The sequence below is a fragment of the Corylus avellana genome, chromosome 2 (genome assembly GCF_965113065.1).
Source record: "Corylus avellana chromosome 2, dhCorAvel1.hap1.2, whole genome shotgun sequence".
Taxonomy (NCBI): Eukaryota; Viridiplantae; Streptophyta; class Magnoliopsida; order Fagales; family Betulaceae; genus Corylus; species Corylus avellana.
This window is the reverse complement of record NC_142491.1, coordinates 24146382-24218470: the sequence shown is the minus strand read 5'-3', so window position 1 is coordinate 24218470 and position 72089 is coordinate 24146382. Positions and strand designations below refer to the sequence as shown.

The following is a 72089-nucleotide window of genomic DNA, read 5'->3' as shown; positions in this document are numbered from 1 at the left end:
GTTTTCAGGGTCCAGATTGTGATCTTTGTTTCATAGTTTAGATGGTATTGCGTTTCTTGCTTCCCAATAAATTTCCAGATGTGATGTTTCAGCTTTCTCACATTATTTTAGCTGAAAAGAAGAAGAAAAATAAAAATAAAAATTCAGTTATGTTCTTTATTTTTTCCAAATGTGGACAGCTGAGTGAACCATTAAGAGAGACATTAGATATTTTATGAATTAAAGATTTGACATATTTTTATTTTATATGAATTAAATATTTATATTTTTTAATTGTAAGTGTCACGTGTCACAGTATGATTGGTGTTGATGTGGCACATTAGCTGATTTTGTCAACTTTTCTAACGACAAGGACTTATTATTTGTTTTGTTTGCTTACTTCTGGGAGTGTTCAGTCTCTTTTTAAACCTCAGGAAGTTATTTGTCACAATCTCAAATCATAGGGACCAATTTAGCAATTTTTCCAAAGATAAAGAAAAATAGAATTTCAATGAAACCCTACTGTGTTATGAGATGAGGCATCAAAAGATTTTATGTTAGTCTGACACATTAAAATATTTTTTGAATAAAAATCAGTTGATATCGTCTTAAAGTAATTATATTTTTTTAGGATGGTTTAACTCAATTTTAATTCTTTAGTCACTTTTATAAGAGTTTGCTGGCTCCTTAGTGGCTTGTATCATCTATGTACTTGCCCCTTACATTGGTTGACCCCTTTTTGGACCTTTTTTTTTTTTTTCCTGATAAGTAATTCAATCTTGTTGAAAATGCAGATGGGTGAACAAGAGAGACTCTTACTAGCGAGAACCTCCTTTGGGACTTTCTAATTAATTTCTTCCTTATAAGATAAAAAAAATATTTATTTGACCTTCTATTGTGAAACTTTGGAAGTCCTTTGTGTGGACCAGCACTTATTTTTTTGCTTTCATTTACTTGATCTTGCTATGAATGGTAAAATTGAATATAACAAAGCACAATCTACAACATGAGAGAAATGCAAATAGCCATTTATATAATGAGAAATTATAGTTGATAACTATTTAAATTTTTTAATAATAGTTGAGGTACTATTATGTTGTCAATTATTTCATATAATCCCCATTTGATGCTTTCTTCTGCTTGTCATTGTGCACCACTTTTTAGTGGTACAGAAATTGTTTCTAGGCTACAGAAATCTCAAAGTTGTTAGTATTAATATCAGACATTCAATTACATGCTAAGAAACTGCCTTGTTTTGGTGTTTGACATTTTTCACCCTTTCATATTTTGCATTCAACTCAGAGTGCTTTGCATATTGTTAATTTTTTAATGTATATATCGTCTGAATATTATAGGTCTTCCACACATATATAGCAAAAGTTGCAGTATATGGTTGTTTTTGCTGTTGCTTTAACAATTTTTTTTTCCTTGTAAATAATATGGGTTCAACTGACATGTAGTCAGTGGAGAAGACCGTATCCAGTTTCTTCACAACCAAAGCACAGCAAATTTTGAAAGTCTTCGTGAAGGACAGGTAAGGATTTGGTGGGAGATGTCATTAGTTCATTGCATACTTGTGGTTCCTACGTAAACTTTATTCTTATATTGATACGGTCCTACAGGCTTAAGTAACAGGATTTCTCATTGAAATCCGTAGGGATGTGACACTGTTTTTGTTACACCAACAGCTCGGACAATTGATATTGCGTATGCGTGGATCATGGTAATCTCCACAATTCTGATTTGGCTATTGGCTTCTCTGCAATGTAAAAAATATTTGTATTTTTATTGTCTGATTAGTACTTTTTTTTTTCTTGGGTTGCTTGTGTTAACAGAAAAATGCAGTTACATTGCTGGTTTCGCCAGTGACCAGGCAAACCATAACTGAAATGCTGAACAAGTAGGTGCATCTTGTTCTTGTATGTTGTCGTTATTATCTACCATTAGTGGTATTAATAGTTGGTATAATAAATAAGGATAGTATTTTTAATATCCTGAAAACTCTATGTTTGAAACTGTTTTCAAAAGCAATTTTTTTTTTTTTTTTGTGTCCAGATTCTGATTTGCCGAAACCCACGTGTAAGAAAGTTCATTGGGCCCATTTAAACTTAGAAACGGTATTTAGTTCAGTTTTCAATCCAAATTTCTGTTCATCTCCGATCCGCTTGGTGCGACCACTCCCCAAGTGTTGAGGGGTGCTGCAACCACTCCCTGAGCTGTCAAGAGCTGGTGCGACCTCCCCCCAAGGGCTTGAGGGGGTGTTGCGACCTCCCTTGATGGCTCGGGGTGGTTGTGCAACCTCCTCCTGTGGGCTCGGGGTGGTGGCATGGCCTCACCCCAAGGGCTCAGGGGAGTGGTGCAACCTCCCCTGACGGTAGGGGGTGGTGGTGCAACCTCCTCCCATGGGCTCAGGGGAGTGGTGCAACCTCCCCCCAACGACTTGGGGGGTGGTGCGACCTCTCCCGATGACTCGAAGTAACACCCCAGTCTTATATTATGAAGATGAGTAACCCATAAAGTGGTGGTTTATAAAGATACTCATGGCTGCAAGTAGGTGAAACTGGATTTTATAAGTGATTCTAAGGAAGCTCCAAATTAACTAGTTATTTTGTTATAATATTTATGAAAGGTTGGAATCAACTTAGGAAAACTGGTTTTTTTTTTTTTTGTGTGTTTCAAATTTTACTAAGCATTGCAACATGATTTTAGTTGGTATTCTCTTTCTTGAGCTCATGGAAGCTTTTACACTTTTAGCAGTAAACAATAAACCCTGCTTCTCGCACTTTGTGGAAAATGGTTTCATAGAATTTTGATATCAATTAGTACCCCAGAAAGGTCATAGGACATCTGTCCTATCTGTGCTTATCAAATTAAGTGTTCAGAATATGTGTACTGACCTGCTGAAAGTCAAGAAGCAGCGCCCTCACAAGATCTTTATAGTTTGTGTAGATTAATGTGGATTTTTGAAAAGAGAAGAAAATTTTGGATAGAATAATAACATTTGTGAAAAGCTAGAGGTTAGCAGTAATTGACAAAAAATATGATGTCTGAGAAAGTTCGCTAAGATAATTTGGTAACATGCAACAAAGGCAATTAATGACTTAGAAAGGATGAGTCAAGTTGAAGGTGCAGGTGCTATGAGGGCAAGAAGGCCAATAAAAGTGTGGTTGACAGGCTATTGATAAATATACAATGGGCTTTGAACAGATTAAATGATCCCAAAACAGTACGATGATGGAAAACCAATGCATGCATCTGAGTTCAAGTAGTTGAGTAGAGGTCTTTTTCAATTAAGTTGAATTATACACCTTTTGTGTTGAAACTTTTCCCTTATTATTGTTTCATTGTATAAATTATTATTATTATTATTATTATTATCATGGGAAAAGATCTATGCAGTAAATTTTTTATGTGGCATTCAATCATAGGTACATATTTCTTGCTGACAAGGTTGAGATTCAAGACATCACCAAGCAAACTTGCTTATTTGTTTTGGTGGGACCCAAAAGCAATCAAGTAAGCAATGTTAAAAAGTTCTCATATATTGTTAACATTAGGGAAAATACCCTGTTACTACCTGGAGTTTTGCCTGTATGAAAATCTCCATGAACTTTTAATTTGCTAATTAACTTCCTTCAGTTTTGCTCATATGAAAAATTGGTTGTTCCCTCCAGATTTTTCTCCATAATAGGCAGTCCTGTGTTGTATCTGATTTTACGCATCAGAAACAAAGACCTAATAACAGGCTTCCATTTGTGTGAACATCAATTTTTTTCATTAATTCTCTAACACAAATATGTAAAATTTCCATTAAAATTACAAAAAAAAAGCAAGAAAAGAAAAAAAGAAAAAGAAAAAGGAACGAATGAAAGAAAGAAACTGAGGGAAATGCCTCCCCATCCCTCATGAGGGCCAGCCTTGCTGACTCGGTGGCCTTGGGGGGTGGGGGGGAGGCCACTCTCTCTAGGGCAGGGTTGGAGGCACCTCCACGCCCAAGCACCTCAGGGGCCCCCTTCATCTGGAGGATGGATTCCACCCCTCAGGCTGCCTCTTTATTGAGGGGAAGGGTTGGAGGCGCTACCCTTAACTTCTCATTTTTTATTGTAATGTTTTCTTTTGCCCTTTTTTTTTTTTTTTTTTTAATATAATATTTTTTAAGGGTATAATGAAAATATTAGATGATTTGTATTAGAAAATGAACAAAAAAATATTGACTCACATATTCGGAAGGCTGATGTTGGGTCTGACATATAAAATTGGACTTGTCGTAGGACTCTCATTAAAAAATTGAAGGGAAATTTGAAAGGTCATATTTGTAATGTGATCAAAAAATGACAGAAGTTAATTGAAAAAATTAGAAGCTCAAGGGATGATTTATCATACAAGCAAAATTCATGATAGTAACGTGGTATTTTACCTTAACATTATTCCAGTATTTGATATGATGCTTTTGAAGTTTTGAATTTGATGGTGTAAATGCTTATAATTGTGGAATGCAATCAGGTAATGGAGGACTTGAACCTCGGTGATCTTGTTGGACAACCATATGGCACACATCGACATTTCACTGTATGCTTCAATGATTTTCTTGACTATTGTATGAGGAAGTTGTGCTTATTGGTTTATTCTCTTGTGAGAATTATTGGACATTGTTTCTGTACATCATTTTTGTGGTCAAATCTATGTATGGAATGAAATTTTTATATTTTTCATGTTAGTACAATAAATGTCAACATGCATAGCTAAAATGTAATGTAAACATATGTATAAGCAAGTTGTGCTTTGGAGTCTCAGGGATGAATTCACATATGCGTTTATATTTTTTTAGGTCAACTTATATGATTCAGGGATTTCGATTATTATGTAAAATGGTTCTGTTTGTGTATCTGTCCACCACCCCCCCCCCCCCCCCCCCCCCACCCTCCAAAAAAAAAAAAAAAAAAAAAGAAGAGAGAAGAAAACATTTATGTTACAGAATCATTTACCTGATTTTGTAATTCTCCTAATGTGACAATTTTGTTGGTGATAAATGATGCAACCTCATTAGCCCATGACTTCGCTCGATTTAAAAGTAAATAATTGTCATCAAACTTTGGCTTGGAATATATTATATACAGAAGGTGATATCTGGATTCAAACTTATGTCTTTGACAACTTGCCTACTGAAAAAAGTTGAAATTAGAATTATTCAATTCATGAATTGGAGTATCTTTGATGATGCATTAAGGAAGTGTAGGAGGCCAAGGCCACTGGCAACAGAAATAATAACTGTTTTATTGTGTGTACTTTCATTTACTATTTGCAATCGACCTTATCCAAACCCTCTTTTAATTCACAGGTCAGTGGGATGCCTATTACTGTAGGTGTGGGAAATGTCATTTCTGAACAAGGTTTTTCTCTATTGATGTCACCAGCTGCTGCTGGATCAGTCTGGAAAAGTATTCTATCTCTGGGTGCTCTCCCAATGGGTTCTAATGCATGGGAAAAACTAAGGGTTCTTCAAGGTGGTGATTCTTGACTGGATCGTTTTGGCTTTACAAGTTTTGATTTATATAACTACTTGACGAGTGCAACTCAATTTTTGCAGGAAGGCCAGCTCCTCAAAAAGAACTTACTAATGAATTTAATGTCCTGGAGGCTGGTCTCTGGAATTCCATCTCTCTGGACAAGGGTATATAACTCATTTCCATAAAATCATTTGAATGGAAATATGAGGGCTGAATGATCTAATTATAATCTTCTCAGGGTGTTACAAGGGACAGGAGACTATATCTAGACTCATAACATACGATGGAGTGAAGCAACGACTCTGGGGAATTCATATCTCAGCACCAGCAGAGCCTGGCAGCCCCATTACAGTTAATGGGAAAAAGGTACTGGTCATGACTGTTATGCTTTTAAGTTTGAAAAATAACCCCTAAAGAAAGTTCTGCTCACTTATGCTGTGTTTGCTCATGGGAGAGAGGTAGGGAAAAAAAAAGGTAATTATTTAATTTCTGTCTTGAAAGCAGCCAAACAAAAATCTCCAATCAACAGCATACAATAATTAGTTGGTTTAATTGAGGTAGTTTCCTTTATGGAAACAAAAAGATAATAATATATAAGTTGTTACTCTATCTGGTTTGGCGTGCAGTTCATAGTTGTAACATATATGTGAATTTCATGCAGGTGGGAAAGGTGACAAGTTATGCATCTGGAAGAACGGAATCAGAACATTTTGGTTTAGGCTACATTAAGAGGCAAGCTGCTTCAAAGGGAGACACCGTAACTGTTGGAGACGATATCACAGGGACGGTGGTGGAAGTTCCTTTTCTTGCACGCCAAAGCCCGCCATCACGGAGTTGAAGTTCTTGAGGTCCGGTAATCATATGGATTAAGTTGAACCTCAACTATTTAGTCTCTCATCTTTTCTCATATTTTTCACCAATATGAGATGTACATGTCACTTTTCATTGAGTCAATGATTGTTTTGGATGTGTATCGTTTAAATGACTTGTTTCAAGGAGAATCCCTCCTATTGGCCATAAAAAAAGTGACGTGCTCTTATATTTTTATTTTTTATTTTTTAAGTGGAGGGAAGACAAGAAAACAGAAACCAACACAAACCAAACAACGCTAAGGAGAATCTTTCCCCGTCTAACACGTTGAAGGAAGATGGGAATGCATCCAGAGAAGCATCTAGAGGTGGCTCATTTTGCTACATGACGGCTGCAAAAGTTGACAATTTTATGAACTTTCTTGGAATGATAGGAGAGAGTCCAATCCAAAGGGGGGCTAGGGTTTTGTTTCTTGAATTCCCTTCCAAACCCAGTAACAATTTCTTGTGCTGTATGAATGGATGAAATTCACATTTGAGTAGGGGTGCAAAGGAGGTTACGGTTAGCGGTTAGTGGCAATAACCGCTAACCGTAACCGCCCTAGCGGTTAGTAAATTTCACTAACCGCAACCGCTAACCGCCTAGCGGTTAACGGTTAGCGGTTAGTGGCCGGTTAGCGGTTAGTGAAATAGATAACCGCCCGCTAACCGCTTTTTTAAAATTTGACTTTTTTTTTTGGGCTTTTTTTTACCCTCATTTTTTTTTCTTGTATTTTTAATTCTTAGGCCCAATTGCTATAAATATTTGAATTGTCATTGGATCATATGATTAAGTGTTGATCTTATAAACTTACAAACAAACAAAAATACTTTAATTGTAGTTATAAGTAACACATTGTTTAATCCAATGTCAATTACTTAATTTGATATTATATGAATCACATTGTCATTGTCATTGTACATGAATAATTGATTAAGTATTGGAATTGTAATTGGATCATATAGTTAAATATTTATCTTATACATTTATATTATTCAATATGTATATAATATAACTATAAGCAATTATATATATATATATATAAAATTCAAAATTGTTCAAAATTGTTAATTTTCTTTTTTTTTTTCTTTCAAAAAATGGTTAAATTTCTTTTTCTAAAAAATGTTCAAAAAATACATTAATACTTCAATTGTGATTATAAGTAACACATTGTTGAATCTAATGTCAATTACTTAATTTGATATTATATAATCATATAGTCTCATTAAATTATATCATATGATTCATATGATTAATTATTTAAATTCTTATCATATTTACTTATAATCTTTTTTCTTTGAATTGAACTTAATATCTAATGGTAAATGGTAATGTTCAAACTCCTAAATCCTAAATTCCTAAAGTATCTAATAATGCTTTAATTAAATTGTAGACTTGTAGTTATAAGTAACATATTGTTTAATTCAATTGAATCAATTGTGATTATCATTGTACATGAATCATATGATTAACTTGTAGACTTATGACTTATGAGTTATGTCATATTATATATGTATTATTTATTATTATATAATCATATGATTTAATGATCAAGTCATCATGTGATATAATCATATCAATTATAGTGATAATATATAAATTACTAAAATTATAATGATAATACATTAATACTTAAATTATGTTTATAAGTAACACATTGGTCATTGTTTAATCCAATGTCAATTACTTAATTTGATATTATACGAATCATATCATCATTGTACATTAATAATATGATTCACTTGAAGTCTTGAATAAAGTATTTGAATTGTCATTGAATCATATGATTAACTATTGATATTATACATTTATATTATTCATATACATATGTAGACTTATATAGACTTATAGGTTTATAACATACATTGGAAATAAGTCTCTAGATATTTAATTGTTGTATTAGTATGAATTAGTATACTTATGAGTTATGTCATATTATATATGTATAATTTGTTATTATATAATCAAATGATTTAATAATCAATCTCATGTGATATAATCATATAAATTATAGTGATAATATATTAATACTCAAATTGTGATTTAATTATTTTTAAAAAAAAATTGTGATTTAATGATCAAGTGATTATATGATATAATCATATAAATTATAGTGATAATATATTAATACTCAAATTGTGATTTAATTATTTTTTTAAAAAAATTGTGATTTAATGATCAAGTGATTATGTTATATGTATAATTATAAAAATATATTATATAAAAAGGCGGTTAGCGGTTAGCGGTTACGGTTAGTAGACCCAATAACCGCTAACCGCTAACCGCTAGGCGGTTATGGCGGTTAGGCGGTTAGCGGTTAATGCGGTTAAACGGTTAGGCGGTTAGGCGGTTGGCGGTTATAGCGGTTAGCGGTTAGTGGGCGGTTAAAAACCGCCCGCCTTTGCACCCCTACATTTGAGAGGTTTTTGATTTGTAGCTTGGAGGCCCAAAGACAGTCATGGTTGGGCAGAAATTTCCAACCAAGTTTGGCAATGAGAGATTTGTTTATGTACTTCATTTGAGAGCGAGGTTCTTGGATTTTTCTTTGGGGAAACCCCATTATATATATATATATATATATAGTCAAGTCTATTGCATAGGGAAGAAGGCATAATAGAGGCTACAGCCTTAATGAGGGTAGATTTGCTAGCATGAGAAAGTGTCTTTGCCTTCCAACCAGATAACGAATTCCTCAAAGGTTGCCTTTTATTTTTGAGGGCTTGGAGGAGCTAATGAGCTAAAACTGAGTTGTCTTGAATAGAACGGCCAGGGACTAAGGCTGATTTGTTGGGGGGCAACGATTTGGGGAGGATGGATTTGAGACGGTTAGCAAGGATTTTTGTCATGATTTTGTAGGACACATTGCAAAGGCTTATAGTTATGAAGTGATGCAAAAGAAAAAGGTACCTGCTTGCTTTGGTACAAAGCCCTAGAAAGGTGTTGTTTTGCGCTCAGAGCAGAGTGCCACCTCTAAAAGCTCCAGATTGAGCTGGGAACATCTTGCTTGACAATGTGCCTTCATCAGATAAAGGGATGAGGATGAAGAGAAGCAACTTTTGTAGTGGGACTGAAAGCAAGCAAGCAACCATTGTTATTTTGTCAAAAATCCAAAGGCCTTCTCAGATTTTGATGAATTCAACCACGCTTATCCTTCTTCTGATGATGCTGGAGGTGTGGAAAAATTTAGGGCCTGTTTAGTTTGCGGAATAGACCCCTAGAATAAAATGGCTATTTTTTTGGAATAGTCATTCTTTTATTTGGTACGGGTCTATTCCTATGAATAATTATTCCCCTGAGAATCACTAATCTCTTACACACATGAATAACTATTCATTTAAAAAATGAGAGAAATAGCTATTCCTGAATGAATTAACAACTTTTTCCAAAAACCTAATGGCTTGTTTTTCCAATATAATCTGATATGGGTACATTATTACATACAATGGCTTGTTTAGAATATTGTTTATTTTACGACAACTAGCTTGCCTTTGCAAAACATACATGTCACTTTTATAGATTAGGTTGAAGGAAATTCCTCCAACCCAGTTTGGAGGAAAACTTTATCCTATTTCTCCCCCTACCTCTCGCACCCATTGTACGTGTTAGCTTTTATGTTGACAATTTCAATATCAAAACTAGTGTAGTTATAAGTATAATGATGCTTCTTTTAGTCGGCAGTTGCTCTTAATCTTTTTGTTGAAGAAGAAACAAAAATTGCTAAAGTCAAATGATCCCTATAGTCTTTGAAATGTTTTCATTCATTTAATATATTGTGGCCTTTTCAAAAGGTTCTTCACTTAATCGTACGAACACCAACCTTTCAAGTCTAGGTATTTTTTCCTACAAGTTACTTACTAAATAAACAACAACTATTTTGAAAAAATTTCCATTCAAATGAACTTTCTTCATGGAATGTCCTATGACACGGTATTTTGCATTGCATTATGTATTGAATCAACAAATTTAGGGTAAAAATATCATTCCCGCCAAAATTAAAAACACCTTAGTTTTTTTTTTTTTTTGGGACAATTTACTCTATGGCTCAATTGAAATGCCAATAAACTCTCTGCCATCAAAATTTTTTAACAGTCGTTAGTCTCAATCAAAACGCTCCGTTTCACCTCATTAAAATATTAATTTTTTATTAATTTAATTTTAAAATTTAAATCTAAAAATAAAAATAAAATTGAAGGGGTGCCACCCCTGGCCACCCCCCAACCCCTATGGGGTGGTTTGCCCACCCCTAGGGGTGGCCGCAACTCCCCATAGGCGCTGCCACCCCTGGTCACCTCTTCAATTTTTTTTATTTTTTTTTTAGATTTGAATTTTAAAATTAAATTAATAAAAAAATTAATATTTTAATGAGGTAAAACGGTGCGTTTTGATTGGGACTAACGACTGTTTAAAAATTTTGACGGTAGGGAGTTTATTAGCATTTCGATTGACCCATGTAGTAAATTGTCCAAAAAAAAAAAAAAAAAAAAAACCCTATGGAGTTTTTAATTTTGGCAGGTTGACTCAAGGACTTATGATATATTTACGCATAAATTTATTATCATCTTTTATTAAGTTGATTTAATATATTCTGTTCAAACGCCTCCTTACAGCTTACAAAAACTCTGTTCTTATTTTTGTAAAATTCATCTTTTCCATGAAAGCACGCGTTTTTCTGAAGTAACTTCATATATATTGTCTTTTCATAATTGAATAATATAATGATTAAATTCTAAATATTCTAACATGCATATTTATCCAACTTTTCAAATCAATATTTTCTTAAAGCTTTTGTATGAGTATCTTAATGTAATATGCAGTGGCAGAGCCAGACAATTCATATTGGGGGTGCCGTACGCCAAAATTTTTTTGGAGTCCTAAAAGTTTTTTCCACCCTAAAAATTGGTAATTCACACAATATATGCATCACAAAAAAATATCTATAAAAGTTCATAAATGTATACTTAAATTGATATATTAGAAACATAACATGTCGGCACTATATCAGAAAGACAGAAATACAAAAAAAAAAAAAAAAAAGTGCCTAGAACTGCACTTTACAGCTCTTAGAAGTACAAAATATCAAGTATCGAATCTAAATCGAAGCTTTGAGCAATTTCCCTTTCAATATAGAGAACAAAATTATTTGCAAAAAAAATCATCCTCCATTTTGTTGTAAAGTTATGTTTTAACAATTTTCATTGCTGAAAATGCTCGTTCGGTAGTTGTTATAGACACTTGAATAGTCAAAATAAGACGAATTAATATATCAATAAGATAGTTTGTCTTTGATTTTTCTGTCTTTGCCAATCCTTGGCATAATTCTACAATGGAAGACAAATTTTGTAATGTTGGATCAACAAGCACATATATCTCAAATTAATTTTGTCATACTTAGAAAAATCTAAGAGAATAATACTTCTCCGTAATCATACATATATCATCAATTTTAAATAATTTATAAGCATTTTTTGGATCCAAAGCTAAGTAAGTGTCAAAAGTTCCAAAGCTGACCAATGACTGCTACAAAATTAATTGGGTTGAGTTCTTCCTGGAAACCAATAAACAACTTGAAACCTTTTGTAGCGAAAGAGAATTTTTTGCCAACTGTTCCACTTTATTGGAGAAAATTACTAAAAACCTCTTCTTAGTGCTTTATATCCAAGAATATTTGTTTTCCATTTTCATTTTGCCTTCAAAAGATGTCTGAAACCTCACGTTAGGCTCAGATGGGGGTGCCGTGGGTAGGAAAAAAAAAAAAATTTAAATCTCACGGCACCCCCAAAGAGCAACGTGGCTCCGCCACTGGTAATATGTCATATGTCATGACTAGGGATCATTCACTCCACTTGTCCATTTGAATCTAATTTGTTTTGTAGGTTTTAGAATTTAACCCGTTTCGGTGTGTCAAAACTTAGAATATGTTTTTTCAATGTGTTCTCTGATGTCTTGTAATAGTTGGTTCTTTTAATTGCCTTTCTTGCATTTTTCATTGATGTGTTCTTTAGGTTTTTCACTCCGTAAACAAATCGTTGTTTTATGATTGTGATGTTCATGTTTTATGTTTTGTCCATTTAGTCGATAATATTGCCTGCTTATTGTGTTTGAGAATATTACATGATTCATATATTCTTTCAAGTTTCTTACTAGTCCAAATGTTTGGCTAAAAACTGTTTCAAAACCTTGAAATCCTAGCAAAAAGATATAACTTAACCCGAAAGTCACTTAACATTCATAGATCCAAAAGTCATAACTATTAAAAAACAATTATTTGAAATAATTTACTTTAGCAATATATTATCCTCTAGAATATATAACGTCTAAGCCTTACTCATCATTTTGATTAATTATACATCAAAATAAAAAGTTTTACAGTGGAAGAAAACCCATGGCTTGCAAATCTATTAGGAAACTTATGTCAATGATGAAGTTGATTATCCTTATTCTCCTAATAGTTCAAGCTAATGACCTCGCCCATATCTCTTTCTGTCCCTCTTCACCTCCTATCATGTTTCCTCATTTCTCCGACCTTGCCACTATCTCTTTTCCTCCCTCTCCACTGACCATCCACTATCATCACTCCTCCGAACTTGATACAGTTCAACCCACAATGAAGAGATGCATTCCAGATGTACTTAAATTTTGTCGAAAAAGAAACCTACCCAACAAATATCAATTTGAACGTTGTATTATAGATCGTCACTGGTCATGTGTTAGAAAGCAAGGCCTAAAACATACTACGGAGTCTAACCAGTGCATATCAGACTGCATACTCTTACTACGTCAAAGACCTATTGCACCTTGTTACTTAGAATGCTATAATAAACATTTCAAGAAGCACTCAAATGTCAACAATTCGCAGAATCCCTAGCATAAGGTTTGGTAAATATTTCTTAACTACTCTCTTTACTCTTTCCCTCTCTACAACTATTTGTTGGTCACCAAATTGATTGTCTACAATACAAAGATGGAAGTTATCTTGCGGCTTGTTTCTTAGAATGCTTATCAATCTTTTTATTTACCTTAATGAGGCTTTGGAAATTTTATATATTTCTAGCACATCAATAGATTGTTTATATCAATTATTTATTTCCATTCTTTACAAAATGTTGAACATTGTTTCTTCTATGTGAATCTTAACGTGTACTAAAACTTGACATCTCTAGATGTTTTCTAGAGAAAAATATTAAAAAAAAAAAAAAAAAAAAACCCTTGAACTAACCGTCGTTTTTGAAAGAGTCCTCTTAAGTTTAAAGTGTGCTAAAGTGGTACATCAAACTACCAAAGTGGGTAAAAAATGCCTATTTTTTATTATATTCCTATAATACCCTTATTCTCTTAAAAACTGAAATAATATATATATATATATATATATATATATATATATATATATAATAAAAACTTAAAAATTAACTTTTAAAAAAATAATTCAAGAAATTAATTTTTTAGTTTTATATATTTATATTTTTTTTATGAAGAGTGACACGTGTTTCAATTTTATTGGCGTTAACCTGACATCTAACAGAATTTGTCAAATGCTTAAACGAAATTTGACTCTAGAAACTAAATTATTTTTTTGGCATATCTCAGGGACCTCTAAGTTCACGTTCATACGATATGAAGCGATTTTTAATTAGGCCAACCACACAGTCAGATGCGATTTTTAATTTTGGCCAACTGCAATGACTAAATTTTTATTTATCCAAACAAAAAAAATCTTTTTCTTTTTTTTTTTCTGTTTAAAAAGTAGTTTAGTTTAGTTTTTTTATTTTAGTTTTTAAGAGAAGACGTGTATTATAGGAATATAATAATAATAATAATAATAATAATAAAAGTGTTATTTTGGCACATTTTGGTAGTTTGATGTAGGACTTTAGCACACTTTAAACTTTATGGAACTTTTTTAAAAATGGCTGTTAGTTGAGGGTTTTTTTTTAAAAAAAATGTTTTCATATTTTCTAACTTATAAGGAGCATTTAATAATTAACTTCAATACCTACAGTGTTATCCAACAAATTTTTTTTCATTATTATAACCATTTATTGTCTCTCTTTCTTATACTTACCAAAAAAAAATGTTAATTTAATTTTGTATTGTCTAGTTTTCTATGGTAAACATGTATAGATAAGCAAGTAATTACCAAATAGAGTAATTTAATTTGATTGGAGCACTAAAGATCTCAATTTAGTGAATTACAGTGGTAAAAGTCTTGAACATTAATAATCACCTTGTATAAGATTTTGAAAACTGAAATATATGAGTAATTTTAGAAGATCTACTTGTGTCCTACTAAGAATGATGCGGCTATTAAAATCACCATTGGGCTTGTGATTTATCATTATTGAATTTTGATTAAATGATGATTTTAATAACCACATCATTCTTAGTAGAATACAAGTAAAATACAAGTAGGCCTTAATTACTCGAAATATATGGTTGTAATTCTAATAACTCACTTCTTTGCTACTCCACTATTTGTTTAAACGTAAGTAGAAATACAAAACTATAGTACCAACATTTTTTTTTCTTAAACAAAAGTTATCTTTTTTGTTTACCTGAACTTTACGTATTCATTTTATCTCTCCCTCTTCCAACAATTACCATCTCATCTCACCCTTAATTAATAAAAGATCATTTTACTTTTTCTTTTTTTCCATGATTTTGTCTTGGTCAATATTTTCATTGCTCCTCACCAACATCAACATTGGTTCTTAGGGTACTACAATTTAGCTTTTTAATTTTTGATAATCCACACTAAACTTCCTTGTTGTTGCATGTTAAAGTGCAATTTTAGTTTTCTCATTAAAAACAAATGAGAAGGGAAACATGCAAGTCACATACCTTGTTATGTCAATCGTATTGCAATGTTCTCAAATAATTTTGGCTTCAACGTAAAGAATATTTTTCCAAAAGATATGCTACTAAATAAAGAAACATCACATTAAGAAATGAAACTTTGAGAAAATTAGAGATCTAATGATTAAAATGGACATGTCAAACAATCATTACTTGATGACTTTGGCTATTCAGTAACCATGCCTAGTGGTAGGAAGAAGCAGGGACGGAGGCAGAAAGTATAATGGGCAGGGGCCAAATCATAAATGAAAAAATAAATAAAAATAATAATAAAACCACCCCTTATATATATATTTGATTTTTTTTTTCAATTTTTGTTACTGATATTTTTTTAGTTGACTTAAAAAATCTTGAGTTAAGTTGAAAAATTTTGAGTTAAATTGAATATCAAATCAACAAAGAAATAATGAGAAAAAGTTAGAAAAAAAAAAAAAAAAAAAAAATAGGCTTCCTCTTACTCATTTTCAATAGTCTAGACTCACTAGAGTTCATGCACTTGTCGGTCACCATGTAATTCCTCTATCTCTCTCTATTAAACAATACATTTTTGTTATTTTGTTGTGGATCTTAAATATTAAAAATCTAATAAACCACGTATGTCTTTGGAGTAGACAAAAATAGTGACACTTGTCGGTTTAAAGGAGTGCAAGCCCTGATGATAAACGCTATAAGCTGATCAACCCTTAGGAGGAAACCCCTCTTCGTAAACAGATGCACGGCCATTGTTACTGCAGCAAACAGGTCTATGGTCTCCTGAAGAAGATGAAAAGCTCAACACTTATATCACCACCCAAAGACATGGAAGCTTGAGTTCTGTCCCAAGGCTTGCTCCTAATTGCTTCATCTCTCACTCTCTCTCTCTCTCTCTCTCTCGCTTGTGCAAACACTGAGTAGTTGAATTGCAGGCTTGCATATGTGTAGGAATTTTAATGGGCAAGGCCACAAAATGTATGGGTAGGGGCCAGCTAGAATGAAAATAATATTTGACCTTAAAAAAAAAAAAAAATTCTAACGAGTTGGGGGCCTTGGCCTATACCGGCCACCCCCAGCTCCGTCCCTGACGATAAGCGTGATAAGCTTTTACATTTTTTTGCTTGTTATTTGTTCATTAAGCAAAATTTTTAACTAATCGACCCTTCACATGAAATAACTCAAAGCATGTCTTCCCATGCTCTTTTCTAGTCACTGTATTCATTAAGCTACATTTCACACATAAAACCTTTTTAGACAGATTCATGTGGTGGCTTCTTAAGGAATGTACAGGAGCAAAAGTTTTTAGATAGCAGTTCTCAATTGTCCCTTCTTAAAGAAAAATATCAAGACATATAATTTGGCATATATATATATATGAAAACTCAAAAACAAAACACATAATATGATTATGCAACGATTATCCAATCTATGTAATTACATAGCTTCTTTGGGAGATTAATATCTTAAGTTAATCAAGTGTGTACCATTATATAAATTAAATGTGATTGCCATCGGTTTGGCCACACTTCTCTATCCTTTTTGGGAGAACATGTTATACTCTATGAAGTGAGGAGCACCTTCCATAGGGAGAATGTCCCATGGCAAAGGCGAGATGTCCATCACTCCATTCTTTATAGTGGATCTTAGATGGAGACCGCGAGAATCAAAAATAGATGATTCTCTTTCACTTGATGTTTCTAAGAATATGGGTTTTGACTACTTACCTCTATAATTGGAAATCCTATCCCAATTTTATAAGTGATCCTAACTTGTTAGGTTCTTTATCTTATTAGGCATAGGCTTCTTATTCATTAAAACAAGATTAATCCTGTAGGTGCACAGTTTTCCAGATGATGACGTGGCACGCCTGCCGAGCTTGAGTTGGACCAACAGCCGAACAATTTGACTGCACAATGAAGAAGAAAGAAGGATCGAAGTGACCGGGGGTGAGCACTCCGATGCCTAAGTCAGAATGGGAAAGGATATTAGAAACAACTACAGAGCTCAGATTATGAGAGTTGTGATTACCTTTGCTTTGACCATATGACTTGTATTTATAGGCATTGGAGGAAATTTGATTTCCCACTTATCAAGGAATCTTATCCCTTGATATCGGCTGAACAAACATTTGAATGAAAAGATCATGTTTGTTAGTTCTTCCATGATTTAAGCGACTTGAGATCAGAGGATCAACTTTGTAATCTTTTTAGATATCGGAGTTATTCCCTTTAGTGAGACTTACATGTCCTAAGTTATTCTCGGACTTTATGGTCTCGGCTAGGGGTTGCCTCGGATTGGTTGTCTCGGATCACATGAGTAGGTCTCGTCTCGGATCACCTGAGTAGGTCTCGGACTTGGGCCTCCTCTGGCTGGGCCCAAGGACTGCTCAATAAATGGTAGGCTAGTTCATGACCCAACAGTTACCCCCCAATTTCGAAGTTTGTAGAACTAAAGAAATTTCATGTCTTGATGGAATGAACCGAGGCCAGCTTTTCTTAAGAGAAATTCCGAGACAGTCAATGTCTTTCCGACTCTATCCCGGATTAATAAGGCGGCAAAATTTGAAATTTAAATTTCAGATTCAAAATTTAAATTTCAAATCTTGGAGGGTAAATTCAAATTCAAATTTCAAATATTCGAGGGAAAATTTGACTCTCGACATTCCAGGTGTCGGTTGAGATTCCGAGACCCTGTCGCTTCATTAATGCTGGCTTTTGAGTACCATACACGTGTCATCTGCAGGCGGCGTCGGTTGAGCTTCCGAGACCCCGTCGCTTCATTAAGGTTGGCTTTCAAGTACTTTACACGTGTCATCTGCAGGCGGCGTCGGTTGAGCTTCCGAGGCCCTGTTGCTTCTTGGCATATTTAATGCCCCAGCTATCGAGTTGTGTTCCTTTAAATAGGCTGTTAGCACCTTATTCTATTCATTCTTCTTTCGTCTCTTGGTAACATAATCCAAAACCTGCTTTTTCTTTCTAGCTTCTTTTCCTTTTGCTTCCCCTTTCCTTAAAATAACCTATCATCATGTCTGGCGACGAAGGATCAGGTTCTGATGGTCTCGGAGGTAACACTTATCCAGCCTACTGGCGGTCGGAATTAACTAAGGCTGATGAAGCTAGAATCCGAGAGGAATGTTTCATTCCCAGATCAGTGAAACTTCGATTTGATGAAGAGCAAATGGGCGCTATCGTGCGTGCTGACGCACATGAGGTTTGCTTATACAAGACCATGCTTCGTTCGGGTTTCCGACTGCCTTTCCCAAGGGTAGTGAGAGAGCTACTGAGTCTCATAAATCTGGCTCCACACCAGATTGTACCAAATGGCTGGAGAGTCCTCTATGCCTATATTTTGCTCTGGCCACTGGCCCTTGGACCAGGCCATTACCTTTCTGCCAGAGAATTTTTGTGGTTCTATCGGCTTCCGAAGAACCCAAAGTGTGAGGGTTTATACAACTTCCAGTCTCGACGAGGGAAGTTTATACATATCGATGGCAAATATTCCAGTAATCACTGGTGGAAAGCTAAATATTTCTTCGCCATTGGTCAGTGGGAATTTCACCTTACTGAAATTGCTGAAGGTCCAAGGGTGCCACGGGAGACGAGTGTCCCTGCCAGAAATGCTCCCAAGGAACCGACTCTTAATGAGGACGAACTGAAACGTGTAGACAAAATCGCAGCATGGGCTCGGAGACATGAAAGCTCGATGTTCTACACTAAGTTAATGGAAACTTTTTCTGAAGGAAAGGGTATCGAGGACTTTGATGGAGGCGCTGGCGAAAAAAGAAAGAGACTTGCCTCCGTGGTCGTCCGAGACCCAAGCCTTGCCGCCTCGGGTCCTCCAGCTGCCAACACCGGAGGCGCTACGCCCCGGAAATCTCGTCTCGAGAAAGGCAAGGGCAAAATGGTTGAACAGCCCAAGCAGAAAAATATCCCCCTTCAAACAGGCGGGGCTTTAAAAATACGTAGGGATCCAGTCCCACCTATGGTTCCCCAGTTTCGGACTACTGGCCCTTTAAAAATGGATGCCAAGGCTAAAAAGCCTAGCACTCCTCCTCGGGCAACCAGAGTTTTGAAGTTGGTTGATGAGCCTGAGGACTTGGAGGTCCCTCAGCCGGAAAAAAAGAAACCGAAGAAGGTGGCTGAAATGAAAGTGCAAGACCAGCTTGCTAACTTTCTGGCTGCCAGGAGAAAGGCGGGTCCTAAGCCCGTGGTCAGATCTACTGCGAAAGTCGAGGCCTTCCTCGCTAACGAGCCCATCTCGGCTCGGCCGCTAAACGCTACACCTCTCGGCTCCGCGGGAGCCGCTGCAGATAATGCTATCCCTATTCGGTCCCTGTCATTCCAGCCTCTTGGTTCAAACATCCAACACATTTTGGATGACATAGAACTGGAGGAAAACTCCGAGGCCTCAGTAGGGATGGTTCAGGAGGGAACCAAGGAGCATACTGCCACGGTTCAGGAGGAAGGAGTAAGGCCGTTATCACCCATCGCTGAAGTCGAGCGCATGGATCAGGCTTCAAAGCCTGTTGAGGCCTGTCAGCCGACACCTTCCAATGCTAAGAAGGCCTCTGCTGCCAAGACGGCTTTTAGTGCCGAGAAGGCCTCTGCGGTAAGTGCCGAGACCTCCTCTTCTTCCGAGGCGCTTGTGAGACCAGAGGGGGTAGATTGGACAGTCAGCGGACCCCTTGCTACGTTTGGTGGTGACCTGAAGGGCAATCCTTTCCAGGCATTAGTAGATTTGATTCCTCATGAGGGTCTCATAATGGAACGTGACACCTCTGCTCAGGGCATGACCGAGCAAATGCTCTTCAACCAACTCGTCGTAAGTTTTCTGACTTTACCTTGGTTTGTTTTCCCTAATATGCATATACTAACTGAATTTTTCTCATAGGGTTTCATGAGGTCGTTGATACTGTACTGTTATTTTCGGAAGACAGTACAGTGTTCAGCTTCAGAGATAAGTCACCTTAAAGATAAGGTCACTAAATTGGAAGCCAAGAATGCGGAACTAACGAAAGTCACTGTGGCGCAAGACGAGGAGCTGTTAATCTCAGGCCAGGAGCAGTCTAAATTGCTGGCTGAGACCTCTGAGGCTGCCGCGGCTCGGGCAAGGGCTGAATCAAAGGTTAACGATCTGCTGACTGAAATTGAAGGCCTCCGAATTGAAATGAACCGCCTGCAAGAGGATAACTCTATTGTTAAGGAGGACTTCAATCAGTTGGAAGAAACACTTGCAGGGGTCTCGGACCAGCTGAAATTGGCCCAAAATGAGGTCTCGGATTTGAAGACTTTGGTGGCCAAGACGAATGAAGCCAAGGTGGTGGCCGAGGAGAAGCTCAAATTCTTCAAAGGAAAATACGCCCAAGTAAAGGCTCAGCTGAAGGAGGCTAAAACCCGAGCTGCCGACTACTTACGTCAACTGTCCTTTGCCTCGTGGGTTCAGAATTCTGCCTGGGCCGACGGGCTCATCCTTGGCTTTGAAAGTTTTCGAGCATAGGCTAAGGACTCGACTCGGATGATAGATCTTGACAAGGTGAAAGTCGAAGACATCCCTTGTTTGGATACAGCCATGGCACAACTGGTAAACCTGGGTCAAGAACAAATACCTGATGCAGCAGGAATAAAAGAATTCTTCTACGATCCCTTTTCGGATCAACAGCGTCGAGGCACTGAATCTGCTCCTGATGATGCCCATTCTGCCGAGTCCATCTCTGCCGAGGTCCCTGATGTTACCCCTAAGGAAAGATGATGTAATACCATTTGTACATACCTCAAGTTTCTTTGTTAATGAAATGAGTTTTTGGTGTTTGTATGAGTCTCGGGATAACTTTTATTTATTCGTTGCTTAAGGTAGTTAGGAATTTATAATTGTATTTCTCCGAGTTATATCTTGGAAATTTCAAATTATCCTTTGTTATGCTACCTCGTGATATTTGATTGCTACTTCGAGTTAGGTCTCGGAGAGTTTGGTTGCTACTCCAAGTTTAGGTCTCGGAGAGTTTGATTGCTACTCCGAGTTAGGTCTCGGAGAGTTTGATTGTTACTCTGAGTTTAGGTCTCGGAGAGTTTGATTGCTACTCCGAGTTAGGTCTCGGAGAGTTTGATTGCTACTCCAAGTTTAGGTCTCGGTTATGTTATGCTAAGAGAATGCTCCTTTCGGTTGCATCATTTTAGGACTCGGAAGAGCCTTTTCAGCCGTCTTCTCCGAGTCTAATAATTTAACTTGTACATATGTATCTTATATGCTGCATAACTCCGAGATACTTTTATTCATTGAAATGAAAATAATGAAATGACAAATAAATCACATATCACTGCATTTAGACATAATATTTTTTAAGGTGCTCAGCGTTCCAAGGCCTCGGTAGAGCCTTACCTTTTGAATCCTCCAAGTGGTATGCTCCTGCTCATTTGCATTCAACCACCTTATAAGGTCCTTCCCAATTAGGAGCCAGTTTTCCCTCGGTTGGGTCTTTGGTTGCGAGAGTAGCTTTACGTAGGACCATATCTCCAACTTTGAAGGTTCGAGGCTTGACCTTCTTGTTGAAATACCGAGTCACTCTTGCCTGATATACTGCCATAGCCACTTGGGCTTGATCCCGCTTCTCTAGTAGCAAGTCTAAGTGCATTTGTAAACCCTCGTTATTAGTCTCGGATTGGAAGGTCTCTACGCGATAGCTGCCTGAGCCTACCTCGGCTGGAATGACTGCCTTAGTTCCGAATGCTAAGGCATATGGTGTCTCTTCGGTTGAAACTCTCTTGGTTGTTCGATATGCCCATAATACTTCTGGAAGGTCTTCTGCCCAGTTTCCTTTCCGATCATTCAGCTTCTTCTTTAAGATTTTAAAAATTGTTTTGTTGGTAGCCTCTACCTACCCATTTGCCTGGGGGTGCCCTAGGGACGAGTAATAGTTTCTTATTTGTAGCTGGGCACACCAGGCTCGGAATGACTCGCAGTCAAACTGCTTGCCATTATCTGTGATAAAAGCATGGGGAATGCCATACCGACATACGATATTCTTCCATAAAAATTGGTCTATTGCCTTAGCTGTGATATTTACCAAGGTTTCAACCTCTGCCCACTTGGTGAAATAGTCTACAGCAACAACTGCGAACCGTACACCTCCCCTGCTCCGAGGCAATGGTCCTACTATATCTACCCCCCATTGGGAGAAGGGCCAAGGTGAAGATATTGCACTCAGGTCTTCAGGAGGTTGATGAGTGATATTCGCGAATCGCTGGCACTTGTCACAATTTCTGACTATATTCGCTGAGTCTCGACTCATGTTGGGTCAATAGAAACCCGCTCGGACTGCTTTATGTGCCAGTATTCTGGCTCCAGAATGGTTTCCACAAATTCCTTCATGGATCTCTTTAAGGATATAATCTCCTTCCTCTTCTGAAACGCATTTTAATAGTGGCAACATGAAACCCCTCTTGTAAAGGATTCCATTTATCATTGTAAACCTTTCTGCCCTTATCTTCAACCGGGTAGCAAGCTTTTTATCTGAGGGAAGTACTCCTCTTTCCAGGTATTCCACGATTTCCAGTTGCCAATTAGGTATGGTCTCGGCTGTCGAGACCGACACCGTCTCGGTAACTGATGATTGTGGAAAAATTTGGATAGGAATCTCGGCTTCAATCTCTTCACTGGCTGTTGAGGCTATTCGGGCCAACTGGTCCGCTCTTTCATTCTCTGGTCTCGGAATTTTCACAATGCTAAACTTCTTCAATAAAGCTTGCAAATCCTGCACCTTAGATAAGTATAACTTCATCTTGTCTCCCTTGGCTACAAATTCCCCTCGGATGTGCCTACAACGACTTGGGAGTCACTTCGTATTTCCACAAATTCGGCTCCCATTTCAAGAGCTAAACCGACTCCTGCCAAAACTGCCTCGTATTCAGCCTCGTTATTTGTGGTCTTGAACTTCAACTTCAATGAACTACATAATTCTTCCCCATCGGGAGTAATCATTACTATCCCAGCTCCACCATGCTTCTTTGTAGATGATCCATCTACGTAGATTACCCAGGTCTCATCACTTGGCCAGCTGGTGACGTCTGGCAAATTAGTGAATTCTGCCAGAAAATCAGCCAGTGCCTGGCCCTTGAGAGAATTCCGAGATAGAAACTCAATGTCGAATTCTCCTAGTTCAATAGCCCAATTGGCTAATCTTCCCAAAAGATCTAGCTTTCTTAGTACTTTCTTTAGAGGGTATTCAGTCAATACCCTGATAGTATGAGCTTGGAAGTAAGGTCGGAGCTTCCTGGATGCTATAACCAAGGCGAAAGCCAGTTTTTCCATTTGGGGATACCTTTCTTCAGCGCCTCTCAAAGCCCTACTTGTGAAGTATACAGGCTTTTGAACTCCTTCTTCTTCTCGGATTAATGCAGCACTGACAGCCGTTTGGGACACGGCTAAATACAAATATAGTACCTCCCAGGTATTGTCTGGCTCAGCAAAGGCGGGCTCATCAGGTATTCTTTTAGCTGTCCGAAGGCTTCTTCGCATTCGTCTGTCCATTCAAAGGCCTTTCGCAAGACTTTGAAAAATGGAAGACACTTATCGGTTGATCGTGAAATGAACCGATTTAGTGCCGCTATCCTTTCTGTCAATTGCTAGAGCTGTTTCAAGTTTCTCGGAGATTGCATATCCAAGACAGCTTCTATCTTTTCAGGATTTGCCTCTATTCTTCGGCTGGACACCATGTAACCGAGGAACTTTCCTGATGAAACTCCGAATGCACACTTTGAGGGATTCAACTTCATCCCATACTTCTTCAAGGTTGCGAATGTCTCTTGCAAGTCGTGTATGTGGTCCCGTGGCAGCACACTCTTGACTAGCATGTCATCAACGTATACTTCCATATTGCGTCTAATCTGGTCTCGGAACATCTTGTTTACCAGCCTCTGGTATGTTGCCCCTGCATTCTTCAAACCGAAGGGCATGACTTTATAACAATACAGGCCTCGGTCAGTTATGAATGCAGTTTTCTCACGGTCTTCTGGATGCATGTATATCTGGTTGTAACCAGAGAAGGCGTCCATGAAGCTGAGTAAGCCATACCCAGCTGTTGAGTCTACCAATGCATCAATGCGAGGTAATGGAAAACTATCTTTTGGGCAGGCTTTATTGAGGTCAGTGAAATCCACGCACATCCTCCACTTCCCATTGGACATTTTGACCAATACTACATTGGCCAACCAATCGGGATAATATACTTCTTCGATGAAACGAGCCTTGAGAAGTCTCTCCACTTCTTCTACTATGGCCACATTCCGTTCAGGGGCAAATTTTCTTCTTTTTTGCTTCACCGGTTTCACACTTGGATCCACATTTAGCTGGTGGAGGATGTCTTCAGGATCAATTCCTGGCATATCTTCATGAGTCCACGCAAAAACTTCTAAATTCCTTCTTAGGAAGATGATGAGGTCGTCACGGATTCTGGGATTGAGCTGCATCCAAATCTTCAAAATCTTGTCTCCACTCACTACCACATCCTTTAGAGGTTCAGCTGGTTCTCCCTTTGTTATTCCCACCTACTGTACTAATTACAATAGGAGTCGGATCCGAGACCCTCTTGAGAGACGTATTGTAACATCTTCTCGCCTGGGTCTGATCCCCCTTCACTTCTCCGACTCCTTCTTCCGTCGGGAACTTCATCATCAAATGGTATGTTGAAGTTACGGCCTTTAACTTCTTCAAAGCAGGTCTTCCAATAATGGCATTGTAGGCACCTGGTCGGTCAATAACCAGAAAATCTACCATCATAGTTTTCTGCTTAGGTGTTGTCCCTACTGTTACAGGGAGTGAAATAAGACCAATCGGTTGGACCTGCTCTCCTGCAAATCCAACCAGGGGAGAGCTAAATGGTGTGATCCTATCACGGTCGATACCCATTTGTTTAAAAACTGGCCAGTACAGTATATCAGCCGAGCTTCCATTGTCCACCAAAATTCTGTGGATCATATGGTTGGCCACTATCACTGTTATGACTAGCAGATCATCATGGGGCTGCATTACCCCCTAGTGTCTTCTTCAGAGAAAGAAAGGACCACTGAATCCTTTTTTGCAACTTTGGACGGTCTTTGTACTGTAAAGACTTCCTCGGTCTGTGTCTTCTTAGCATGGGCTTTCCTGGCCGAATTAGACTGTCCTCCACCAGCTATTCCTCCGACAATAGTATTGATTTCTCCTACCACTCCTTGACCCCGAGGGGGCCTCGGATCTTCTCTGGGACCATCATCCCGACCACGTCTTGGCTCTCGTCCTTCTACGTCTCGGTTGGCATCCAACAGAAGGGGCTGTTGGTGGACCGCGTCTCGGTTCCTCTCTCCTGCTAGGAATCTTACTAACCTTCCATTTCTAATGAAAGTTTCGATTTCCTGGCACAAGGTTATACAGTCTTCCGTCAAATGCCCGTGATCATTATGGTACTCGCAGAACTTCGTCCAATCTCGCTTCCTTGGATCACCCCGCAACTTACTTGGCCACCTGAAAGCTGGGTCTCTTCTGATTTCCATAAACACTTCGTTGACCCTAGTAATCAAAGGTGTGAATCTTCGATCTTCACGCCTTCGGGGTTCCGTCTTTGGGACTGATGGCACAGTCTTCTTTACTACTCTCTTCTGAAACCTTTCTTCCTTCGGAGCAGATGCTATAGGTGGCTCCTTTTTGGCATCCTCCTCCTTTTTGGCGTCCTCCTTCTCCCGGTCTTCTTCCTCCTGACCTTTTGTGAGAGCTTTAATCATTTCCTCCTGATTAATATACTCCTCTGTCTTAGCAATAAACTCAGGAAGAGTTATTTATGTCGAACTCTTTGATACTTCAGCCATTAGAGGCCCGTTTGGCCTGACCCCATGCCATAATGCGGATAATACCGTTTGATCCCCCAGGTTATCCACTAACAATTTTTCTTTATTGAACCTATGCATGAAATCCTTCAGGCTTTCTTCCTTCCCTTGACGCAATGACAGTAAGCAAGCCGAGTGCTTCCTCCTCTTCTTGGTAGCCAGGAATTGGCTTAAAAAAAGACTTCCAAGTTCTTTGAAACTGTCTATTGACTTGGCAGGCAATCTGGCAAACCAATCCTGAGCAACTCCTTCCAAAGTGAGAGGAAAGGTTCTACATGCTATTTCATCCGGAAACCTATGAAGGGAAAAGTGAACACAGACGCTTTCCATATGTTCAGAAGGGTCGCCACTACCGTTAAACTCCTTGACGCGAGGCATCTTGAAGTTTTCAGGCAGAGGGAAACTTAACACTCGATCAGTGAAAGGTAGGTCGGTATTATCCATAAACCCCGAAGTAGGAGTTTTTCCATCCTTTTCAGCCAACTTGCGAGTTAGTTCTTCGTACTTCTTCTTTAAATCTTCCATGTCAGCACTCATCTGGGCCTCATTTCGCCCTTGAAATTGCTCCCTTTGAGGCCTAGTATGCTGAGACCTCTTTGGGTTCTACTGCTCACGATGCTCCTCATTCTGGACGGTAGTATGATGGCTATCTTGGACTGAACTTGCTTCCTCATCGCGATGAGAACTTGCAGTTTGCTTCCCATCGCAAATCTCCCTTCGCCTTTCCCTCTCACGCCGTTCTTCACGCCTTCGTGCTCGCTCTTGGTCCCTCTGGCTATTACGGCCCTCAGCAGCTGTGAGCCTTACAGCCAGGTCTTCATTCTGCTTTTTCAGAGCCTTCATGGATTCAGACATCTGCTTCATGAATTCGGCTAGATCGGATGGTGGTGGTGCGTTGGAGGCTGCAGCCGTGGAACGGGTAGTCACCATTTTGGATTAATAGAGAACTGATGAAAATCGAAGTTCCCACAGGCGGCGCCAAACTGTAGGTGCACAGTTTTCCAGATGATGACGTGGCATGCCTGCCGAGCTTGAGTTGGACCAACAACCGAACAATTTGACTGCACAACAAAGAAGAAAGAAGGATCGAAGTGACCGGGGGTGAGCCGGCGTGAGCACTCCGATGCCTAAGTCAGAATGGGAAAGGATATTAGAAACAACTACAGAGCTCAGATTATGAGAGTTATGATTACCTTTGCTTTGACCATATGACTTGTATTTATAGGCATTGGAGGAAATTTGATTTCCCACTTATCAAGGAATCTTATCCCTTGATATCGACTGAACAAACATTTGAATGAAAAGATCATGTTTGTTAGTTCTTCCATGATTTAAGCGACTTGAGATCAGAGGATCAACTTTGTAATCTTTTTAGATATCGGAGTTATTCCCTTTAGTGAGACTTACATGTCCTGAGTAATTCTCGGACTTTATGGTCTCGGCTAGGGGTTGCCTCGGATTGGTGGTCTCAGATCACATGAGTAGGTCTCGTCTCGGATCACCTGAGTAGGTCTCGGACTTGGGCCTCCTCTGGCTGGGCCCAAGGACTGCTCAATAAATCGTAGGCTAGTTCATGACCCAACAAATCCAATCATTTTTCCAACATAGAAGCCCTAATTTATATGACATAGTTAACCCTTCAATGTTAGGGCATTATCCTTTTCCGGGGAACTTTGTCATATATTAGGTGCTAGGAGTTAAAACCTCTCACTCCTTATTTAAGGAAAAATTCAAACCCCAAAACTTTCCACAGATAGAAACCTTTTATCCAAATAGACATTGTTGACCCTAAGCATGTCAATTTAATTCCCATTGGAATCATATCAAGGTTTATAGAGTTCCAACTCCCAAACCAATCCTTATTTATAATTTTCCTTAATTATTATTCTTAAACATCAAACTCCAACTAGTTTGGAATTTATTGTGTTTGAGTAATCATAATTCCATTGGAAAATTATCATTAACCAAATTATTCTTGGAAAAAAGAGATCCTAAAATATTGGGCTAAGAATTTTTTAATCTTTACTATTAGGGCTTATGGATTAGACTTAAGGTTTGGGAAAACCCTACATAATCCAAGGCACAACTGCCCCTAGGTATAAGAGGTCTAGGTAATGCACTCCATGAGTGGCGGCTAGTCATCACTACAAGGGATACCTTAGTCATGGGTTGGACCCATGGCTAATACCCATCAAGGTGCAAACAAGGGTTGGACCCATGGTTCACCTTTTGCTTAGTTATGAATTAAATTCATATCTTAGCATGCAGTGATTAAATCACCATGCAACCAATCATCAAAAATAATGAAGGAAAACACATCTCATTGATTCCAAGCTCTTTTCTAATCAATGACAACATGCAACCATGCACTCAAAAATCAAGATCAATTGATTTCATCTTTATGTGTTTTATTTCAAGAACTTGAATATAATTCAAAATTCTTCTTAAAACACATCCCAACGATTTGTAACTTATTTTATTTTGATTGCAAACATGTTATATACATTTCATAACATATTTTATAATCAAAGAAATTTCTTTCTTTGATCAAGCATCAAAAAGAAAATCTTTTACAAATCAATGCATGTAATATTAATTCAAAATTCCAGATTTGGTTCGTATTGAAAAACTTATTGAAACGTGTTGAAGAAAAAATCAAAACACTGTTTTGACTTTTCCAATGCGACAACCAACATCTTTATATGCGAAATCAATTGCTACTTTAATTTTTAAGCACTCACAAATCATGCTAAAAATTCAAGTTAAAATAGTTGTTGCAAGAATTCCGAAAATTCCAGATCCGTTGACTAATGAAAAACAAACCAAAACTCTTTCGATATAAATCGAAATACGAATTTGTTCGAACCATTGCGTCAACCACAGATTTTTAAAGTCGAAACAAGTGCCCAATAAATTTTAGGACTTGTCAAGACTTCCCAAAAAAATTCGTAATAAATTATATATAAAATACCATACATGCTCCATTTGACTTGAAACATTCCAGATCGTAACCTTACTTGTTCATAAACATGTTTTATGGTTTGAAACCATCAATCAAAAATCTATAGCCTTTTGGAAAAACCAAAGCCAAAACAATCTAAACCATGTTTTCTTCAAGATGGCTCTAGTACGTACCAGTTGTTGCATGGGCAGAGGGAAGGGGGGTCGAGGGGGTCAAATGCCCCCCTCAGCCCCCAAAATTTTCTTTTCCCTCCGATAGAAATTTTCCTCCGCCCCTTGTTGTCCACCCTCAATAACTTCTCAGGGGACAAAAAATTTTCACAGCACTGGGATTCAGTATTTGACAACTTCGAATTTTACTTTTTTTCGTTTCATCGCTATTTGTGTAATTGTGTATGTGTTTCAGATTTTCAGAGGTTTGAGAAATGCTATGAGTACTAACTTTTTTACTAACATATGGGTACTAACATGATATTGAGCTTATTCATTGGAGATGATCAAACTAATTATTAAAGAAAAATGCTATGAATACCAATAAATAAGTTCCACATCATATTAGTACTCATGTGTTAGTAAAATAATTAGTACCCCTAGCATTTATCAATACTGTGAGAACCACGAGTCCACAAAAATTCCAAATGTTGAACTTACTCAACCAACTTTTTTTAATTTTTTGTTTTCGGAAATCAACTAAACCGATCTAAAATGGAATCAAATTGTAATAAGAAATAGGGGAAAATCCATGTATTTCCCTCAAACTACTACCCAATTGACAATTTCCTCCCAAACTTTTAATTGTGACAATGTCCCCCCCCCCCCAAAAAAAAAAACTACCAAAAATTGTCAATGTTTTCCCCAATGACGAAACTACTCTTAGTAAAATAAAAACAAAAAATACTTAAACTTCTAGGAAAAACCTAAAACTAAAAAATAAAATTAAAAATTCCAAAAGGTGGCACATTTAAAATTATGAAAAAATAAAATCATTTTTATAAGAAAAGAATTAATTTTTTTTTTTTTTTTGTTATAAAAATTGAAAAATTTTGTTTTGTTTTCTAAATTTTTTAAATAAAAATTTCTTTTAAAAAAAATTAAAAATTTTTGTTTTAAAAAAATCGTTCTTTTTAATTTAAAATTTTTTGTTTTTTATTTTTTAAAATAAAAAATAATATTTTTTATTTATTTATTTTTTGAATTTATAGGGGTATTTTTGTCTTATTGAGAAATATATAGGAGCATTTTTATGTTTTTGCTAGCCTTAAGGAGGACATTGACAATGTTTTGAAAGTTTGCAAAGACATTGTCACAATTGAAAGTTTGGGAAGACTTTGTCAATTGGGTGGTAATTTGAGGGGGTATGTCGACTTTACCCAAAGAAATAACTAAGAAATAATATAAATAATTTGTTTGTTATTTGGACACTTACAAAATAAAAAATAAAAAATAAAAAAAAGAATATTAAATCATTTAGACATAAATAATACTTTACTATTTTTAAAATAAAGAAATGCTAGAAACTACTATTTTTTATTTTAACTGACACATCAATATTATGAGATAGTTGTAAGATAAAAGTGTGGTATAAAACATTAGTTTTATGAAAATATTTTCTACTCTTTTTAAAATAATAATAATAATAATCTCTTTTTCGAAAAGTTTGAGATATGTAATCAAATTGTACACTGATTTATTTTTAAACAATAAAGAATCTATGTAACCTCTTATATTTAGATTGCTCAATTAAATTTATTGTTTATATATGTAACATCCCGATATTTCTCTTCTTTTATCTTGTAAATAAATTGAATGTTATGCTGAAATAATCTTACACAACGAAAAATCTGAAATTTATCAATACAAAACAATACTCTTAAAAATATTTTTCTTTATATAAAATACCCACAATTATGCCGAACAAGGCATTTATACAAATCTATCTGACTGAATAAACTCTAGACAAACTTCACCAACTTAAAATCTCTGTACATCTCAAATATGAAGCTCTAATCACAACTGTATAATTACATTGACTTTCCATTCCTGCAGGCACTACAAAAACTGTAAAGTAATGAGTCAATTGATTCACGATAATATAAATCATTGTTGAAGCAATTATATTAAAAGGCCAGACATTTAATAAAACTACAAAGATCTATATTATTGAATATCAATATCATTCTTAGTAAGTAAGAATACTTACAGTGGATTACATGAATGGATCATCAAAGGTAATTACTTGTTGAAACCCATTCTGCTTCACACAGTCTCTTTCTTTCAATATCTCTCACTGTCTCCAAAAACTCCTTCTCAATCTCTGATTCTCTGTCTCCATCTTTCTTTGAATTATCTTAGTCTCACTGCCTCTTCCTCTAACTCTGCCTCTTACCATCTCTCTACTAGCTCTCTCTCTCTCTCTCTCTCGTGTTCTTTCTTTCTTGCAGCGCTTTGTCCGCCATTTCTCTCTCTGTTTTATGTAAACACTTTCAGAATGAAGAAAGACCGAGTAAAAAGTGGAAGAAGGAAGAATATGTGGAAGAGAAGGGACGGGAGTGGTGAAATTTGTAAAGGGGAAGGGTTATATTTATAGGAAAAACCAAATACTATTCTACCTTCCATTTACAATTCTACCTTCCTTTTACTATTCCACCCACCAATATTATTTAGGGCTGGCAAAACAAGTACCTGACACGACCCGATTACGACCTGCGCGTACCTGTGACATGATTAGCTTATACACAAACACGACCCGTTTAGCTAAACGAGTAACCGGGTCTGACACGATTATAACACAGAAATAGTCGAGTAACCCAACATGACTCGTTTAACCCGTTTACAATAACCGGGTCATATCGGGAAGACACGACACGACACGACCGGTTCTCTTAACAGGTAAACCGACCCGCGCCGACCTGCTAAAAACCCTAAACCCTAAATTTTTTAAAAAAAAAAATAAATTTGTAATAATAATTAGGGCTGACAATTTTGACACGACTCACGAACTTGACACGAACACGACACGAAAAGACAGGTATTAGATTTGGCCTTATCGAATTCGGGTCTTAATCGGGTCTACCCATTTAAGACCCAGTTAATTTCGTGTCTGGCGGGTCGACCCGCCAGACTCGGTCACTGTTCGGGTCTAATGGATACCCGTCAAACCCAATTACTGTTCGGGTCTGGCGGGTACTAACCAGGTCTGACCGGTACCTGCTAGACCCGAATAGTAACCGGGTTTGACGGGTACCCACCAGACCCGGTTAAAAAAAAAAAAAAAATGAGCATATTTGTAGTGTTTCATAATTCATATATTTGATTATATGGGATGGATCATAGATCCTTCAAGCCTTCAAGTGGACAACATCGGGCATAATGGCCCATGGGAACCTAATTTGTAATGAATCTAATGATGATGTAGTTTTGAGTTTTGTTTCTTTTTTCTTTATTATTTTGTTTTTGTTAGCTTTTTTATTATTATTATTATTACCTTTTTCTTTATTGCTATGATGGAAATGTCGTGGGAAATCCAATTTGATCCATATTCATTTCATATATACACCATTATATATATATATATATATATATATATATATATATATATATATATATATATATATATATATATATATTTGTGTGTGTGCGTGTGTGTGCGTGTGAAAGTTAATATGAACAATAAAACAGAGAACATCTAGATTGGTCATCATAGCAAAGTAGTCTCCTTAAAGAAAAACTAAAATCATTATTGCATTACATGGAATTATGGAAATGGACTATCTAATATTCTAAGATGTGTAGGGTTGAAAATTGCTAATTTTGTGAATGTTTTTATTAACAATTGTATTGGTATTCATGCAATATTATTACAATTTTTTTAAAAAAAAAATAAATAAAATTAGGGTTTAGGGTTTTTAGAAGGACGGGTCGGGTTACCTATTAAGAGAATGGGTCGTGTCTACCCGATATGACCCGGTTATTGTAAACGGGTCGTGTCGAGTTACCCAACTATTTCCGTGTTATAATTGTGTCTAAGGCTATTAAGTGAGCGAAGCGTCTCGTGAGCAAGCTCGGGCTTGGCTTGCATAAGCTTAACTCGAATATTAAATAAAGCGTTTTGTGAACACGAATCCTGGCTCGAATATTAAATGAAGCTAGCTCGGCTCGACTCGGCTAAACTCGTGAGCAGCTCGTATAAGGCTCTAATTGGTAGTTATTCACATAATTTATCATATTAATGTTAAATATTGATGATTTTTTTTTTTTTCTAATAGCATCATTTTTTATAAAATGATGCATATCCTTTCTCTTCGAAACCAAGAGCCTTGTTGTATTGACTCGAGCTCCATACTTCGCTAGCTAGACTAAGCAAATACTCATATGCAAGCTGGCTTCTTGAACTGTTTAAGAGTACTTGAAGTTTAAATTTATAATAAAAAATAAATAAATTAATAAATTAAATTAAATATAAGAGCCAGCTCGTGAACTGGCTCGGCTCGGCTTGATTTATTATGAGCTCGAGCTCGAGCTCGATTTTTTTGGCTCGTCCTTAAGCTTGGCTCGAGCTCGAGCAAACTTTAAACAAGCCGAGCCCGAACAAGGAAAGCTCGCTCAAGCTCGGCTCGTTTACACCCCTAATTTGTGTCAGACCCGGTTACCCGTTTGGGTAAACGGGTCGTGTTCGTGTATAGGCTAATTTTGTAACGGGTACCCGCGGGTCGTAATTGGGTTGTGTCAGGTACCTGTTTTGCCAGATAATAAATGAATACCAATACAATTGTTAATAAAAACATTCACAAAATTAGCAATTTTCAACTCCTTTGCTATGATGACCAGTCTAGATGTTCTCTGTTTTACTGTTCATATTAAATTTCACACACACACACACACACATAGATATATATATATATATATAATGGTGTTTATATGAAATGAATATGAATCAAATTAGATTTCCCACGACATTTCCATCATAGCAATAAAGAAAAAGATAATAATAATAATAATAATAAATAAATAAAAGCTAACAAAAACAAAATAATAAAGAAAAAAGAAACAAAACTCAAAACTACATCATCATTAGATTCATTACAAATTAGGTTCCCATGGGCCATTATGCCCGGTGTTGTCCACTTGAAAGTCTTGAAGGATCCATGATCCATCTCATATAATCAAAGATATGAATTATGAAACACTACAAATATGCTCATTTTTTGACTTTTTTTTTTTATTTTTTTAACCGTGTCTGGTGGGTACCCATCAGACCCCGTTACTGTTCGTCTAGCAGGTACCCGTCAGACCCAGTTAGTACCCGCCAGACCCAAACAGTAACCGGGTCTGATTGGTATCTGTCAGACCCGAATAGTAACCGAGTCTGGCGGGTCGACCCGCCAGACACGAAATCAACCAGGTCTTAAACGGGTAGACCCGATTAAGACCCGAACCCGATAAGGCCAAACCCAATACCTGTTTTTTCCTGTCGTGTTCGTGTCGGGTTCGCGAGTCATGTCAAAATTGCCAGCCCTAACACTATCATACCTATCTTTAACTACTCTACATTTCATTACAATTCTACCCTCCTTTTACTATACCAATACTATTATACCTACCATTAACTATTCTACCTTCCTTTACTATTCTACCTACCAATACTATTCTTCCTACTATTCACTATCCTATTATTTTACCAATTACCATTCTCTAATTACCATTCTCCGTAAATTCAGATAACACCGTAGATTCCTCAAGAATTAAAATCATTGGCTACTATGAATATTAAAATAATCATCATCAAAAACACAATTTGGAACAATATGATATCATTTTGAAATATGACAAAATCATGCAAGTGTAGCAATTTTAAAATATGAAGGCTCGTCCATGACAACCGAATAAATTAATGTTAAGGTGACAAAATAAATTGTAAATTACATTTATATGTTTTAAACAATAATTAAGTTTTTTTTGAATTGTTATTTATTTCGGAACTCATATTTTTTTTAATATTTTTAATCAATATTTGTTCAATTTTATTTTTTAATTTTGACCCTTCTGAATCAAAATCCTGGCTCCGCCATTGAGTTGTTGGGATCTATGTGTAAAAGCAAATTTCAAATTTTTTTTTTATTATTATGCAGCGAAATAAAGACGATCCCCAAGACCTTTTACCATCAAAACAAACATATTCAGATCTAAGACAAACATACAAGTTATCAATACTTACATGTAGATTTGGCCTCTCCTAGGCAATGGGGTGTAGGAGTGTCCATCGATTCTTCTGTTGGTGTTGGACTGAGTAGTTGAAGTTCCAACATGCTTGAAAACTTCAAATATGAATCCATACTCATCTCGCCTTCATAGCGTTCTTCGTGTTCTTCATGGACTTGAAGAACATCTTTATGTTCTTCAGCATATTCATAAAGAATTTCTTGAAGACTTGAGAGTTGATCAAGAACTTCAAGATCTTCAAACAATTGGGGAGAAGATTACTCCATTAGACCTTCTCTTTGATGACTGACTATGACTGTGAGTGTAGGTTCACAACGTTTTCTCAAGAACAAGAGAACACTAGAAGTAAAACTTTGGAGAGAAAAAACTCCCTAGTAGTCGTGTATTCACTCTTGTGGGAGAGTGAAGTTGTGTTTTTTGTTTTCACAAAAATCACAAGTTTATGAATTGTTTCAAATTAATGTGTTCTTTGCTTCTCAATTGCTCACCTATTTATAATACTGGATCCCAGGAGAAAATGAATTTTAAACCATGTGGGTTCTTATAGAAGTCAGCCAAGGGGGTCAAAAGACCACCCTTGCCCCTCCACTTACACGGCCATGGGGAGAAAAGATTCTTCCCATGCCCCTAGGCTAGGGCGCCCATTCCCACTTGGTTTAGCACTTAGGCTTGGGTTTTATCCTCAAGCCCAATACTTCTTTCATTTTGTTAGTTTATGTTTTGGCACATTCGGTTTGCATGTAAGTTGTTGAAAATGGGCACCTCAGCATGTCCAGAAAGCAGGATGCTAGAAGGCCTTGTCCGGACCGCTAGAAGCCAGGTTCGGACCCAATATCCAGAAAACACACTTTGAAGGGCATGTCCGGACCGTCAGAAGCCGAGTCCGAACACAATATCCAGCAAGTCAAATGTGAAGGGCCTGTCCGGACCGTTAGAAGCTGGGTCCGGACACTACATCCAGCAAGCCATTTTTTAGGGGCATGTCCGGACCGCCAAAAGCTAGGTCCGAACCCAATTTCCAGCAAGCTGCATTTGAGAGGTAGGTCCGAACCTTTAGAAGCTAGGTCCGGACCCAATTTCTAGCAAGCACATTTTTCATGGCCTGTCCGGACACATGACTTGGCTGTCCGGACACCACGTAATTACACATATGTAACCCTAGCCATGTTCGGACACCCACTTATCCCTGTTCGGACATGGCTACTGAATTGTTGTTTAATTTTCTATTTAAACAAATTGTTTTGCCTATTAAACATACGTATTTTGAGAGCAAAAACAGAGAGCTTAGAGAGAGATATTGTTCTAATTTATGTGAGTTAAAATTAAATACGTGAAGCCAATCAGAGTTCCAGTGAAAGGAAATCTTATAGAAGAATTGTGTTAGATGTTCTGAAAAGGGCTACTGCGGTAGAAGTCAAGTGGGTCGCTTGTCGTGTGCAAGGAAGAGTCAATTACAAAGGTTTTAATTCTTCTTGTATTCCTTATTCTTCTTATAGTGGATTGATTTCCTGGGTTTGGCTGCCCCGGAGAGGTTTTACATTTAGAGAGTTCTCTAAATGGTTTCCTCTTCGTAACCAAATATCTGTGTTCTTGAATGTTCATTACATATCTGTATTTGGTTGAATATTAATTGTTAGGTTAGATCTTATTCCGCTTAATATTTGTGAAACACCTAGACATTTGAATAAGTGTCTTTTGGAGTCGTATTTAGGTTTTTCAATTGGTATCAGAACAGGTTCACTCTGTGAAGAAATTTTTTCCTAAGTGTGACCCGAGACTCCATATCAAATGTCTTTTACTATTGCTTTTAATTCCCTTCCCGTCTTTGACGGAACAAATTATACGCTTTGAAAAATTCGTATGAGAGCATACTTTAAATCCATTAATGTATGGCATATTGTTGAATCTGGATGGACACGTCCAGACAAAGCAATAGCTGAATGGACAACGGAGGAAAAGAATAATGCTACTGCGAATGACAAAGCTATAAATGCTATTTACATCTTTGTTTCAAATGAAGAATTTTCAAGAATTTCTAGATGTGAGATAGCTAAGGAAGCTTGGGAAACTTTAGAAATCACACATGAAGGAACTAAGGTTGTTAGAACTTCAAAAATTCAAATGTTAGTTTCTCAGTTTGAGGAGATCAGAATGCAGGAAGATGAAACTTTTGATGAATTCTATTCAAAGCTTAGTGTCATTTGAAACTCTACTATTAATTTAGGAAAGAAAATGGATGATGCTAAAGTGGTGAAAAAAAATCTTAAGATCTTTACCTGAGAGGTTTATACCTCAAATTGCTGCTATACAACAGAGCAAGGACTTAGATACTATGAGAGTAGAAGAACTTGTAGGTTCCCTTAAGACTTTTGAGCTAATTTTACCCAAACACAAGAAAACTAAAAACATTGCTCTTAAGGCAAAAAATGTTAAAGTCAATTCTTGTGGTTCATCTGATGAGGATTCTGGGGATGATGAAGAATTTGCCCCGTTTGTTAAAAAATTTAGAAAATTCTTTAGACCCGCGAATGGAAAGTTTAAAAATCGAGACTCAAAAGTTCCTGTGAAACCTAGAGGTGAAGTTAGGAGTACTCCACGAGAGAACTTAGAGACTGATCAAAAGGATAAGTTTACTAGTGGATGCAAATGCCATGAATGTGGGGGTCGGGGTCATATTCGAATTGAATGTGCTAATCTGAAAAAGTCCAAAGGTAAAGCTTTTAATGTCACTCAGAGTGATGAGTCGGATGATGAGAAATCCGAAGAAGAACTTGAATGAGGAGTGAATTGTTTAGCTTTTACTGCTTCTTATGATCATGATTATAAGGCTGTTAACTCACCTCATATGCTAAACAAATCTGAAATTGAATCTGATGATGAGGTGGATTTACAAACTGCTTATAATAACTTGTTTGTAGAATGTGATAAATTGAACAAGCTGAATAGGAGAAATTTAAAAAATCTGAAAAAAGCTGAACTTGAGAAAGAGAGATTAATGAAATCTATGGATGAATGTCTAGCTATTCGAAACATCTTGACTTCTGAAAACCTCATGCTGATTGCTAAAGTTAAATCTTTGGAAAAAGGACTTGAATGATTCAAATGATCATTTAAAGAAATTTTCTAGTGATAAATTGAATCAAATGTTAGGAAATCAGAAACATTTATATGATAGGACTGGATTGGGTTTTAATAAACATGTTGATTCATCTTCTTCAAATGTTGCTACCACTTCTAAGATTATGTTTGTGAAACCTAAAATGAAAGATATGGTAATTGAGAACTCATGTTTACCTAAAGAAAGCTCAGAAGATGTGACCAAGAAGAATAAGTTAAAATTCAAGGTTTCGGTAAGGACTAACTTCAATTCTAAGTTTATCCCTAATTGTTTTCACTGTGGTGTCAAAGGTCATACTCGACCAAATTATTTTCAAATTAGGGCTAAACAAACATGGTCTCAGAAGAATATCCCTCGACTAGATGAACCTGGAATTGGGAATCAACTAAAAGTTTTAACTGCTCAAGTGAAACTTATTAGTGAGAAGTGAATCGCTTTGTCAAACTCTGTTGATGTAAAAGATATGCCTAATTTGATTGAAAATCATGTGAAAACACCTCCTCAAAAGGAACAGGTCTGGGTTAAAAAGAAAGATCATCTATGCTTGGTTGCTCATACTGCCTTAAGTGTGCTTAACTCATGTTTGTGGTTTCTGGATAGTGGTTGTTCCAAACATATGACAAGTAATAAGTCTTTATTCAAAGAGCTTAAAGAAGGTAAAGGAGGTGGAAGCATCACTTATGGAGATGGCAGCAAATCGAAGGTGATCGGTCAAGGAATTATGGAAATTTTCCGTGCTCCTACTCCACAAGAAGTGTTGTATGTTAAAGGAATCAAGGCAAATTTATTAAGCATCAGTCAGTTTTGTGATTATGGTTTACTAGTTCAGTTTTCTAAGAAAGAATGCAGCATCTTTGATTTACAAGGAAAATGGTTGATGGGAGGAGAACGCACTGTTGACAACTGCTATTGCCTCTCCTCAAATTCTCTGATAAAATGCAACAAGGCAACCCTGGACACTGGAGAATTGTGGCATCAACAGCTGGGACATCTAAATTTTCATGATCTGGTCAAAGTCTCAAAGACAAAAGCCATAGCTGATTTACCCAAGATTCATCAGGCTGATAAAGGAAAGTGTGGACCATGTCAATTAGGAAAACAAACTAGAACTCCACACAAAAAGACTTCAGGTATTTTTACCTCTAGAAACTTAAAGCTTCTTCACATGGATCTCATGGGACCTACATGGATAGCTAGTATGGGAGGCAAGAAATACATTATGGTCGTAGTAGATGACTTCTCTCGATATACATGGGTAATTTTGTTAAGAGAGAAATATGAGGCTTTTGAACAAGCTCAGATCTTGTTCAATAAGATACAAAATGAACAAGATTGTCTCATCAAGCGAATCCGTAGTGATCATGGAAGAGAATTCAAGAATTCCAATTTTGAAGATTTTTGTGCTCAACAAGGTATCAAACAAGAATTCTCATCTCCCATAACTCCTCAACAAAATGGGGTAGTCGAACTGAAAAATAGAGTCATACAGGAAATGGCTAGAGTCATGATACATGCTAAGAATTTGGCATAACATTTTTGGGGAGAAGCCATCCATACGGCATGTCATATTGTAAATCGAGTTTTTCTCAAACCAACAACTACCAAGACACCGTATGAGCTATGGCGAGGCAAGAAGCCCACTGTCAAATATTTTTGGGTGTTTGGAAGTACGTGCTACATTCTTCGTGACAGAGAGAACTTGGAGAAGTTTGATGCGAAGAGTGACGTAGGAATTTTTCCTGGGTATTCCACTACAAGTCGAGCTAGTCAAGTGTATAACACAAGGACCAAGTCAGTCATGGAATCAGTCAATGTTGTCATCGACGATGAAACTACCAAGGATCACCTTGCAGAAGAAGACCCTCATGTTGAGAGGGAGCAAGTTGATATTTCTGATAAGACTCATGAACCTCATAGTCTGAATGTTTTAGCAGTCCATACTTCAATATCTTCAGCTGCAGAAGACATGACTCCTTCACCAGTTCCAAACATGGTTTCTCATGTACCATCCTCTAGAGTTAAACTTAATCACCCTAGAGAAATTTGCTGAGAAATGTTAATGAAGGTTAAGACTGCGAAACAGGGTGGTTAATCAAGTCTCTTATTCTTGTTATCTTTCTCAGATTGAGCCAAAGAAAGTTAATGATGCATTAGAAGATGAGAGTTGGGTTGCTACTATGCATGACGAACTCAATCAGTTTGTTCGGAATGATGTATGGAATTTGGTTCCAAGACCAAAAGATCAAAATATCATCGACACTAAATGGATATTCAAGAATAAATCCGATGAGCATGGTACAGTGGTAAGAAACAAGGCTCGATTGGTTGCTCAAGGATACACTCAAGTTCAAGGAGTGGACTTTGATGAGACGTTTGCACCGGTAGCCAGATTGGAATCCATCAGAATTTTATTGAGCATCTCATGTCATCTCCAGATCAAATTGTATCAGATGGACGTCAAGAGTGCTTTTCTTAATGGCATTCTTCTAGAAGAAGTGTATGTAGCTCAGCCAAAAGGGTTTCAGGATCCAACATATCCGAAACATGTTTACAAGCTGAAAAAGGCACTTTATGGATTGAAACAAGCTCCGAGAGCTTGGTATGAACGCCTGACAACATATCTTCTTGAACATGGGTTCATCCGAGGACAAGCTGACCATACCTTGTTTATCCATAGGAAAGGCAGCCAACTACTCATTGTCCAGATTTATGTAGATGACATTATTTTTGGCTCTACGGTCGACTCACATGCTCATCCATTCTCTACGGAAACGAAACAAGAGTTCGAAATGAGTATGATTGGTGAATTGACTTACTTTCTAGGTTTTCAACTCCAACAATCTAACAAAGGTATCTTTGTGTCTCAACCAAAGTATGCCAAAGATCTTGTGAAGAGGTTCGGTTTGGATGGAAAAAGTCATGCTCGCACACCCATGAGTACGAGTGTTAAGCTGAGTGCAGATGTGGCTGGGAAATTTGTTGACCAAACCTTGTATAGAAGCATGATAGGCTGACTACTTTACCTTACAGCTAGTCGACCAGATATATCTTTCAGTGTGGGTGTATGTGCTCAATTTCAAGCTAATCCAAAGGAATCTCATCTGACAGCAGTTAAACGGAGCCTCAGGTATGTAAATGGCACTATCAATTTTGGGATTTATTTTTCTACTAACACAAATCTTGAGCTTGCAGGATATTCTGATGCTGACTGGGCCAGTAATGTGGATGATCGAAAGAGTACATCTGGTGGATGTTTTTAAATGGGTACAAACTTGGTCGCCTGGATGAGTAAGAAACAAAACTCCATCTTTCTTTCTACTGCTGAGGCCGAATATATAGCTGCTGGGAGCTGCTGCACACAGCTAATCTGGATGAAGCAACTTCTTGCGGACTATGGATTTGCTCAAGGGAAGATGATTGTCTACTGTGACAATACTAGTGCCATAAACATCTCGAAGAATCCGGTCCAACATTCACGCACGAAACACAATGATATTCGTCATCATTTCATCCGTGACTTGGTGGAGACCCAGGTGGTATCTCTTGAATTTTTGCCTACTGAACATCAATTAGCAGACCTGTTTACAAAACCCCTAGATGGATCTAGGTTTGAGTATCTCACGAATGCTATTGGTGTGTGCGATCTTTCATGATCGTATACATAGGACATGCCTAGAAATTAAGCATATTGATATTTTTCTGTCACTGTTCTAGGGCATTTTGTTTGCTTTTTGTTTTTTTTTTTTTTTCTTTGGTTCTGTTATTTTTGTGATATTTTTTTTTCTTGTTCGGTAGTCAATTTCTCATGTCTTGTTTTCAAATGAATATTTTACATATGAGTGGGGTCAATATTTTTGCAATTTACATCTAATGCTTCATATGTTTTATGATCTACCTTGTTCTTCTGAAGACTGTTGAGGGAGTAAGAGTCAGTTTTTCTCATGTTTGAAGGTGTGCACTATTTGCCCCCATTAAGTTTGTATTTTTTATATGCGTTTGGGAATTCAGATCAAACATTTTTTTTTTGGAAGATAGGTAGTGTCATTTCTATCCACTTGACCAACTCGTTAGTTGAACCTAGCTCCTAAAAATTCCGACATTTTCTTCAATAAAAAAAAAAAAAAAGGTTTGTTTCTATATGTCCCTATAGAAAGAATCAGCGATCAAATCATTGCGGAAAGAGATGGTTACTAAAGGACATGGTGAAAGGCAAATGATTAGTCTCAGGGGGAGTGTATCGGATGAGGGACTCTAGGTCCTAACATTATAAGGTTTGACTGTGGCTTGAATCAGACTGTTTCTCTTTCATTTACTAAATGTCTGTATAGATTTACCTTCCACTGATGAAATATTATTTAATGAGAGTTTTCACACACTACACCCTCGCATGAGTTTTCTGAGTTATTGCTTACTTGGCTGAATTCACAGAAAAAGGAGGCTTCATGGATATGGTACATTTATGGTGTGTGTGTGTAGTATGTTGATCACTCCGGATTGTTAAGATATTCATAAAAACATGCATGGGTTATTGGATATCTAAACATATTGTGTTTTATTTTTTTTTTAAAAAAAAGGCTTTATTTTTTTCGTTTTATTTTTTAGGGGGAGGATGTCTGGACACGGCACTTACCTGTCCGGACATGCCTATCGCGTTTTTTAAAAAACCTGAAATTTTTTTTCCCCATTTCCTCCTTCTCTCTCTCTCGACCGAAGCACTCTTTCCAAAAAAAAAAAATTTCTCGTTGTGTTTTTTTTTCCTTCTTTTTCTTTCTCTGTGATTCCATCTTTTCAACTTAAAGGCTCAACACTTCAATCATCCAAGGTATGTCTTCTTCCCTTATTCTTTTAAGATTTGGTTTCAAATCAAATTCTAGCATGTGAATGTTTGGGTTTCAAATTGCCATTCCGAATTGCTTGATTCGCATTGATCATTCTTTCTCTCTCATATGATTGTAGCAAAATACATAAACTATGATGCATTTAGGAATGGGCTCCTCATCTTGACATGTGTTTTCCACGCCCACATCTTTATGCATAACATGTGTTTGATAAAATGCCTCAAAGATTTCAGTTTGAAATTTTGCTACATTTCTTCAATTAAATTGCTTTAGTTCAATGTTATTGGTCTTTAGATGTTGGTTGGGATGTCCCTAGGCAAGGTATTTTCAGTATTCATGCAATCTTTTCATAATGTTATAATCAATACCTCAATGCCTATCACCTGTTCGATAGAATGTCTAAATGAAATCTTTTTGCATTTATCTTCATTTTTCTTCTTGAAATAAGTTATTTTTGTTGTGTTCAACATTTATAATCTGTTTCTGGTGCATATATCTCATTTGTGGGATCACATGCTTCATATCATAATTTTTTTTCAAAATGACTCCTTCAAGTAATATGTGATTTTATTTTGCCATTCACTTCCTTCTTTGGGGTGTAAATGCAGAAAATGGTGTATCCAATGTCGGAATCCACACCACGGAGGAAGCGCACTCGAGAAGAAAAATCAATCTTACAAGACAAAATTCAAACATGCAACATTGTGATTGAGCGCGGAGTGGAGCAAAATGATCTTCGAGTTGAACCTTTTCGATTCATTTATGAGATATTCCAGGCAAATCAATGGACATCTCTATTCGTTCCTGTTAATGCATACACTCGGTTAGTTCGAGAATTCTACTTCAACATCGAAGATATTGACTTGGTTGGTGACCCGTCATTTAAGACCAAGGTCTCCGGGAAAACTCTCGCTACCACTCCTCATTGATAAGTGAAGTCACTAGGATTCCATTAACGAATGAGAAGCCGCTTCCATTTCTGGAGACCGATCCACAACCAACTAAAGCGGAAATCATGGCGGTTCTTAATCCAAGTAGGGAGCTTGTATGGGACGAAGACAATAACAAAATTCCCATTGGTTATGTACAGGCTCCAGAGAGGCTGCTAACACGGATTGTGCTGCAAAATATTTGGCCAATATCTCGAAATAGTCATGTGACTATTGAACGAGCAATGATGATATATGGCATCATTAATCATGTTGAGTTCTGTTTATGTACTCATATGGTGTTGACAATGATTGAGCTCCATGAAGATCACTCTATTGCCTTACCCTATGGCAGCCTCATCACAAAGATCTTGCAAGCCACATTGCTTAAAATTGCTGCACATGAACATGTGGAATCTCCTGAAGGTTACTTTGGAAAAGCAACTGTGATGAAGTCCAATGCCCAACTTCATAGGCTTCTCGCTCCAGCTGACCATGCTCCTCCAATCGTTCAAGATCCTCCAGCTGCGTCCTTCTCTGGATTATCAAATGTTTCCAATCAATTAAATAAAATAATTGACTTACTTCATGCTCAAGGCCAAAGCATCGAAGCTATCAACAAACGCTTGACGACTTTGGAGCAAGATGTGAAGTATATCAAGGACAGTTTTTTACGAGAATAATTTTCATTCTTTTGTTTGCTTTTCTTACAAATCGAATGCCACTATGTGATGGGACTATTTTTGTTGTTATGCCTACTTATTTCAGATTTAATGGGTTGGTTGGTTGTTTTTTTTTTGTTTTTTGTTTTTTTTTTTTTTTTTTTTTTTTAACTCTAGAATTCCATTTTTTGTGCTTCCTTTTGTCCTTCAGAGACAAAAAGGGGGGAGTTGATGTATCATTTTCATGTATAATTATTTTTATCCCCGAATGGCCAAAGGGGGAGTTTATTAGTTTATGTTTTAGCACATTCGGTTTGCATGTAAGTTGTTGAAAATGAGCACCTCAGCATGTCCAGAAAGCAGGATTCTAGAAGGCCCTGTTCGGACCGCCAAAAGCTAGGTCCGAACCCAATATCCAAAAAACACACTTTGAAGGGCCTATCCAGACCATCAGAAGCCAGGTCCGAACACAATATCCAGCAAGTCAAATGTGAAGGGCCTGTCCAGACCGTCAGAAACTAGGTCCGAACACTATATCCAGCAAGCTGCTTTTGAGGGGCATGTCCGGACCGCCAGAAGCTGGGTCCGGACCCAATTTCCAGCAAGCTGCATTTGAGAGGTAGGTCCGGACCGTCAGAAGCTGGGTCCGGACCCAATTTCCAGCAAGCCCATTTTGCATGGCCTGTCCAGACACATGACTTGGCTGTCCGAACACCACGTGATTATGCATATGTAACCCTAGCCATGTCCGAACACCCACTTATCCCTGTCCAGACATGGCTGCTGAATTGTTGTTTTATTTTCTATTTAAACAAACTGTTTTGCCTATTAGACGTATGTATTTTGAGAACAAAAACAGAAAGCTTAGAGAGAGATATTGTTCTAGTTTATGTGAGTAAAGATTAAATACGTGAAGCCAATTGGAGTTCCGGTGAAAGGAAATCTTATAAAAGAATTGTGCCAGATGTTCTGGAAAGGGCTACTGCGGTAGAAGTCAAGTGGGTCGCTTGTCGTGTGCAAGGAAGAGTCAATTGCAAAGGTTTTGTAATTCTTCTTGTATTCCTTATTCTTCTTATAGTGGATTGATTTCCTGGGTTTGGCTGCCCCGGAGAGGTTTTACATTTAGAGAGTTCTCTAAATGGTTTCCTCTTCGTAACCAAATATCTGTGTTCTTGAATGTTCATTATATATCTGTATTTGGTTGAATATTAACTGTTAGGTTAGATCTTATTCCGCTTAATATTTGTGAAATACTTAGACATTTGAATAGGTGTCTTTTGGAGTCATATTTAGGTTTTTCACATTTAACTTTAGCCCTTTAGAATTAATTCAATAAAGCCAAAAGTTATGAATTAAAATTATAAGACTAATGCTTATTTTAATTACTTAGCCTGCATGAATTAAATTATGAGCCAAGTGCTCTACTTAATTCCCAAATCTAATTTCTCCAAATAATCAATAAGATTAAATAAATTTTTTGGCCGATGTTTTATTAAAATAAAACATCCAAATAAATAAATAAATAACTGATGAACAATTTAATTTTCCTGTCAATTTATATTAACTCAAAGAGGAACCTAAGGAAAAATATAATTTGCTTAATAGGCATGTGATTGTAACACATTATACTATTTAATCACAATTAATTTTATTAAACAATTGTGACTGCACTCTAATGATTATCTTTGATTTAATTAATTAATCCTTATGACGTTCTTTATTGCATGTTACCTTTCCATGGAATTATTCCGTAATCGAACCAAAGTCTTTCAACTGTCACTTTATTCATTACCTCTTTTCCTTGAGTCACTGATTTAAATTCATGATTAACCTTCAATACCTTGTGAGAATACATCTCACCTTGTACATGTATAAGGTTTCAGTGTACCTACTGAAAACACTCGAGCATGAGCTTTCAAGATAATCTTTCCCATTAAATCTAAAACAAGGAGAATATTTCTTATCACTTTGTTCTCTGACAAAGGATTTGGATTCCTTCTTAAAATCGGCATTCCCACAATATTAGACGTGATTACCTAACGTACTAAGTACTATTGACCGATGATAGGTCTCACTCTTAGATACATCTAAGTAATCAACATCTCACATCTGAGTTCATGAACTTCTCAGGATTTAGAGTAAATATTAAAACGTTGTGCACATACATCAATTGTTATGATAGTATATACAATTGATGACTCACATGGTCCTGTTTAGTGTATGACACAACCTTGCCAATACCCCAACATATTAACCTGAAGCCTCCATGCTTCTCATGACCAAGATAAGTCACTTGAGGTTTAACATGTTATAGTCTAGATGTAATTCCCAGTTCCATTTATGATTACGAGCAACAAGTTTTATAAGTTGTAAGGACCTTTAAGTATGATCTTCTATGATACCCACATCATCACTCAAATATAATGCATCTTAGGGATCTAATATGCATATAATTGGACAATACACAATCACACATATATACCATGTAAAAATGAGTTATATGTCTTTTGTTCTAATCAAAACATTATTTAATCAATTGGAATTTTGGACACAATTCCCAAGAGGTGACTTGGGACTAGGGTTGGCGTTGCACTCTATTGCGTTGGCATCTAGCGGGAAACCTATGGCATGCCATGTGAAAAAAAAAAAAAATGGTGCGTGACTGACACGAGTGTTGTCCAGCAAGAGTCCATTAACAATTTCCCAAGCTTCAGTCCAAATAAGTCCACAAGCCCAATAGAATGTCAAGGCCCAAATTGAAGAGATCCTAATGTAGTCTAGAGAGTTCTAGTGAGTTCAAAAACATCATAGCCGTCCATTACTTCATCATTTCGAACACATGCCTAGGTCTAAATTGAAGTTCAAAATCTTATCTTTCCAACCAAAAAGGTTTCAAATCATTTGGAGTTGCGTACCAAAAGTTATGACCGTTTGAAGTGGAGTGGTCAGCCTTCTCAGGAATATGCATTAAGGTGGCTGTTTGTCCCCTTATCTGCTGCCCAATGAATTAATGATTGTTTTCTGCCATTATTACTTGTTTAACTTCATTAGATGCTTATCCTATGCTTAGAGGGTTGTTCTAAGCTTATATAATACTTGTGTGTGCAAGTGTAGGTCAGACTAGAATATTGTGTTAAAAAACCAGTCTTTGGCTTTTGAGAGAAGAGTTCTCCTTGTATCTCTGTATCTCTTTGGTATAAGCCTTAGAGTGGTGAGTGTTCTAGTTCTATATCCTTTGTTAATTATAATTCTTTGGGTGGTGATATTCTATATCCCTTTGGTGTTATCTCTTGGGTGGTGAACTTCTATCTGTCATTTGAGTGTGAATTTGTGTACTTATTTTCTATCTCCATTTATGTTCGGTATCAGTGACTGAGTGTGAAGATGTTTGGTGGCACGTGGGGCGCATGTCAACATGGGAAGAATCTTCAAGCGGCATGTGAGGGTGTGTGATGGCTCCAATTGGATTGAGTTAAATGGGGTGGATAGATCGGCTTCGCGTTCTGATCTTTCGATTAGCAGTTTCACCAACTCGAAAGGACACTTAGAAGACAAAAATCTAAATGAGGCAGTGTTGGAAGAACAGTGGAAAAATGGAGGAGATAAATGGTAAGGGTGACTCAAAAAGTGAGCTTTGATACATATAGAAAACATGACTATATATATATTGAATAAGCCAGAAAATTGTACAGGAATGGCCTATATATATATAGAGGCTAGCAAACCTATCAGAGAGGCTTAACTACCGAAGTGTATATACATGATTACCACAATACACTATTGGACATAGAATTACCATAATACACCAACTACAATACGAACAAGAACATATTTCTTCATTGATCAAGCTATACCACCATTGAAATACATGACAATAATTTTTTCTAAGTTACTAAAGTATTTACATGATTACAAGGCATCTCAGGCATCAAAGTGAACATTTTTTCTTTTTTCTTTTTTGGTAAATTATTGTAAGCAAATCTGAATTCCAGAAAAAAAAAATCAAGAACACATTTGATTATCAAGTACAATCTTGTAGTATTCTAACTGCTTGAGCTCGTTGTTCATCACTCAATTCCGAGGGAAACTCAAGAAGAAACTTGATTCGAAGATCACCTCTCCTTCCTCTTTCTTTAGAAATTGGCATGCCTTGGCCCCTAATCACCTTTTCATAGCCTGGATATATGATATCATCGAATGACAAAGTCATCTTTTCACCTCCTAATAGAGGAACTGGAACTGAGCAACCAGTGAGAGCCTTCACCAAAGGGATCTCAATTCCTATTTCCAAATCGTCACCTTTCCTCCTAAACAAAGGGTGTGTTTTTTCATCAATGGAGAAGATTATATCAGCAGGGAGATACCCTGGTTTCTCATCACCCTTTCCCTCAAATGTTACCTTTGTTCCCTCCCTCCATCCTGGTTTCACTTTGATCTTCACTATCTCCTCTTCTTGGATGATTATCCTGCCATTAGGTACAATATTAATGTCAATTCAGACAAAATATATGTTTCACTTTGGCTTCTATCATCCTTGGTATCAACAAAAAAGTGACATGTCTTTTGTTGTTCTAAGCGCCTCTTTTGTTGACAATATCCCATTACTTTTGAAATGGGTTTTTTTTTTTTTTTTTTTTAACCCAAGGGGATTGTGTTGCTAGTCATTGTAGTTCTTAGAGAAGAAGCCTAGTTTTCATGAAATAGGTCCTGAATTCCATCTACAGCCAATCTTTCACCACCCATTTGTAAAGTTTTCATGAATAAAAGGGTGGTAAAGTAGAAATAGTAGAGCATGCTTTCCATTTCATGATAAAGATTTAAGGTTAACTTGGGTTTGCGAATTTAAAAAGTGCAATTTAAAAATAGTGATTTGAAAATGTGATTTTTTAAAATGCAATTAAGTATTTGGCCAAGTTGTAGCTTGATCTTTAAAATTGTAGTTTAACTTTTAAAATTGTACGTTTTCAAAAAAATACCCTCTAACCTTCGATTTGAAAACGCAGATTTTCTAAAAATGTGATCACAAATGATCCATTTTCTGCTATTTGATTTAAAATCGCACTTTTTGCCTATGAAATCGCAATGTCAAACACACCCTTAAAGTTAGCGCATTTAACAGTAAACATGATGCCAATTTTGAAAAGTCTTTTAAAAAATTTAAATGATGTGACATCATATACATCATTAAATACACTAACTTTAAATCAAAACAGTGAAATGGATAATATCTATTTCATTTGAAATAAAAAATATCCTTATCCAACTAGAAAGGGGACAACCAAAAGGGATTCCTTAGGTCCCGTGCTTCATAAAGCATCAAGTCTAAAATTCGACTCCCCTTAAGTGCAAATAATTTCTTGGAGTCACACTCACGAACAAAAACCCGAGCTTTATATCCTACTCGAGTGTGGAGAGGGGGTGTTATGCATGATGTCCCGCTAAGATGCCCTAATTAAAAATTTAAACAAAAAAAAAAAAGAAAAGAAAAAAATTAAGGAAGATTAACAAACCCATTGTTGGTGATGACATCTCTTGTGATCATGATCTTCTTGACACATCCTGCAGACAACTCCTCAAGCGTGCACTTGAGCTTCTTCTCCACTGCCGGAGGTTTTCGCCGCGCAGTTGATTGCGAGAATATGATAGGGGTGGTGGACCTTCGGCCCACATCTTTTAATAGTGAAGCTTCCGTTTCCGATGAGCTCCTTCTACTCCTAGCACTTCTTGATTGAGAGCCTTCGGCTTCTGTGTGCGAAGAGAAAATCGGTGTTTTGATTTCTGGGGGTAAAAAGGGAAAGGATATTTCGGTTTCTGAGTTGCTTCTTCTGCTCATAAGGCTCGATAGCGTGGTGGTGCTCTGCCCGCTTGAGCCGTTCGTCCAGGAGCGTGGGCTCGCCGGCGTCGGCGTCGGCGTTTTACTTCTTCTACTCCCATTCCTTGATAAAAAGGAACCGGTAAACGGGATTTCGGTTTCGGAGTTGCTTCTTCTGCCCATAAGTTTGGATAGTGGGGTGGTGCTCCGCCGGCTTGCACTGTGCGGCCGGGAGTGTGGGCTTGGCGTTTTACTTCTACTCGCACTCCTTGATGTAAAGGACGCGCAGCGCGTGAAGTATAAGCTATCATCAATGTCTTTATCCTTTTTTCCATGGATTACCTATATTTGGAACACAAGTCCGAATTGAAAAACATGTAAAAACCCTACATAATTAATATAAGTAACGTTATTTAATATAATAACTCTTATACGATGATTATCATATAGTTGGAATTACGTGACAGTTGTGTAGCAATAGCCGTTTTCAATTAACAAACGGGGAAACCACATTTACCTTGACATGTAAAAAAAAAAAAAAATACTATCTTTTTTGTAATGTTCTTCATTTATCCTTTTTAACTATAATCATTTTTGTAATGTTCCCACAATTTATGATTGGTTTCCAATGTCATTCTACGGCTCAAAACCACAAAAATACCTCGCCTCAGTAAGATTTAAAAAAAAAAAAAAATCAAAAAATTTAACTTTATTTTTATCATTGTTGATCGCATAAAAGATATAGATTGGAACGACATTGCACCAAAAAAAAATGCTTCTTAAGGTACCCTGATAAATATGAATTTGGCGTAGATGTTGTAACGATCTCGATTTAATTGTAAGTTTTTTATAAAAAATAGAGTAAAATTAAATCTCAATCGTTGAAAAAATTATAAAGCTAAATAGGTTAAAGAAAAGAAAAAAATCATTATGGGATATATGTTTTCATTAGAAAATCTGTGTTGATATATATCAAAACAGATTGAAATATCATGTTGCATGGATCAATTTTGCATGAAAAAAAAAAAAAAAAAATGTTGGCGTTTACCGTGAACTCTTCATCAGCGCCGACGGATTTGGCATCGTGATGGAATTTTTTGGTGGGACTCTTATCGGGAAGCCATTTCATGAAGAGGGATTTGTATGCTTTGCATATATCTTTCGAGATTCCCACCACACTGTAGAGATCAGGACTCGTGTGTGAACGTGGAGGATCTCCCATGAAAAATGAAAAAGAAAAAAAGAAATAGATCGTGATGGAGAAGATGGAACAGAGAAGAAAGGTTAAAAATGGAAATTAAGAGATTATGAGAGGAAACAAAACATGAGAAAGCGTGTTGTAAGGGGGTTTTATAGGGGGGAAATCTGTTTGTTGTGAGATGGATGGGTCAGGTAAATTTGTTTCTCGATAAGGTTTTTCTTACACTAGTATTTGCTATTTTTAGAGACCGTTGGATTAGTCTATCTGTTCCGGGCACTACCCTTATATATATATATTGCCTTGGCAATCAATGAATCATGCATTTTCTGACCAATCAAATTTGTTGAATTTTACCCTGTTGGAACCAATTTTTAATTTTTAATTTTTAATTTTAATTAATACGTGTGAATTCTTGCAACAAGGTTTTTTAGTTTCCTATTTACCTACAAATAGGAGAAAAAAATTGTCATGGTCTCCACCCACTATCTTCTATAACAAGCCTAGAAAATTCTAGAAAATTCTTTTTTATTATTATTATTATTATTATTATTAAAAATTATGAATAACACTAATGGTAGGCCAAAACCAGTCTTATATTATGTTTAAAGATGTCTAGGGCATCAAGCAAAATTACAAAATTATGCTTGTTTAAAAATGGTCACAACTTTGCTCGACCGAGAATTCCAATAAGCTTTTTGTCCCATACTTGTCGCATTCTCACTCGAGCTACCAACGAGCAAACTTTATGTTTGTGATTTGTAACATCTCGTTCGAGCAATTGTAGGGTAAAAGACTAAAGGACATTTATTGTAATGTCCCGACCTAAATCGGTCGATGAAATACTCGTATATTTCATGTGACATTACTACTTTTACTTAACAGTGCCTCATAAATTAACTCATATTTTCTTTCTTTAATTTGAAACCTCAAACTCGTCTTTATAAATGTAAATTAAACACGAGAGCATGTAAACTGAACTTTTTATTTTTAACCACAACTAGGTAATTAGCAAATCTACTCCAATTAGATCCGACTTTTCTTTTTCTTTTTCTTTTTTTATCTTGCTCTAATATTAGTATATCAGATAATCTTAGCAAGACAGTTATTAGGATGGCAATTCCTGAGAATAAACTTAATGGTAAGGTATCAAAAATAATTGGATTTTAAAATTAAGGAGCGTTATAAAGCAACAAGATTGATTGTTTATCAACTTGAACTAATAGATCTATTCTTCAGCATTCTAGACGATGAAAAGGAAGAATGGGTGAATAGAATTATTAATGACATATGAGTAATTGCTGAAAATTGGGATATTTTTAGTTTGTATTTTGTTTAAATTTTTTTAATTAAGAACTGGTTAAGATGTTTGGTGAGCTTTTAGTGGTTTTGTTTATTTTGTAATTTTTTTTTGTTCTTTTCTAATTGAAGAGGGAAAAGAGGTCTAAAAGGTGTATATTCTCATGTCATGTCCCATCTGAAAACCTAAAAGGTGTATATTCTCATGTCCCATCTTATTGCAATATTTTAATATGACATGAAATTTGTTCAAATAGGGTTTTGAATTTGACAAAACACGCGCTACAAAAATTAAGTTCATTAGCCGCAAGAAAATGTCGTCACTAAATCAATAGAAATGACACGTCGATGCTAAAGTAGTAGACACTAAAAGTCCAATGCTAATGATTATTAACAGCAACCAAGGACGGACGCGGGGGGGGGGGGGGGGGGGAGGATTGATATTGGCCATGTCTCCCCTCCAATTCTTAACAACAACAAAATTTTAAGTTCAAAAAAAATAAAATCAGTTGGGCCCTTAGTAGCTTTTTTTTTTTTTTTTTTTTTTTAACTTTTGGCCCCTACTCATAATAGTTTTTGACTCCATCCCTAGCAGCAACCCTTGTGTGTCGCCACTAATGATAATCGTCGCTAATAATATTTTTTCTCTACACGAAAAGAAATAGAACTAAAACCATATGTCCAACCACTTTAGAGATTTGCACCACTAATGGTTAAATACTCTCTTATCATCCATATGTATATGAAAGATCCAAAATAAGTTTAGTACAGATCAGACCAAAGACCTGGTTTCCATTTTTTACAAAAAAAAAAAAAAAAAAAAAAAAAAAAAAAAAACCGCTTCTACCGACGCCCAAAGATAGCCTAAATGAAAGGCCCATTATTACTAGGGCCCAACAGGAGGCTCTATAATGCCTATAGCTATAAGCTTTCTCTCCACACACTTTTTTCTTTTTTTTCTTTTTTCTTTTTTCTTTTTTCTTTTCTTTTCTTTTTTTTCTTTTTTCTTTTTTTTTTTTTTTTCAGTATAGGAGAGAAATGTTCTCTCGCATTTTCCATTATTTTTTTCCTCCATATCAAAAATACTAATTTGGGTGTCGGAGTGCCTTCGGTCTCATCACCAAAAGCCTACTGACGGCCCTCTTCTTGTTTTGCATGAGAAAATCAGCTTAGTCTGGGCAAGACAAATTTATGATATAACAGTTTACTTTTTCAACTTAAAGGGAACATTTTTTAGAACATAAAATTTGATATTGAGTTGCTTCTACTTTGATGCCAATATAGCACTTGAACATGTTTTTCTCGGATGTTTAATACCTAAATTCTGATGCAAATTTTCCTCAAAATTGTTATTTTGAGGATCAAGCATTATTGGCTAGCTACTTGAGATACCCTGAAATAGAGCTTTGTAAGCACTTATTTTTAGGTTGATTTTGACCATTAATTTTTAGGTTGATTTTGACCATTGATTTGACCGTATTATGATAGAGTCATGATTTCAGAGCACGCCAGGCTAAATTTTTTTTTTTTTTTTTTTCAAAAAAAATTAAAATAATAAAATAATAATTAAAAAAAAAAATCACCGGGCGTGCTCTATATCTTTACCCATTATGATATATCCAAATAAATATTATTCCTAATATTATTTTTATATCAAGTATGCGCGTTAGATTAATTTTAAATACTCAATTCTTATTTTACTCCCATACAACTGAGCTTACTGTGACAATGCCTATCAACTTTTTTTATCTTTTTTTTTTTTTTTATAAAGGTTAATCTTGTGATTTATGTACGTTGTACCATCAACCCAATTATATAGTGACTTTTGAAATCAATTGGCATTTTGCTCTAAATACCCAACCTCTTCGGTGGTAGTACATTTTTTTGTCTACTAAGGATCCAAAAATAAAAACAAAGTAAGATAGCTTTGTCTAGATGATGTAGATTAGTGCATTTATAGATGTTGATTTAATTATCCATTTAGGCGTAAAATATGTTAATTGAGATGGGATAAATTGTGAGAGTTGGAGTTTAAACTTATGAACTTTTCTTTAATATTATATTAAATCATCCACTATTCTAAAAAGTTAAGTTGATAAGAAGATGTGAATATAATTATCTAATTTACATTTTAACAACTATTGTTGGATATTGAGCCTACGAGAGGAAAAGCGAGAGAGGCCAGCTTTAAACGAAACCCATTATGGGGCTCGAGACGCTGAACAAACAACTCAATGCAGAGCAAGAAATCCACCTCATTGGCAAATCAAACCCAAATCAACTTATATTTACACAAGAGAATGCACCACTAACTTAAGCATCAGAGTTATTTTTCACTAACTCACACTAACAAGTTCTTTTGCTTACATCTCTTTGTCCTCTTGCATGTTATCGCATCTCGGAGCTTACCAATTGAAAACTGCATCAACAACTATCATATGCATTTAACAAGTCAATGCTACTTAAATTTCTTCAAGCATTTCGTCCCCTAGCCTTCAAAATAAAGGAACTTAGTAAAATCCAATTTGCTATAGTTGGCCTAAGGTCTTTTTCATCTTGTAGACCCTCAAGCAATGGTTTTGGACATCTTTGAAATAAATTAATTAATTAATTAAATAAAAAAAATAAAAAAAGGTAATGTTTTGTACTATTTATGATGGAAGACAAAAATGAGAAAGGCACTTTAAAGTCACCCACAACAAAAAGAAGTCTTCCACTGAATTTGATGCATGCCCCAATGGTAAAAAGAAACTAAGGGAGAGATTTTCCAACAAGATTTCATTTGGTCAAACAAGTTAGGTGTCCAAGAAGCATGGAATCTTAGGAAGACAACGACATCGTTTCCTTTCATGGTTTTGGTGTCAAAGATCACTTTTTGCACCTTCTTTTTCTCTTCAAGATGTTTGACTAGGTATCGGATAAGCTCTTCTAGTTATTTTTTATTTTATTTTTTTGATAACAAGATTCCTTGTTATTAAACAGTTGAAAATAACACAAAAATTCAAATATAATAAGCGAAGAAGAGTGTTGTGAGGCATATTACTCGGATAGATAGACTCCGCAACTTATTTCTTAAACTGTCCAAATTTTTATGTTACCCGTAAGGATTTTGATCTTGCTAAATTCAGTATGAATATTCTTGGGATAAGTTAAGGGTCCGTTTGAAATTGCGGTTTCAATAAGTGCAATTTTAAAAATAATATTTTTAAAGATAACATTTTTGAAATTGCTACTTTTTTAAAATCGTAAAGGCGTTTGGTAAAACATGTTAAAAAAATACTTTTTTATTAAATATTTGTTATGTGAATTCATGATTTTAGTTTAAATTCACATTTTTTTTTTCAAATAAGCACCCCCTAACTTGCTTATTGAAATCGCCGATTTTTTTCCTATTTTAAATTAAGTGTTTTTTAAATCGTAATGTCAAATACCTTACGTTTTACGATATCTTGTAAAAGCAAAATCACAATCTCAAATACACCTTAAGTCATCTCCCTTTCGGTTTTGAGACACACGTTTAGTGCGCAATCATAGGAAACAAAGGGTACCAACATTAGTCCTTTTTAGAGAAATTTTGACAACCCTAAAATTTGTTTAAAATTTTTAGAAAAGTATTATTTTTATATTGTGGCCGTCAACTATTTAATCTTTCACTCCCATTACTCTTATGTCAAATTTAAAAAAAAAAAAAAAAAAAAAAATGCTCTTTTTCCATTTCATTACAATATCATCTCATTCCCTTTTTCCATTTCATTGCCAAACACAGCCGAAAAGAATTTAAATGAGTGCAGTCAATTTGGAAAATGCGATGCTGTAATGTGATGATGGGTCCTGATTCCAGAACATGACCTTCACCTAGCCTGCTAGCCTGCCAACTACTTTTTATTTTTTTATTTTCTTAATAATGGGGCCCTCGAAAACTAACTAATGATATTTGGGCCGACAATTGACTGGATCTTTATGAAAAAACAAAAAAGGTTTATCTATGTCAGCATCCCATCACAATTGCTTCATTGGTCTACCAAATAGATGGGCCTCGTTTGGACACTAATTTATTTTATTTTTAATTTAAAAAATTAGATGAAAATTTAAAAGCATATATATATATATATATATATATATATAATTAACACTCTCGCACAAATTTTAAAGCACTCAAAATATCCATTAATGTTTTTTTTTTTTTTTTTCTAATTAAAATGATAAAGCGGTGATTAACTGTGGTTATTTTATTTTGGTATGACCATAGTAGTTAATACATATTCGTTGGAAATTACTAAAGAGAGACCTAGACAACAAAAAATTATAGGCACTCTCTCAAGACCAATTAAACCATAGTATAACCTAACCCCACTATAACATTAGTAAAATTCAACATGGCTAATACTAAAAAAAATGAATAATTCTCATTTTAAATTTTGAAGTCGCTCCCAAATGGCAAATACAGACCTGACTGATTGAGATCCCCTCAAATTTTCTAAATATATTTTCACATTTTAAGATTTTCATTTAACGGTCTGAAGAAATTCAAAAGTTTGTATGTTACTGAGGTAATTAATAATTAGTTTTCAGCATGTCAAATTTACTTGCCTCAGTAACACAAACTTATAAATTTGTTTAGACCATTAGATAAAATTGAGAACTCAAATTTTAAATATATGAAAATCTCATATTTTTAAAAAAATTTAAGAGAATTCAAGTTCGTACCTAAACACAAGATTTTCTTAGAGACCACTAAACCACAACGATGGATTGGTCCATAACTAGTGTTTTGTGCATGTCATATGGGGGTTGATATTATTCGCCCCTAAATATTATTCACTTCTTTTTTCAAAAAAAATCAACATAAAAATATTTTCATTTTTTATATTACATCATACATTTTTTATATCACATTATTTACTTTTTACTATTATTCAAATAAATAAAAATCACTATAAAACAAATTTTTTAACTTTTCAATACCACTTTTTCACTTTTCTATACCAATAATTAGTCTCATTTTTTTTTTTTTTTTTGCAATATCATTACCAATCATTCCTTCAACCTAGTTTAATAAGTGGCAAGTGTCATCTCTCACGTGTTTTCTTTCTGGACAAAAATTTCCTCTAAACTAGTTTGGGGGAAATATCCTCCAAACCATTTAAAATGGTGTAAAATGTATATAAACATTTATAATATTAGTCTAAGTTAGTAAACTGATATTAATGACTTTAAGAATTCAATGTGCATTTTAAATGTTTATAGACACTTTGCACGTTTTTAAATGGGTTGGAGGAAATTTTTGTCATTTCTTTAATATTTTAACAATCATTTATTGTCATTCCCCTAATCTAAGAACCATTAATTTTTTAGAAATCTAAAAATGTTGAAGGACACTTGTTACTTATTATAATGGACAAAGTTTTCCTTCAAACTAGGTTGGAGGAATTTCCTTTCAACCTAGTATATAAAAGTGACATGTGTCTATTGAACATATGAGATGCATATGTTTTTTTAATAGTTGGGACAAAGTTGAAATAAATTTTATTAAAAAAACATGTGCATCTAACATATTATTAAAAAAAGTGACACATGTCACTTTTATACATTAGGTTGAAAGAAGTTTCCTCAACCCAATTTGGAGGAAAACTTTACCATATTATAATAGGTCGAAGGAAATTTCTTTCACAAGCCGGTGTCCTTTTTTTTTACCAAAAACTAAACCGTATTTAAACATGGTGCGGTGTTTACCAAACAAGGCTTAAGTTTGCCAAAATTATTCTTTTGCTCTTCCGAAAACATGCCAAACTTATCCTTCTTCCACCTTATATTTATTTCTTCATTTAAATATCGTTCTGGATCAGTCTGCCACGTACACACGCATACTCGCTACATCCCCCACACGCATTTGCCAACCATCACAATTCACAGCCCTCCGATCAATATATTATATACTTATTGTTTTTTATTGTTTTTCTTAAACTCAAAGTCTGAAATTAGTTGAGACTTGAGAGCGAAGTTTTATAGCAGATATTATATAACTTTATTTAATATTTACTTAATAAGGTTAATTGGCGTGTTATTTTTAATTAACTTTTTGATTAATTCTTGTTAAATAAATTCAAAATTGATTTGAGCTTGGGCGATCTTAAAAATGAAAATGTGGTGGACTTCCCAACAACAAACTTAAAACAAATTAAAACAGTGTAAAAATAATTACAAATTGTAAGAAATTGGTCAAACAAATGATCCGATCCTCTCAAAGGACCGCACAAAGCAGTTACAAAAGCAAAAAAGATATAGATTAAGGTGAACCTATTTGATTCCCCACTTGAAACCAGCAACATCCACAAGAAGGAGGATGAAGCTGAAGATGCATTGTAAAAGTCCGAATCGAGGAATGTTGAAGAGAGAGGTAGCAACACAAATTTGGTTACAAAAGTTTTCACGTCCGGATCTAACCAATACAGCACAAGGAGACAATAACCTACAAAAAAAAAAGAAGACAAAAACAAAAAAAAACAAGTAAAACATAAATACAAAAGAAATAAACAAAAACACAACAAAACAACCAATAAGAGGCAGTAGTAACTAGGGCACGGAAGACGAAATTCATTGGACGGTGCATGGGAGACACGCTTTGGTGAGTGCGATCCACGTTCTAGCGAGTGGGACCTACGTGCTGGCGTGTGGTGGATGGAACGGTGCAAGTAGGGCGGTGACGGAGAGCTGGGAAGACGGAGAGAACGGTGGATAGGTGCGTGGGCAAAAGAAGTTGGTGGAATAGAGTAGATCTAATTTTGAAAAAACTAGATTTAAAAACACCAACAGCTCCGGGAAGAGGATGAGCGGCGCGGCAGTGAGCATGGTTGATGGTTACGGAGCTACAGAGGCTGAGTGAAGGGAACGGAAATAGGCAAAGCTTCTGGCCTGGTTTGGAAAAACTAAAAGAACAACAACTCGACAGAAAACAAAGGAAGAAAAGAGGAAAGAGGGAGGAGGAGAAGAAAAATATCCATTCCTCCTCCCCTAGAGACCCTCACGAGGAGGTGGGAAACCCTCACAGAGGAGGCAAAGAAACCTCACAAGGAGGTGAAAAAAAAATTTCTAAAGAGAATGTAGAGCCTCTCTCTCTAAGGAGTGTCGATTTAGAGCTAGCCGTTCCACAGCACCTTGGAACTTATTTGCTGCTCCTTTTTTATGATTATTTTATATAAAATAAAAACATTAACAAATAAGTAAAAATACAAAATTTAGAATTACTTTCACCATTGTCATATTAAAACACTTAAAAAAAATAAAATAAAATAACACCATATAAAAAGCATTACCCAACAAAACCATATTTAAATGTTTTCATTTCTTTCTAATTTTTTTAAAAATTACATGAAAGAATGACAAATAGCAATTATCTTTTTTTCTTTTTTTAAGAAAGCCCAAACGTCTTTTTTATATCCTCCTCTTATCCAACTTTTAAAAAAACTAATCATTAAAATTTTGGGGCTATTTGGAATTGAATAATGGCCTCGAACTATAGCAATATTTGATTGATGTCGAAGAAAAATAAGAATATTTTGTATAAAAAAGTGAAAAAGATTTATTTTGTAGTGTTTTTTTTATTTGAATAATAATAAAAAGTGAGTGATATAATATAAAAAATAAGAATATTAAAAATTTATTTTGAGATTAATAGTGTCAAGTTTTTTATTATTTTATTATTATTATTTTTTTTTTGCTTGACAAACAGCCCCTTAAAGTTAGGACCATGTGAGAGTAGTAATACAATTCCAATAAAAAAAAAGGGTGACAAATTGCATTTGTCTTTCGTTTTTCATAGCACAGCAAGTCAAACAAACGCCAGGAGACTATTTTCACTTCCTAAGATAAAACAAACAGCAAGTGACTTTCACGCGCCCACTGTTACACCAACTCCCGCACCCAGAAAAGAGCCAAAGCAGACTTTGACCAAAACGAAATCAATCCCATCCCATGCATCTTTCTTCGAATCAATTGCTACCAATCCATGATGGCGTCAGTCTCCCCCCTTCCATTTTTTTTTTGGTAGTTATTTCTCTTCTCTCTCAATCTCTCACACAAATCATCCAGAGAGCCAAGCAGAAGCAGCCATGAAACAAGTTGCTTTTCTGCTTCTTTTTTCACTCTGTTTCCTCTGTGTAACCTCTGCAGCCCCTGCCCCTCCTCCTTCTCCGACGACTTGCCCGATGGACCTCAACTATGTCCTGAGAATCCCATGGAACACTTCGCTCTGCAAACAGTTTCAGCCCAGACCCACCTCCCAATACGAATCCAACAGAACAACATCATGCTGCCAAAGCCTCCTCTCCCTCTTCGGCGTAGCACTTGCCCAACACCTCAAAGAAACGTCTCTGTTCCAACTCCCCGACCTCCCCACCTCCAATTCTTGTCTCCAAGATTTCCAATCCAAGCTCACCGACCTCTCCCTCGCCTCCAATCTCGTCTCCTCTTGCTTCGACCCTCTGCAGTTTGTCATCAGCAGCAACATCTGCGCCCACATAGAGTCTACGCAAGACTGGGTCAGCAAGCTCGGCTCCAGCACTGCTCTGGACTCCGGTTGCCGGGCGGACCTCACTGATCTCTCTTCCTGTGACGCCTGCTTGTCGGCCGGCCTCCAGGTTCAGCGGGATTTGATTTCGATTGACGGTAATTCCTCTCAGGCCAAAGCTACGGATTGCTTTTACTTTACTATTCTTTATGCTGCTGGTATTGTGAATAAGCTTGGACCCGAAAGCGATGGCGCTGTGTCGTGTATTTTCGGTTTAGCGCTTAATTCGCAAGTGGGTTCCTCGAGTAAGGGACATTCTAGTCTTGTTTTTGGGTTAACAGGAGCTGGGGTTGCGGTTTTGGTCATGTCCTGTTTGTTGGGATTTTACTTCTGGTTTGATAGGAGTTGGAGGAGGAAGAAGAAAAAGTATGCTTTGGGGGGTAATTTGGGAAATGGGTATGATTTGGAAGAACGAGGGTCTTCTAGGCCGCGTGTGAGGCCGAATACCGGCTCGATTTGGTTCAAACTTGAGGAGCTTGAGAAGGCAACTAACAATTTCTCGCAGAAGAATTTCATCGGCCGAGGCGGGTTTGGGTTGGTTTATAAAGGGGTTTTACAGGATGAAACTGTGGTTGCTGTGAAGAAGATTATAGAATCTGAGATTCAAGGAGATGTTGAGTTTTGCAATGAGGTTGAGATTATCAGCAATTTGAAGCACCGGAATCTTGTTCCCCTTAGAGGGTGTTGTGTGGTTGATGGGGATGAAGCATATGATGAGAGGAGAAATCAGAGGTACCTTGTGTATGATTACATGCCTAATGGCAATCTTGAGAACCATCTGTTTCCCTTGGCTGATGGTGGAATGGGGGAGAAGAAACTATTGACATGGCCTCAGAGGAAAAGCATAATCTTGGATGTTGCAAAGGGGTTAGCTTATTTACACTATGGAGTTAAGCCTGCAATATATCATAGAGATATCAAGGCCACAAACATACTATTGGACGCCGATTTCAGAGCAAGAGTGGCTGATTTTGGGCTTGCAAAGCAGAGCACGGAAGGCCAGTCTCATCTCACAACCAGAGTTGCTGGAACACATGGCTACTTGGCCCCGGAATACGCGCTTTACGGACAGCTAACTGAGAAGAGTGACGTTTATAGTTTTGGAGTCGTCATTTTGGAGATAATGTGTGGGAGAAAAGCTCTTGATTTGTCATCAGGGTCACCACAAGCGTTTCTGCTAACAGATTGGGCTTGGTCACTGGTAAAAGCTGGAAAAGTAGAACAGGCTTTTGATGCCTCTTTGTTGAAAGATGGGGGGGATTCTGTGAATTCAAATCCAAAGAGCATAATGGAGAGATTTTTGCTTGTTGGAATCTTGTGTGCTCATGTAATGGTTGCCTTGAGGCCAACCATTATAGACACCTTGAGAATGTTGGAAGGAGATATTGAGGTTCCACCAATTCCGGATCGACCGATGCCCCTGGCGCACCCTTCACTTTATGGCAATGGCAATACTTTCAGCATATCACCGGCGCTAAGCGGGCCAAAATTACATAGTGGGGACATGCTCAGGTAATCAAGAAAGTAGTATTTTTTCATAGTTTCTGCGTTTGCTGAAAAGAATATAGAGAGGTGGAAGCCGTGTATATGGAAAGCCCTTCTTTGCATGGATTCAATGTGTATTTAAGCATTTAAATGCATATAAGAGCCATGAACCAAAGAGTATGATACTGTTACCTGGAGCCATACCTACGACCTCTTGTTAGGAGGTCAAGAATTTGAACCGACCAAATATAGGAGAAGGTTTTACTTTGCTCATGCAGTTGCATTGCCATGATGGTTGTTAGGATATGTATTTTCCATATTAGGTCGACTATATTTCCTTGTAATATTCTCCATTTAGGATTAATTGTAATTAATTACTACACTTGTCCACCACAGTTTTCCTATAAATAGGAACCTTTGTATTATAAACAATAATCAAGTTAATAAGAGCACAATGTAGTTCTTGGGCAATTTACAAATTACAATAGGGTATGTAGTTATCTAACACCGAATTACCTCAAAATTTCGTGTGTCTTTTCTTTCTCTTTGCTTCCGCTTTTCCTCTTCATATTTTATTATTCATCATTGTTAGAATGTTTGATATTATTTACTTTATTATGTTTTCTTACATATTCTAGGGTTTAGTCTAGGGTTTCTTGCCCACTATTTCTTCCCTCTCTATAAATAGAGAGCTATGTAAACGTGTCATAATATAGAAGAGATGTGGTCTAGTATATGCTTCCGTTCTCTCTCATTCTTCCGCTCCGCTCCAATATATCATAGATATATTTAACAATCATAAATTTCTACAAAATTTGGGAGGCTTGGAGACTTAGTAGCACAATCGAACAAATTGAAGATGGTTATGAGCAGATGGTATATGTTTCAATGTTTGTCTGGTACCCAAGAAGCAAATATTAACTTGGAGGGAAAAGAAAAGAGAATTTGGAATATATTAGAATTGTAAATGAAGGATTACTTATTTTCTTATCTTTTCTTCCTCATGTGTGAAAATCATGATTATTTTTAGTTAGGATCTCTCTCTGAAGGAAAGTCATCATTGGCAGCTTATTTATGTTTGGTTTGTTTTCTCTGGTTATTCTTCTAAATGAATCTGCCATAGGTGTAATTGTTTTGTGCTACGATGACTACAAGAACCCCTTGTCATCAAACCAAGTTGCAAGCTCCATAGCTATTGCAATCCACAGTTTTGTCTTTTTCTTTTGTTTTTCCATCTTTATATATATGTGAGAAGTGAACTTCAATGTGAATTTGTTGTTGAGAAGATGGAGAAACCAGCAAGAGCTTGGAAGTCATCAAACTATCTTCTTGCTGGCAAACAAAATAATAAACTATGATTTCCCTGAACAAAATAACTACAATCTTACTACTTTCTGCACTTTCGTTTTCTTTTTCTTTTTCTTTTTCTAGGCAAACGGGAGGAAAGAATACAATCCGTATAAACAAGCTGATTAGGAGAGAGAAGGGTCACAAGTGGGATCCACAAACCTACCACTTCCACTTTATGGGTTCAGTTTGTGATCCTTCTCTCTCTCATATTTAGCTTTGCCTATCTCCTTGTGTTTTTAACTTTTCCCCTAGTTTACCTAGAGCAAGAAAAAAACAAAAAAAAAAAAGTTTCCCCCGTCCCACATCGGTTAGAAGCGCAGTGTTCCTACCGTTATCACACAAGGCTTTATTCACGGTCAAAAAAAGAAGTAAAAACATACCGACAGTTTTCTGTGAGCGTGTCCAGTTTTAGCCACTCAAAATTAACCTTTTTAGTTTAACTACTATTTTTTTACCCTGAATTTTAAAGACTCTATTTTACAATTTATTTTATTTAAATATTATTTTTTAATCTTATTTTTATTATTTTTTATCCTTACCTTTTCTTCCCCCCCCCCCCCCCCCCCCCCCCCTCTCTCTCTCTCTCTGCAAAGCCAGAGCAGCAACACCAAAGTCAGATCAGACCATGAAATGCAGGGATATAAATTCGAGAAATGGGATCAAATCAACACCTGAATTCCATTTCCACATTGAACGTCATATCCATTTCCACTTGAATTCCATTTCCACATTGAACGTCATAGGGATAAAAATTCCAGAAATGGGATCAAATCAACACCAAAATCAAATCAGACCAAAATTAGATAGGCGTGATGTAGAGAACGAAAGGGATCAAATCCCTTTCTTTGATCACAAGCCCCCACGTCGTATAAGAAAAGAATTCTTCGAAGAAACAAAAAAACCTTAAGCTACAGCAATTCAATTCAAAAAATGCAGAGGCTTTTTTCTCTCAAAGTTGCCTCAAACAACTCCACTTCCTTTACTCTCCTCCATTCTCACCCCTACAAACCCCTCTTCTATAACCAAACCCAATACCCATTTTCAAAATCAACTTCTCAACTCTTTTCCCCACCAGTCTCATTCATGGCACAGTTTGTCAGGGAAAACTATTTCTGGGTTTCTGTCAAACCCGGTGATTGCAAAGCTGTTCTTGTTGGATTCAGCAAATACCCTCTTGAGGATTTCAAGCAAGAGTCTTGCAGATTGCAGAGTTCAGTTTCTTAGAGCTCAATTTCACCGGCAGAGCTTTCGGTTCAACCCACGTTTTGACTCTCATAGGCGTGGCTGGTAATGCGTTTGTTTTGTGCGAATGGGTCTGTTTGTTTGCTGATACATTGAAAGAAAATGTAGTAGGGAAAATTTCTACTTTACAAGGACTGCTGGAGGAAGAAAAAATAAAAATAGTTAAATTTAACTAAAAAGCTTGTTTAGAGTTGCTGCTGGAGATGATCTGAGAAAGCTAGTTATCTTGATGACCAAAATATAAAAGCATACAGGAAAGTGAAACATGTGTTAACGCACGTGCATTGCAACAACTGGAATAATCAAATTATCTCTTAAAGCTGTTTTTGAGTTTTCCTTTCTCCTACTTTTTTTTATTATTCTATGCTTGGGAGAATGCAATATGCACGAGTACAAATTACCAACAAGGAGATTAGTGTCGTGCCTCATGAGAACCTTCAATGCCTATTATGGCATGGCATCTCAAATTGGATTCCTCAAAATATTGTCAAGTTTAATTTGTAAAAATATGCTATTTAGCATTTTCTTACCTAGGGTTGTAAATAAACCAGTCTGTTCGACAACTCGCTCAATACATGATCGGTTTAGCTTGACTCGAACTCGAACTTGATACTGTAGAAGCCTACTCGTTACTGTAGAAATCCGCTCAATTAATAAATGATACATACCCTACTTACTTGAGAAAACTCGATAGGGGCTCGCGAACTCAGCTAGTTTAAAGCTCGACGAACTCGTTTGCCCGACTCGTTAGCTCGTTCATATATATCTATATTTACTAAAAATTAGTTATATAAATTTAAGTATGTATATTAGTAATTAAGCAATATATTTATGTGTATGTATTAGTTAACATACTAACTAGATAGTTCATAAACTAACATATTATATAGTTAATTAATATATACTAAGTAAATAAGTAACTTAGTAAATATAATTAACTACAGGTTACTCAATATTTCTATATATGCTTATGTGTTATATATTAATCACATGCGAGTCAAGTTATTACTCATTGGTGGGTTAGAAACGATATAGAATAATTAATAATAAATAATTTTGAATTGGTTCGGAGAGGAAATACTTCCGGTGAAAACGTTTAGGTATGAAATTTTGTTCGTACTTTAATTGTTCCATAAGCATTGTATGACGTTTTATACATGTTTTGACAATGGCCTTTAGTGTGTAAATCCTATTGTTTGAATCCTTCATACATTAATAAATTGTTTATTATTTTTGTTCATACTTCTAATACGTGTTATCACATCTATAGGTATAAATGACACCTAAATGGAAATGTATAATTAATCCACCAGTCTCTATACTGCAGCACCGACGACGAGACCTAATCACCCGACCGGGAAACACAAGATTCCCCCACACCCATCATTTGGGCTTAAGGCATAGTCTACCCTCACAGCCCATGGCCTTGGTGTGGATCCATCCAACACCATCTCGAGGGCCTAACCACCCGTTTATAAAAGGGAATGTCATTACTTTTGGTATGCAGTTTCAAACCCAAATTAACAGTTTGTTTTAATTATATTGTACACATTATATATATATATATATATATATATATATATATATATATATATATTTTGAAGTAAGTTACTTTTGAATTGCAGATGAGAATGAACATCGCAATACACGTAACGTTTTTTGACCTGAGATGTTTGGGCATTATTATAGAAAAAAGAGGCAAACAGAGTATGCAATTGTGGAGTAGACATGCAGAAACTTTCAGTTCATTTACATTAATGAATAATTACACAAGTGTTCAATATTTATAATATGATTATTACAATATAAGATAGATTAACTAATCACTAACCAATTAACTAATCTAGTCAACAGATTAACTAACCTATCAACTGAACAACGATCTTAACAGACTTAACAAAATGCTTCCAGCTCCTTACGTGTTGCCTTCATGTGCACGTGCACTTCGTTCATTTCTGCCAAACAGTTGCCCCTCTCTATTCATGGAAAGTAACTTGGGCTCTGATACCAACTGATGTAGCGTGACTTAGTGGGCTGCAACGAATAACAATAATAAGAAACAGATATGTATTTCTAGTTCTTGATTCTGTCAAACGATCTAAAAAATCTTCTCTAAAACGCTAGATACTCTCTAGGTTTTGAAGGAAAACAGAAGAATGTTCAACTCTTTGACTTCTTATTGAGCAAAACTCAAATATAATTAACAACTGTATTTCTAGAGACTATAATCATATATTTATAGGCCCTCAAACCCTAAACGTAATTAAAATACAAAACAAACTTGGAATTGCCATTCTACAGAGCTCGTCCTAACGGCCCACGCACATAAACGTTGAACAACACCTATAACCTAAAACCTAAACATAAAGAAGCGATAACTGTCCGGATGAACCATAAGGCCGTCCGGACGGTCACTTACATAAAGCGGTAAAAGCACTAAAATAACATAAGCGTCTGGACGGTCTCTAGACAAGGACTTCAGACGAGGCTCTCGGGTTGAGGATCTTCTAGACGGGCTACAAACACTACAAAAAACCAATTTTTTCCTGACATAAGTTTTTTGATGTGTCAGGTGGTCTGACACGTCAGAAAATTCTCCTGACGGGGCATTTTTGACGTATTTCAGGCGTTAAAATTGTGGGTGTCAGAAACGAAAAATTTTTGACGTGTCAAATGTAACACGTTAGAATTTCTCTGGTGTGTCACTTTCTGACACGTCAAAAATTTTTCTGACGTGTCAAGTTTTGACACGTCAGAAAATTTCCTGACATGTTAAAATTAACACGTCAGTAATTTAAAAATTATTAAAAAATAATAATTTTTCTTTTTTTTAAAAAAAAAATTTATGGAATTTTTTTTTCAATTAAAAAATTTATTAATTTAAATTATTTTTCAATTAAAATAATATATATTTTTTAATTCAGTTCACCTCTACCGTTTCTCCATTTTCTCCCGACCAGCTCTCTCCCTGCTCTTCTTTTCTCCATTTTCTCACTCTCTCTCTCTTCTTTCCTCCATTTTTTCAAAACTCAAACCCAAAATATCTTCAAAAAATTAAAAACCAAAATCAAAAAATCAACCTTAAAAATCAAAAACCCAAATGTCAAACCCAACAAATCTTCAAAAAATCTTCTTATCTTCTCTTCTTCTTCTTCTCTTCTCCTTTATTTTTTTTTTTTCTTCTGCTTCTCTTCTTCTTCTTCTTCCGCTTTTTTTTTTTTTTTTTCTTCTTATTCTTCTTCTCTTCTTTTTCTCTTCTCCTTTTGTTTTTCTTCTTCCCTCTAGAGGGAGCTAGCCGGCTGCATGTATGTGCAGAGAGAGAGAAGAGGGAGATTCAGATCGAGAGAGAGCTCATGAGTCTGGAAATAAAAGAAAAGGGATCAAAGAAGTTGAATAAATTAAAAGAATTATAAAGGGAAAGAAGAATAAATAAAGAATATAAAGGGAATAAAAAATAATAAAAGAATAAATTAAGGGAAAAGAAGAGGAAAAAAGTTGAAAATCCCGCCCAATTTTTTAGTGACGTGCCAATATTTAACACATTAGAAATTCTTGACGTGCTAAAAATAGCACGTCAAGAATTTCTGACGTGCTAAAACTTGCACATCAGAAATAAACCAGATTTAAAAAAAAAAAAAAAAAAATTTATTGAGCAGAAATAATTTCTAACGTACTAAAATTTGCACGTCAAAAATAAACCAGATTTAAAAAAATAAAAAAAAATAAAAAAATTTATTGAGCAGAAATAATTTCTGACGTGCTGGATTTAGCACGTCAAAAATAAACCAGATTTTTTTAAAAAAAAAAATTATTGATCAGAAATAATTTCTGACATGCTGGTTTTAGCAAATCAGAAATGGACTATATATATATATATATATATATATATATATATATATATATTAAAAAAAAAATTAAGAAATACTGACCTGCTGGTTTCAGCAGGTAAGAAATTTCTAACGTTCTAAAACCAGCACGTCAGAAATGGACCATGTATAAATATTATTTTTATATATATAATATAAATAGCTACTCACATCATGAACGACCACACAAAGCAACCTGATTTGTTCTAGTGAAACAGTCCTCACCTGATGCATCAAGAGTTAATTATTAATACAAATTAATTACAATTTTAATTTTTTATTATTATTTTTTTAAAATTGTTAATTACTTGAAATATTGAAGGGATTGGAAGCAAAATTACCTTTTTGACAATAGTCCACACAACATTTTGTCTACATGGGGGAATTGTGAGAGAGCCAATATATCTGTAATACTTTCTACTCCCTATCTTTATATTCTTTGGGTTCACAATGCCCGCTGCACTCACTGCTTCGCTGGTATCGGTAATAGCTGCTAAATGATCTGTCAACTATGTATTCAAAAACACAACACCCATAAGAGAGAGAAAAAAAGGCGAATTAGGAAAAAAAAAAAAATTAAGGAATACTGACGTGTTGGCTTTAGCAGGTCAGAAATTTTTGAGGTGCTAAAACCAACACGTGCTAAACTTGATATAAAAAAAATAAATAAAAAAAAATATTGACGTGCTGGTTTTAGCACATCAAAAAAATATAATATAAATATTTAAATATTAATTTATTTAAATAAAATTTAAAAAAATTAAATTGAATTTAAATTTCCTGACATGTTGAATGTAACACGTCAATAAATATTGACGTGTCATATTCAACATGTCAAAAAAAAAAATTGTTGACGTGTCAAATAATTACTGACGTGGCAAAATTTGGTTACTGTTTGCCACGTCAGTAACCATCCTGTTTTTTGTAGTGAGACGAGCTTGCGGGCGAGACTCGTTGATCTGCATCACCCCCTTCAAGACGAAGCATATATGTTGAGGAGATTCATCTTGGAAGTGATTGTAGTAAAAGAAGCAAACCAAGAGGCTTAGTAAAGATATCTGCCAATTGGCGTTTAGACTTGACATGTAATGTCCGAATGGCACCTTTCTGAATCTGATCTTGAACCAAATAAGAGTCAATGTCAATGTGTTTAGTGCGCTGCTTGTGCCAAATACCTATCTAAATTAATAGGCGAATACTCGGTACATTTTACTTGCAAGTGCACAAGATCAAACGATAGTATAGCAAGCAAATACGAGATTATTCCCACGAGGATTAGTAAATAATGCTTAGAATTGATTTCCCATTTAATAACAAATTGTCATGAATAGAATTGAAATAAATGAATAAAATAAAGATAAACTAAAACTAAAAAGGATTAGGGTTTTGATATCCACCACTAATCAAACTAATTCAGATAACAATACGCCAATATTCCAATCATACGGTATATTTAATGCTTGTCAACCTAAGGGCATGGTATCTACTCCTTAAGCAATGAATTAGGCATGGTATCTACTCTAATTCGTTTCTTCCCCAAAGGATTTAGCATGGTAGCTACTAAGTTCTTTAAGGAAATATAAATCTATGGAAATCGACAAACACATGAAGCCTATGGCATGATATCTACTCCTAGTTCCCCATGTTAATTAAGCCAAGAACCCGTGATGAGGTTCTTTTGTTACTTTATTAAGCCTAAGACTCAGTCATCTAAATTGACTTAATTAAAAAATCCATACCATATGCATATGAGGAGTTCAATACATAAGAAATTAATCAATTAAAATACCAAAATGTGTTTGAAACAAAGGCGTAATTGAAATCCTAAAAAGACATGATTATAGCTTCAATCTAACCCTAATAAAAATATAAACTACATAACAAAATAAAAGGTGGAAGAGAAAAAAAAAAACCCAAACTCTTATTGATCTAGCCTTCAGTTCCTTTCCAGAGCTTGTGCCTTTTTCTCCACACTTTTTTCTAAAGGCTTAGAGGTCTATTTATAGGCTTAGGAAAGACCTATAAATCCTAGAAACCTTAATACAATCGTAGGTCAGTCTACCAATCCAACTAGTAGACTGGAAACCTAAGCTGAGGTGAAAAAGGACACTTTCTGCATTTGGGCAGGTTGGTGCGCTCAATCGCACACCTGCGATCAATCCTTGTGTTGGGCGCTCGAACGTATGCTGCACTCGCGCCTGCTTGATATGTGATCGAGCGCTGGTGCACTCGATCCTGGTTGTCTTGCACTTGAGCACACTAGATTGGCTGCAATCGATCCTATGGCTTTTAGCTTTTTTCCAATTTGTCTTTTAAGTCTGAAACTTGTTAGAAACATTTGCTTTTCTTTAAATACCCTAAAGACATAAGAAAACACAAAAAAGAAGCAAAATATCGAATAATAACAAAACTAAGAGCTTAACATATGTAAATTAAGGGGCTAAAATATCACACTCTCCAAACTTACATATTGCTAGTCTCTTAGCAACACAAAACTGAAAATAAATGAAAATAAGATAAATCTTTCTTTCGT

At 36.0% G+C, this 72089-nt stretch overlaps 6 protein-coding genes, 1 long non-coding RNA gene and 1 pseudogene across 8 annotated transcripts in view; 3 read left to right on the top strand and 5 right to left on the bottom strand.

Moving 5' to 3' along the window:
• The window catches only part of LOC132166967 (Glycine cleavage T-protein family), a 9588-nt gene extending 2757 nt beyond the window's left edge, over window positions 1-6831 (top strand). The window contains exons 4-13 of one of the 2 annotated variants that reach the window (XM_059577840.2): window positions 1440-1513; window positions 1637-1702; window positions 1815-1879; window positions 3408-3495; window positions 4483-4548; window positions 5318-5483; window positions 5567-5650; window positions 5725-5852; window positions 6148-6334; window positions 6550-6831. In XM_059577840.2, coding sequence (XP_059433823.2) covers window positions 1440-1513; window positions 1637-1702; window positions 1815-1879; window positions 3408-3495; window positions 4483-4548; window positions 5318-5483; window positions 5567-5650; window positions 5725-5852; window positions 6148-6324 — 914 coding nt within the window. In that variant the 3' untranslated portion in view covers window positions 6325-6334; window positions 6550-6831. The other variant, XM_059577839.2, reaches the window with a different exon arrangement.
• A 14733-nt stretch (window positions 6832-21564) lies between these two features.
• LOC148587534 (uncharacterized) lies at window positions 21565-22443 on the bottom strand. The gene is made up of 2 exons (XM_088512668.1): window positions 22219-22443; window positions 21565-21990 (listed from the first exon to the last, which is right to left on the bottom strand). Exons 1-2 carry the CDS (start codon window positions 22441-22443, stop codon window positions 21565-21567), a joined length of 651 nt encoding a protein of 216 aa, XP_088368794.1.
• A 6-nt stretch (window positions 22444-22449) lies between these two features.
• On the bottom strand, window positions 22450-22932 carry LOC148587533 (uncharacterized). Its single transcript, XM_088512667.1, has one exon. It carries the CDS (start codon window positions 22930-22932, stop codon window positions 22450-22452), a length of 483 nt encoding a protein of 160 aa, XP_088368793.1.
• Window positions 22933-25177: 2245 nt separating this feature from the next.
• Window positions 25178-26548, bottom strand: LOC148587532 (uncharacterized). The gene is made up of 2 exons (XM_088512666.1): window positions 26039-26548; window positions 25178-25915 (listed from the first exon to the last, which is right to left on the bottom strand). Exons 1-2 carry the CDS (start codon window positions 26546-26548, stop codon window positions 25178-25180), a joined length of 1248 nt encoding a protein of 415 aa, XP_088368792.1.
• A 15021-nt stretch (window positions 26549-41569) lies between these two features.
• Window positions 41570-44759, top strand: LOC148587531 (uncharacterized; annotated as a pseudogene).
• Window positions 44760-48759: 4000 nt separating this feature from the next.
• LOC132168078 (HSP40/DnaJ peptide-binding protein) lies at window positions 48760-51772 on the bottom strand. Its single transcript, XM_088513931.1, has 3 exons — window positions 51599-51772; window positions 50249-50892; window positions 48760-49204 (listed from the first exon to the last, which is right to left on the bottom strand). The coding sequence occupies exons 1-3, from the start codon at window positions 51770-51772 to the stop codon at window positions 48760-48762; spliced, it is 1263 nt and encodes a 420-aa protein (XP_088370057.1).
• Window positions 51773-59195: 7423 nt separating this feature from the next.
• LOC132167572 (uncharacterized) lies at window positions 59196-60185 on the bottom strand. Its single transcript, XR_009438691.2, has 2 exons — window positions 59622-60185; window positions 59196-59516 (listed from the first exon to the last, which is right to left on the bottom strand). It is a non-coding gene; the product is annotated as an uncharacterized LOC132167572 (long non-coding RNA).
• An 831-nt stretch (window positions 60186-61016) lies between these two features.
• On the top strand, window positions 61017-63569 carry LOC132167480 (Protein kinase superfamily protein). The gene has a single exon (XM_059578470.2). The coding sequence runs from the start codon at window positions 61156-61158 to the stop codon at window positions 63127-63129; it is 1974 nt and encodes a 657-aa protein (XP_059434453.2). The 5' UTR covers window positions 61017-61155; the 3' UTR covers window positions 63130-63569.
• Window positions 63570-72089: the final 8520 nt, after the last annotated feature.

Coding starts and splice junctions, on each gene's coding strand:
- LOC148587532 (XM_088512666.1), bottom strand. CDS start 26,548: ATGAGTGCTGACATGGAAGATTTAAAGAAGAAGTACGAAGAACTAACT. Junction 25,916..26,038: donor ATAACCTGGGGGATCAAACG/GTATTATCCGCA, acceptor TATATTAATCAG/GAGGAAATGATTAAAGCTCT.
- LOC148587534 (XM_088512668.1), bottom strand. CDS start 22,443: ATGAGTCGAGACTCAGCGAATATAGTCAGAAATTGTGACAAGTGCCAG. Junction 21,991..22,218: donor GGGCAGAGGTTGAAACCTTG/GTAAATATCACA, acceptor AAAATCTTAAAG/AAGAAGCTGAATGATCGGAA.
- LOC132167480 (XM_059578470.2), top strand. CDS start 61,156: ATGAAACAAGTTGCTTTTCTGCTTCTTTTTTCACTCTGTTTCCTCTGT.
- LOC132168078 (XM_088513931.1), bottom strand. CDS start 51,772: ATGGGAGATCCTCCACGTTCACACACGAGTCCTGATCTCTACAGTGTG. Junction 50,893..51,598: donor GCGCTGATGAAGAGTTCACG/GTAAACGCCAAC, acceptor TTCCAAATATAG/GTAATCCATGGAAAAAAGGA. Junction 49,205..50,248: donor GATGTCATCACCAACAATGG/GTTTGTTAATCT, acceptor ACCTAATGGCAG/GATAATCATCCAAGAAGAGG.
- LOC148587533 (XM_088512667.1), bottom strand. CDS start 22,932: ATGAAGTTATACTTATCTAAGGTGCAGGATTTGCAAGCTTTATTGAAG.